Raw genomic sequence first — 72,089 nt, 5'->3', positions numbered from 1 at the left:
CCACATTTCCCGCTAGGAAATAATAAGATGATGTAATAGTTAGGGTCAACAATTGTAACCAATTCGATGCAATAAAGAAAAGCTATGTGAATATTATCTGTTTCGTGTATATATTACGTGATTATTATAATATAATAAAATATGAATAAAATACGCATCTAAATAAAATAATAATTAGGTCGAATATCCTTGACAAAAGTTGAAGTAGTCATGATAAGGATTCTGAAGATATAAGGAACGCCTAAATCGGACTTATAATGAAGAAGTTATGATCCGTTAAAGTTTCGCGATTCTACCCGATACGGAAATGAGCGTCGTAAAAAGTAAAGTTTTGTTTAGTTACTTTTTAGCCTTAGTGATCTAAACACAAGTTGTAGTAGTCGTTAAACCGAGAGAGAGCATATAGAGAATGTCCAAATCTGACTTCATACGAGGAAGTTATGATTTTTCTAAGATTCAGCGTAATAGTAGACAGCTCACGAATCGAATTTTAGATCGGTCGATTTTTAGCCAAAACAATCTAAACGAGATTTGAAGATATCATTGATAGGATTCCAACGATATAAAGATAGTCGAAAACGGTCGTCGGATGACAAAATTATGCATTTTATACAGGATTTAACAGTCTAAGCTTGTGTGAAATAAATAAATTCAAAATTAGCCGACGGAGCCTAAATGAAAGTTGTAGATCCATTTTATAGCTATGCGTGGATATAAATAACGTCAAAAACGGAGTCTCTATGAAGAAGTTATGAAATTTTGAAATCTTGAAATTCGGAACACGCTTATGCGCCTCGCGCATGACCTTCCTGAAGCCAGCCACATTGTCCCCAACAGAGCCGGACACGTGTCAGCGCACCTGAGGATCCATGTCACCATGTGCGTAGCACACATGGCCCTTGTGCGGCGTGCATGTCTGGGTTCCAGCCTATAAATATCTCATTTGTGCTCATTTCATTCCACACATCTCCAAATCTCTCTCTCTCTCTCTCTCTCTCTCTCTCTCTCTCTCTCTCTCTCTTTCGATTTCTGTCAATTTGGTATGAACTTTCCTTAGAGTTTAGTGTATTTTGGCAAGTTTTGAGATAACTAGAAGCCCGACATCTAGTAGCTATCAACCTGGAGTTCCGCCAGTGCAATTTCCGGAATTTTGTCTAGGAAATCCCTGTAAGTTAAATTACACTCTATTCTACTTTAGTGTAATTTATATCTAAATTCATAGTCGTTGTTATGAAATTATAAATAAGAACTATCGATAATTCCAAGTTATAATATTGATTGACCTACTTACGGGAGAGGTGTTTAGAATGGTCATGTTGGCTTGGTTATTGGATTTCAGAAAGGCTATACGCCGAAATGGTCCTACCTCCCAACTGTCCTACCTGGTTGATCCTTATCTAATTGAGTTATGGGTATTCATTGGAATGATTTATAGGTCTACACCATTTTCAGTCACGTGGAATATTAGACCAAGACTTAGCGATAAGGAAACTAGGTTACGTCGAAGGAAAAGTCGGTTGCTAGAAGCGAACCGCTGTCCAAGTTTCGAGTCATCACTTTATCAAGTGAGTGCATAGTTACTTTCTGATATCTATGCTAGATGAACAATCTATACATGTTTTATTCAAATTAAACTGTATATGTATTTTTATACCTATAAATATATCAGGTAGAGATGGGTGGATGAAAGATGAAATAGATAAGAGAGGCCTCGAATTTTTGGTACAACAGGTACTTGATGTTGAGTCATCTAGCGGAGTATAGATGATGACCACAGACTATTCTAGATAGTCCAATGGAACGCTAGCAGGCTCGCAACCCATAGGTGTTTTTGAACTAAGTGTTCACCATGTGTACCCCACCCCCCCCCCCATGGTTTCCTTATTGACATATATTTCCAAGGAATCCCATGAGCATTATTGTCTATCCCGAAGATGATCCTTAGGACAGGTCCCTTGAATTAGATGTTTTAGGGACAGAAATTGAGGATAACGGAAATGAGTAATCGGGTTGAATGATTTGATGAAAATATATTATTAAAAGAATTTAATTATTATGGGTTGAAAACCCTATGTGCTCACCAGGATCCCAATCCCAACCCACTCAGTTTCTTGTATTACAAGTAGTGGCACGAGAGCACGAGTGTGATGATTGATGAGAGATTTATGGATTATAGGCCAGTAGAATAATAGATGTTTATAAGTTCTGTATTATTTATGTTTATGCTTATGTACTGTATTGACGATGACATCCCAAAGTTTTTAATATAAATAAAATACATTTCTTCGGAAATGCTTTGATAATATGTTTATCGTGTTTTTTGGAGCAAATTCCGTAATATTATTCTTCAAAAAGGATACTCTAATTTTAAATAAACATAAATAAATCAGTCTTTTATGGCCGTGAAATTGTGGATGTCACAGAAGGTAACATGGGACTCCATGTGTGAGAAGAAAAAGAGATCAAGCAGAAAATGAACTCAGTGGGAATAGAAGACATTTTGTAAGCAGGGCAGGTGTTCCGTACGGGTGTACCATTTTGAAATCAAGTTAGGCACAACAAAGCTAAGTGTCCAAAGAAGAATCCTTCAAAAGCAGGTCCTAGTAAACCAATTTGATCAAGAAAGAAGAAAACTAATGAAGAACTGTCTTTCACAAGCATGTCAAAGTACTCCAAATCCAAGTACTCCAATACCTGTCAACTAAGTGCCTCTGACACAGGAGCCTTTGAATCAAGAGTCTGTCATGCAAGATCATGTGAATCAAGAGCCTGTGAATTATGAGCCTGTCATTGAAGATCCTGTGAATCAAGAGCCTATGATTCAAGGGCATGTGAATCAAGAGCCTACGAATCAAGTACCTGTCTACCAAGTGTCTATCAATATTGGTGCTAGAGTTCCTAAGAATCTTGGTGTTAGAGTGAGGAAGCCTTTATAGTGAATCAACAAGATGCAAATTAAGAAGAAGGTGGTGCCTAATGATGGAAAAGGAGTGAGCAATGAAAGTCTAGTTAATTTAGACTCATTAGGGTTATTTATTGTCTTTTGCATTGGAAGTATGTAACATTACACTTGGTTTGGTGACCGTCTTTTGAGAATTGGGCCAACTTTTGATGTAAATTACTATATTACTCTTCCTGGTAATCTAACTACTTTTTGATGTCCTTTTAGTAATGGAAGCAATTATGGCATCCTATGTCATTAGTGTTTTGTCTTTTTCAGCCTTTATTACTACCAACGCATTTGTTTAATACTAGTGTTTTTTTATGGGAATCATATGTCAATGTCTTGCAAGTAGGAATCATATATTTGTTACTTGTCTTTGTTTATTGTTAATTACTTGTATTTGTTTTCATGTTCTTATCGTTTGGTTGTTGGAATGGAATGGGAGCCATAGTACCCTTCAATGGTATTACCAATGTCATTCAATACCAACCAACTACATGTGATTCAATACCAACAAAATTCATTAGAAATTGCATTCAAATACCAGCAAAATTAAATATAAATTACATTCAACTACCCAAACTTATTTATAATACCAAACAACTTCATTATAACACTAAACAAATTCCAATTGTTTTCTGATACATCATGGACACAATAATAAACAACTTCATTCTTATACCAAACATCATCCAACTTCATTCTAATACCAAAATTCATTCCCTTTTAAGAATATTACAAGTGATTTCAACCCTATGACTATGGCCATTCTTCTTTAACTCTTTAACTTCTTTATTAGACATGAGACATCCTCTTTAACTGCAACAAGGTCATCTTCTAAATCCAGATTCACATTCGCAAGTTCTCATTCACAGGGTCATCAATCCATTCCTAGTACTTATACTTGTTGCCTGCATTTTTCATGTAATAGGAGGGAGATCAAACTTTAAGATGGGTAGGAAGCTCAATTTCATAAAAATAAATTGAAGAAATTCTTTCACAATCGAGTTACCAGGGAATTAGGGAAAACTTCGAACTTTTTGTTAGGATTATATTTAGCCTTAGATGTGTATACTCGAACTGGAAGTCGACAAACACAAAAATCCTCCTTGGTTGCGATGGTGCTAGATGGACTCGTCGACATCTTCTTCTCCTATTTTGGCTAGGTTTGGAAGATTTTTGACTGCTTTTGGGGGTCTCGATCATGTTATAGTCGATGGAAGAAAAGGAAGAACCATGTAGGACACATTTAGTTTAATGAATGTCCACATAGGTAGCCATGTAAGCAAATACTGAATCATCCGGTAATAGTGATTTAATGTGTACGGTTCAAAGAACTTGAAGAGGTAAATATGGACGAAAAAAACTCAATGACCAAATGTGTATAAATGAAGAAATATATTACCCTTACAAGTCATTTTCCCAAAATAAAAATGGTAGGTATTTAATGGTTGGTTTTGGACGAGTTAATAATTTCTGAAGTTATTTGTACATAATAATTTTTTCCATACACAACAATTTATGTTTTATAGGATTGTATAATATAACATGTTAAAGTATACATTGTTGTATACCGAGAAAAATTATTGTATACGAATCACCTTCCTAATAATATGGATCAAAGTTGCAACAAAATAAAACAATGATGATCAACTACATTAATTTCTTAAAATTATGATACACACTGAAGATTAATACAATCACCAAAACTATAATTTACACTAATATTTATGTTGTTAACGAATTGGCCTTAATTCATTTCTACCAACTACTTTTTTTGAATAATTAGTTTTGTTTAACAGAAATGAAATATAATAAAAAAGAAACCAAAAAACCAGCGAAAAGGTAGAGAACACAAGAGTACAAAAGAACGAAAGAAACAAAAAACAGTATAATGGGGTAGGGCCACCAGTCCACATAAAACCAGGCCGGTCAAGCAACCCGGCCTGCCTGCCCAGAGCACGAATATCTACCTGAACGCCGAGCACTAAAGCAAGAATCACCCTATCATCGTACATACCCTATAAAGCATCTCCGAGAAACACGGGAAAAGCAAGACTATTTTAATAGAAAAGGAGCCTCACCATCGTAACTGGAAGATTAATGCAAACCCTAAAAGAAGAAGCCAAAAACTGGTCCAAAACTTTGATGTAAGAACGATCCTTCACTGAAAGGTAAGGCAACAACGTTCTAAGAAATTCATATACACTTAAAGCATTAAACATGACGTCTGACTTAGGTATCAGAGAGCAATACTGGGGGTCCGCCCTCGATATGGCTTTCTAACCTATACTTGTCACATACCATGCGCCGTGTTACTTGGAAAAGGCTCTAATAGGGACTACCACAAGCATCCGAGGAGATACGTAGCAACATTGACGCCATCCGTATATAACCATGAAAGAAAAAACACAACCATCCCGACCAGGATACGAAACACCATTTAGCCCAATCAATATAATCCCTTCCTTCACACAAACCACGTTAACAGCCAAGGTCACTGAACTACAGATATACATCATACCTTCACCCCAGCCAAACACACTTACTGAGGCAGAAACAAGTGAACGGGAGGCGGGACGCGCAAATAAAGCCAGGCATGATAATTCAATCATAATGGAAACAGTCATTGGCTCGAGTACAGCAGGAGAAAGCACACCCAGAGAACCAACCAAACTTACAACAAAAAATAAGGAAGCGACAATGCAGTCATTGCCAACTTTGCTACAACAACACTTAGCTGGAAGCATGATGGCCAACCATATCATACAAACATACACACCGCTACCGCCACCTTTCCTATTCACACATTACTAAGCCTACTGGCCGCCCTAATACCAACAACTGTACACCCTTCAACTCGCCTTAGAAGGACAACCAACATCCCAACAACCACCAAACGCACAGATAGAGCGACACATGAACAATTGCACCACTATCAGAAGAGTCTTATGATCAGATAATTCACCACTAGTAAGAAGCATCAGGGAATATCAATTATCAATTGGAGCCAACATACCAGAGATCACAAAGTATGACGGTACCCGGGACCCCGATGACCATTTAGAGAACTATAAATGGACGATGGACGCCTATTACCTTGATGAAAAATATTTTTACATTTCTTCCTAACTACCCTATCGTGAGCAGCACGACTATGGTACAAAAGCTTACCGGCCAAAAACATACACGATTGCAATCAATTACGAGAAGAATTCATTCGCCATTTCGTACAACAAAGAAGATACATAGCAGACGCACAAGCGACCTTGGGATATAGACAGAGAGAGGATGAATCTATCAGTGCCTTCGTTCAAAGATTCAACAAAGCCACACTCAACACCCCAGATAAATCAGACAGCATGGTAATCGCCACTTTGACATACGGTTTGAAACAAGGAACTTTGTTCAAAAAACTAGTATGGAAACAACCATCGTCAAGGAAAGAAATGATGAAAAAGGTCCACCAGTACATGAAGAAAGAAGAAGCAACATCTGAAAAGATAAAAAACGATCATGGAGAAAGAGGATCATGGGCACCATATGATAGAGGGAACACATCGGAGCATACAAAAAGTCAGGTCACAAGACAAGCTCGCTTTCATCGTCTCCCGCAGTCGAATCGTAATGCACCAACACACTGGCATAGCCCTCGAAATGAAGTCATCGTTGTAAGAAAAAGAAAAAAGAACACGACAATCAAAAGTGGGGAAACGACGAAGTCCAAGGATCAAGGGCGATATTGCGAATTCCACGAATCCACAGGAGATGATACCATCGAATGCACTATGTTACGATGGGAGTTGAAAAAACAAGATGCAGTCGGAACAACTTACCGACCTAATCAAAGGTCTCCGGTCTAAAGACCTAGAAAGCATTGCATCGGTAGAACCAAAAGTATAAAAATGAAAGGAAAAAAATTTATGCTACAACATTGTGACCGGCAAGCGCCAAATGCAAAGTGGGAGGACTGCACCTTCACATTAGATGAATGGGATTACAGCCATGATTTGCATACGGGAGACGGGTCGATTGTTATCAGCGGCCTCATGGGGAAAAGCCATGCAAGCGATATCTACGTAGACATTGGAAGCTCTACGGATGTCATGTATAAACACTTCTTCAAACAACTACCCGGGAACGTACGAGCAAGAGCAAGTCCACCAGAAAGTCACCTGGTCAGCTTTTCCGGCCACAACGTATGGCCGAAAGGGATAATCACCCTACCACTGACCCTTATCGATTATCCTCATGGGAGGAATAGCATGCAATTAATAAGTTCATCATAATTAATGCACCTTCACCTTACAACATCATCTTTGGGCCCACGACGATGTAGAAATTCAAGGCCATTGCATCAACGATTCACGAAGCAATGAAATTTAAGAAAAAGTCGGGTGTCGGAAAAATATACACCAAAAGAAGAGCAGAACAAGGTAAAAGGTATGACAACGAGGATCACCTGGACAACATCCCAAGTCGGTTTGAAATCCAAACAGATTACCAAACAATGGAGCAAGGGGTTAGACAGAACAGCACCCCACAAATACCACATGACAGTCAAGGGCCATCAGATGAACAAACAAAAGACAACACATGCCTTAAACAAGCATTGCAACTGCTCGTAACTAGGGCATCATGGAAACTCACAGAAGACAACACATCAGTAACTGTTAAGAACCGCAAGTAGACAATAAGCATCGTCCCGACTAACAACGAACATGCACGAACAAGGCAAAACGAAGAAGTTGGCGAAATCCAGGGTGAAACAAGTACTCGCACAAGAAGCATGTATAAAAAAGCACAAGGGAGACCATCTGGGAAAAAGAAAGGAAAAAACAATCCAAGCAGGATAGGATGACCAACACCATGGGAAACTGACAGAAACGCAAAGCCACGAAACGATTAGCAGACATATATGACTTAAGCAGAACAACTATACAACCCTCGACAAACACCTTAGGGAGGAAACGATCACCAACTGTGATACCGATGTGGGGAGCCAAGAAAGTGAGAACAATGCACCGCGAAGTAGTAATACCCATGATGGGCCATGAAAGTAAGTAGAAAGGCGCATAGTAGATGTTCCTGTTCGTAATTAAGTGGCAACAACCTACTAAAAGAATGTTGTAGGACAAGCGACTACGGTCACTGTGGTTATTTCATGATAAATAAAACCAAGGGTCGAAGTTCAACACTTCGAACCCGGCTACCTGCTTTGCCCATAAGTATCTTTATTCTATTTATATTTTGTAGCTCGGTCAGCCGACTACAATCTAACAAAGGTCAAGTTCAACACTTCAACCCTGGCTACCTGCTTAGCCCAAGAATATCTTTATTCTATTTATATTTTGTAGCTTGGCCAACCGACTACAATCTAACAAAGGTCAAGTTCAACACTTCGACCCCGACTACCTGCTTAGCCCAAGAATATCTATATTGAATTTATATTTTGTAGCTCGGTCAGCCGACTACAATCTAACAAAGGTCAAGTTCAACATTTCAACCTCGACTACCTACTTAGCCCAAGAATATCTTTATTCTATTTATATTTTCTAGCTTGGTCAGCCGACTACAATCTAACAAAGGTCAAGTTCAACACTTCGACCCCGACTACCTGCTTAGCCCAAGCATATCTTTATTCTATTTATATTTTGTAGCTCGGTCAACCGACTACAATCTAACAAAGGTCAAGTTTAACACTTCGACCCCAGCTACCTGCTTAGCTGAAGAATATCTTTATTCTATTTATATTTTGTAGCTTGGTCAGCCGATTACAATCTAACAAAGGTCTTGTTCAACACTTCGACCCCGGCTACCTACTTAGCCCAAGAATATCTTTATTATATTTATATCTTGTAGCTTGGTCATTCTACTACAATCTAACAAAGGTCAAGTTCAACACTTCGACCCCGGATACCCGTTTAGCCCAAGAATATTTTTATTCTATTTATATTTTGTAGCTCGGTCAAGCCGATTACAACCTAGTAAAGGACGAAGATTCAACACTTCGAGCCCACTTAAAAGCTTAGCCTAAGAGTATTTTCATTCTATATAAATCATGTAGCTCGGACAGCCAACCACAAGAGCATGACATGGAAAAGGTCAAAACTACCTATTTGACCTTAGAATATCCTCAACCTTTTCCAAATTTTGTGATTCGATCAGCGGTCTACAATCTCATACACATTTCAAAACCCCGACCTATACTACTTGCTTATCCAAAAAAGAGACATTCTTATTCTAACAATGCCACCTTACGAAATGGTACTCATCTTCACGACAATCTTAAAGCTTCCGAATAAAGATACAAACCAAATTGAAAGCACGCCGGTATGAGAACGGAGAAAATGCCAACCGAACGATTATAACGAAGCACAATACAAATAGGGTGGCATGAAAGGATTACGCATGCAAACACGAGATTACTTTTAAAGAGCAACATACAATTGGTGTTACATAGTCAAAGATCAAGCAATATATGTTGTAATACATATTAACATACACCCTGGTTAAATTAATACCATCATCCCAAGTATCAGCACAAACACCAAAGCAAAAACAACTACGTACCAAAAATATATAAAGAAAAAGGGGGAGAAGAACTTGTCCAAATTCAACAAACCCATAAACCAACATTCGTGATTCAAAAAATACCCACAACCATATAACCAGCCTCATCCCACACACCATACCTTTCAAGACTCGTTGTGTCCATCATGGCCACTTGTAAAAGCAACATTACCACCAGCACTATCAACCAATGTGCACAACTGATCAACACTTGTCAAAGGAAAGCCAAACTCAGATAAATATTCAGCACAAAATAAAGCTGAAAACGCTTCTTCTATTTTCTGCACACGAGATGGGTCATATAACGGAAGATCGGTTTCATGAAGGACCATCTTAAACTCAGTGTTCATCATCTCACAACCAGCCCTCCTGCCAAAATCCACACAAATGGATTGCTGATCACGGTTAGCCGAAAAAAATGATGATTCAGTGACAAGTTTGTCAACCAACTTCGCAGCCCCATGCGATAATACCAAAGTCACATCCCCATTCACTTTGCTTAGCTGACTCTCTATCCCCACCACACTTGCTTGCAAATCAGTATTCTATAGGGTGGACTCATTCAGGTCACCTTTCAGCTTGCAAACACTGTGCTCTAACATAGCTATTTTATCTAACAACTCGGTCTTCTCTAACTCGAGAGATGCCATTATGGCCTTTAACGTCGAAACCTCCTCGAAAACATCATCATACCCTGCTGGTTTACTCTTCAAGACAGCTTTCTCGTTTTACACAGCGGCTAGTTCATCTCTCACCTTATCCACCTCATCCTGGGACACCGCCCCCACATTCGGCATTACTATTTCAAACTCAATAACTTTTTCCACAAGCTCTACATGTCGATCACGAAAGAATTGCACATTATAAGGAACCCCTCCGGACCACACCACAAACAGCTTAATTAGATCTGATATTTTCTTGAACTCATGACGCAGGCTATGATTTTCTAAGTGAAACGACTCATTCTCATCAAGCCACAAAATGATCTCTTGGCCCAGAACCATATTCTCCACAAGCTTAACCTTATACATGTCACGAACGTGCTCCCTACGACCCTGGCTGAAACTTGAACGAGTCCCGAGAGAAGCAAAATTCTCAAAGAAAGACGTAGAAACCTTTGGCTCCAACAATCTCTGATCCCGCCTATATTCCCAATAAGGAACATATATAGGACCGGTCGGGTGTGAAGCATCGACATCATGAGACAGATTGTTCATATTCAGTTGAGACACATATGACAAGGGACGATTAACACCAAGACTACTACCAAAATCACAAAAAACATTAGGTTCCAAGGAACGAGACCTCTTGAGAACCCTACCACTACTACCTTCTCCGCCTGAAAGAACAACTGCTAGAGCAGCAGAGGTGTAACACTTGTTCCAGGTATTAATTTAATTTTCTAATTTTTAGGGTTTTGGTGCTGGGACTCGACGAGTTGGGAGCTCCGACTCGTCGAGTAGAGGCTATTATGAGGATGCGGGAGTTGGGTCCTACTCGACGAGTCGGAAGACCCGACTCGACGAGTAGGAGCTGGAAAGAGAAACCCTAATTTTTAGGGTTTGCACCCTATATAATCTCCTTAAGAACCTTGAGGCTGACCTTCCACCAGCCTCCAAATCCTAAGAACGTCTGTGCTAAACCCTAACCCCTATTCTCTTTCATTTCGTGAGCTAGAGTGACTTGTGGATCTTAATAAGAAGGAGATAGTAAGAAGAAGGAGGAGATCCAGCAAACCAAACCCTCACTCTTGAGCTTGACCATCTTGTGGACTGTTGTAAGTCTTCAAGACTCGATTTTTATCTTAGAATATGGCTAGATCTTGAGTTTACCCTTCATTTCCTATCTTTCTAGTTCATTGCATGCATGAGGTTCATAAAGTTTGCAACTTTATGGATCTCCAGGGAAAAATAGTCCCAAGGTGGGGAAGATCTAGATTTTGGTCAAACAAGGATGCCATGCAAAGGTTTTTAGAGTATATTTCCCTTTTTTGGCCATTTTGACTTAAAGACATGCATTGGACATGTATGTCCATAAAGCCTCCATCTTTGGAACATTTTGAGGACTAGAAACTCTTTTGGAAAAGAGGGATTCCAGATCCCTAGAGTCTTGGACCACATGGTAAAGATTTTGAGCTTTCCAACCTTTGATAAGGGCCTTAGAGCATTCAGAGTGGTTCTGCAAGGTAAAGTTGGAAACTTTATCCTTCTAGACACCTTAGGGTTTCAGATCTAAGCCCTGGAGTCCCTCCTTTAAATGGATTATCATATTAAGCAAACAGGGAGGGGGACTCGACGAGTTGCCCTGGCAACTCGACGAGTCGGATCGGGTTTCCCCGTCTACTGGATATCAAGTGGACTCGTCGAGTTGATGAAACAACTCGGCGAGTTGGCTAGGGTTTGTCCAGGTTTTCTGGACTCTGAAGGAACTCGGCGAGTTGTTGGATGCACTCGACGAGTTGAGGTCAACATGGACTGTTGACCTTGACTGTTGACTTTGTCTTTGACCAGGGTTGACTTTGAGGGTAATTATGGGATTATGGGAAGTTAATCACATAATGATTATATGCAGTTGAGTTGGAGCAGCACGTGGGACATATTTGATTCTAGCTTGTCAATTCAGCATTCGAGAGGTGAGTCTTCTCACCATACCAATGGGTCTATGGCACCAAGGCCGGCCCATTTATGATATGTGGTACACTAGCCGTAGTAGAGATATGTGGTATGATAGTTAGCTTTATGCTAAGTGGTAGGCTAGTGGTTATGTATGTTGTTGCATGGAAGACCCCTGGGGGAGCCCGTGGTAGTTGGATATAAGACCACGTGGGGGAGCCTGTGGCATTCCTAGGTGAAGACCATGTGGGGGAGCCCATGACATGATGGTATAAGACCCTGGGGGGAGCTCACGACATCCTTGTATGTTTATGTATGTTATAGGTAGTATGATAGATACCTTTGTGATATATGATATGCTAGTTGATTATGTATGTTATTGCATGGATGACCCCGGGGGGAGCCCGTTGCAGTTGGATATAAGACCATGTGGGGGAGCCCATGGCATTCCTAGGTAAAGACCATGGGGGGAGCCCATGACATGAAGGTTTAAGACCCGGGGGGATCCCACGGCATCCTTATATGTTGTATGCATGGCTTATGTGATATGTATAGCTTTTATAGCTAATATGATATGTTTTATGTGGACTGTGTGTGGGGTATGCTCTGGGGGACTCACTAAACATTAGCTTACAGTTTGTGGATTTGTTTCAGGTACATCTGAGCCCAAGGTCAAGGGCAAGGCTTGATGGCGCGACGTGCACTCTCTCAGGCATTTTATGGGACACTCTGATAGTTTGAAATAAAATTGTAATTTATATGGGCTTTGAAAACAATTGTATTTGGATTTTGTGGTCGATGTAAATGTGTTTTGGTTAATCAAAAAGATGAAAATTTTCTTTTGAAAAATTGGGTCGTTACAAGTTGTTATCAGAGCCTTGGTTGGGGGGATTCGGGCACACTCTCGGGTGTGTCAGGACTCAAACTAAGGAAATGGTAAAATTGTTTTCAAAAATAAAAGTTAAAAACTTTTAATACTGGAAAAGAGGAGAGTGCAACGTGCGTGATCAGCCGAGCCAAGTAAGTGGTTCCCCAATATGTTAGCCATGTATACTGATATTTGAGCTGTGATAATCGTATGAATCTTGCTATGTGTATGCTTTTAAAATTGTATACGGTTAGGAGCTTATAGCCTTAGAATGATTGATTTGGTCTTATTTCCTGTTCCTCGTTTGGTTGTGGTCCTTGGGTAGAATCTCTTATTCGAAAGTCTATTTGATCATTTTCTGTGTATAATTTGCATGCATAAAGGCAACCTATTATGATTGGTCTGATTGACATGGGTAGAGCAAATCTTAGGACAGCCTGGGATTTGGGTTATGCGATGGTTTGTGGCATATGATTTAGCTTGGGACGGATTGGAGTTATCAGGGAGAGCTTTGGGGAAGGTACAGGTGTTGGGTTTTGAGCATTCTAACACTCCTATGGTGTACATGCAACCCTATAAACCTTGGATCTATGTTTTCTCTATTATACATGCAAATATTAACTATTCCAAGGTTTCATCCTAACTAGCATATTATGAAGCACCTATACTACAAAGTTCTAGTTAGATGACATACCTTTGATGTAGCTTGATGTCTTCAAGCTTTAAGAGCTTAGCCCCAATAGTGTGGAAGCCTCAAATGGAATCACAAATCATCAAAACACCTTGGAAGAACTTGAGAGAATATGTATACACACTAAAATCGGCCCACTCTTATTTTCACACACCTTTGCCAATTTTGTGAGCCAAGGACCCCTTTATATATTATGGAGGATTAGGGTTACATCCATGTAAACCCTAATACCCATGACCTTTCATTTACATAGGATCCATGGGTTAAAAGCTCCATGGACCATCCATGAAAGCTTAGCCCAACCTAAATGAACTTGGCCCATTCCATATATATAAGAGTCCATATTTAATTAGTTCTTTTTTGATCACTTAATTAATTCTAAATTAATTCTTGATCAATACTAATTAAATAATATGATTCCATATTAATATATTAGAACTTATAATATATTAATATAAATCATAAATCTACTATTCTCAAAAGACTACCCATATAAATTGTGCCGGTGAAGTGCAACCCAAATGGACCATGTCGGGTCGGGTCAAGTACATACCAAATATAGTTATGGACTTAGACATTAATCCAACAGTCTCCTACTTAGATAAGTCTAAAACTATTATTGAGTATAACTTCAAAACCTAACTGGCAATCATAGCTCTTAAAGCCGCTGTCGAACTCTGACCTTGTCAATGACTTGTCCATTAGATAAGGGATCATATATTCCTCCATTCTAGATATCATATGGACTGAGACATGGATTATAATCATTCTCTCTGTCCATTTGTTGTTTCCCGATTTTCGATTTATGATGACTGACTGATTGAACAAATCAAATCAGTCCTGGCTTGGCCAAGCACTCACATGTGTCATTGCTAAATCATCGAGGGGCCCACAGATATCGCTTTTATCCCGAAGGTAAAAGGAATGGATAAACTTCGACTCATATGGCTTGTTCTACTACTTGTTGAATCATACACAAAGGCACGTTTTATAACATCGAGTTACCAAATGCGTTTTCGTGCAATCAATGTATAACGAACTCATAGTAACAACTCATATCTCTAGGTTTGAAGAATATAAGATATTATCGTCTCATGATCACTCGTGATAAAATCCATGAAGTGATTCAAATGAGCGCGGGTTGAATCCAATACTCAGAACTTATGAGCACTCATGAGTGTTGTAGCACCACTTTGTCCACCAACTTGGACCTCTACAAACCAACCCATGACAGTCTTGATTCATATCTACTTCCAACATATGACCGACTGTGGATGGTTTGAATAACTTAATCATTCAGGAAGAGCGACTTAGTTATTCTGGAAGTCAAAACATGCAAAGTGAAACACAAGAATAAATGAATCAAATATGGTATCAAACCCTATGAATATAAATAAACACTTTTATTTATCACCATACTGATTACTCATTATTCATTGTTTCGGTTTTATCAACTTTATACTTGAATTAAAAACACTAGTTGTCCCATGCTCCAAGCATGTACACTATGTTTTTCTTAAACAATAGCTTTGCCATACACCAAGTATGCACTCTATGTTTGTCTATGATCCTTACTTTGTGAAATAAACCAACTGAACATAATTTCAATGATTCTAATTTCACACTCCCAAATCCTTATCGAAAAATGTGAGAATTTCAAATTCCTATCATTTATCGAAATATGTTTATATTTTAAACTTATATGCACTGACCCTCCTGTAATGAATATGTACAAAGTCACAAAGACTTGTCAACAGTCATTATAAGGTATTCCAATGGAGATCAACTCCATGGAAACTAAGTCTCATATTCAAAGTACATTGCTTTGGACATGCTTCTTGAATTAAGTTTTCTAATCTTACACAGATAACTTCCACCTATGGAGACAACTCCATATTCTCATTTTGACTATCACTTCTGAATAAGAGATGCCTCTTTTCAGAATATGTCAATATGGTCCTTCCAAAATTAGCACTATACTTCCAACTGTCCCTGAGCAACCAATCTTTGGTAAACCTCAGATTGTCCTCGACAATTGCTTAATCATTTTAGTCATATCCAATTCTAGACCTTTTCCCTTCTTAATGCCTCTGGGCATTTGGAAAAATTTAGAAATGACAAATATTATAGCACATGCAATCGATCCTGTACCCAAAGCAAATGGTACACGATTCATGATGTCTCACATAAAGACATGATTCTAGACCAGTCTTTTGCTACAATATTTTTATTTGCCATGTTTTCAAAATTTGACTATAAAGAGGGATGCCGTAATCATAATCGAATTTTAAGAACGCAATATATAGAATTTCCTTAAGTTGAACCAATCCAACATGAAATTCATATATATATTCTTGACTAAAGATGATTAAGGTCTCAATCTAAGCCTTTAGAACTGAAATGAAGTATATCCTCTCCCTTAATTATAGCAAAACAACTTTTTCAATCCCTGCAGCCTCACGAATTGAAACTTTTGTTTTCTATAATTAACATTGCTAACTTGCAACACTAACAATAATTATCATGCTCCCACTAACACGATGATTATTAGCATAACACTTATGCTCCCACTAGCTTTGACATGTACTCAGAAATCAGCTGGACTTCTAGAAATCAATACTTTATTGACTTTCTTACCAAAGTTCAGATTTCTGATACGAGATGCTTTGATAAAACTTTATCAAAATCATACACCTTTCCTTAGATAGCATGCATGTGTGTCTAAACAATTTCAGAACTATGAAAAGGGATGCCGTAATCATAGTCTCAATTGTTTAGACCTTTTGCCATCTGCTTCAAATCTACTTGGTGGAAGTGTTTCCTCACCATCATTTTCATGAATTGGAGAGAAACCTTATGACCCTTAGATTTTATGGTGTATGTGTTCTTATCCATGTGAATCGTCAAAACCATAGTCACAAGACAAGGATAATGACAAATCCAAACTCATATGGACTGAACTTATGCAATCTTAACTTCTTGCCACCTGGCAGTACAGGGCCTGCCATTGCTTCCAAGTTGTTATGCAACCAATTAAGAACTTTCAGAACTCCTATGCAAAGCCAACTTTAACTGGAATGGGCACAGAATATGTCAACACGATAGGTTATAAACCTCAAGTCGTGTGCTAGTGAAGAACCTTAGGTTTTATTCTTGATTAGTTCTTGAAATTCTTTTTGGGATCATTAAGACTCCCACTATCCTCTTGACATATAAGACTATCTTGCCAAATATTCAAGAGATAGTGCGGATTCTTTATAAAGACAAACACTTCACACAATTGGCCTTAGTTGGTCTTTGTTTTATCCAAAACATCACAACTTACCAATTTCAAATGTACAAGAGTAGAACACTTTTACTCTTACATTTGACAAGTGTTTTAAACCTTTCTTTAAGATATGTCACTCAAGTTACAATCTTGGAGTATGACTCTAAGAATTGTTTTGGAACGAAGTATGACTCATCTTCCTGATCTAACCATTTCAACAATTCATGACTCATCTTCCTGATCTAACCATTTCAACAATTCATGACTCCTCTTCTTAGTCATAAGAATGCACTAAGATGACCTTTAGAGGACTAGTTTTGATATGATTTCTAAATCATTAAGATGATCACAAACATGATACTAAAGTACTCTCCCATCTTTTCAGATTTGAGAAACTTTTATCTTTCTGCCTAATTTGATTCTTCCCATTCGTTCTGCCATACATTGAGACTTTTCCAATGTTTCAGAATTATACTTAAACTTGTAAGTATAACCATATTTACTAAACTTTAGTAAATCAAATAGTCTTAACGAGCTTTGTGGTGGACATGACCAGTGCACAAGAATGTGTACTCGATCCCTTTAGTCCTTCACTTGACTCACACATCCATGTGAACAAGTAATTAGTCTTGATTTTCCAATGCTTGAAAGTTCTCATTCATCATACTATTCAACTTGCATGATTCCAAGTTTCGGTCCAATTGAAACTTGGGCGATGAGGAACTTTCCTGATTTGGTAAATTTAGACACTACCACAAATGAAAGAATCAAATCCATTTTCCAATATTGCTGTCAGTGGAATCATATAAACAACAATTTTCCACAAATGTCATTGTAAGGATATTTCAAATAAATAAAATTAAACAATTTTCTTTTATTTTAAAACTTTGCGGAAAAACTTATCCTTACAATCCACATGGAAAATTGTTGTTATCTATTCCTTAGCAATATATCATAACTTCTTAAGCAACTGCTCAAAATTCCGATGCGATCGAAATCCACCTTCGCGATCAGAATCAGCATATACTTCCTTTAAGATTTCTCTCTATTCTTTGATTCTTAAAACATCAACATGTGACCCAGTCACATCATGTAATGAGGATCTCATAATAGAACTTAACAGAGTTAGATAATGGTCTCTACCTGATGTAGAGTCAAACTTATTGACTTTAACATCCTTAGGTAAATTTGGCAGCTTTGCAATCAACGCCCCTTCCTTTGGCAAAATAAACATATGGACCCTTTGGTAATGGGACTATCTCAGACTTTGCCTTTCTCTTTACCATTTGGTCAATCGGGTTAACTATGGCCAATCCCTTTCCATTGGGAAGAGAATGCTTTTTCTGGATTTCCAGTGTCACCATTGTCACTGTCCATAAAGTTTTTGGGAAGTTGATCTTCTAATCAAATTTGCTTTACTATCGTTCCAAATCATTGCTGATTCAGCAGCACCAAGCAAATAGATATGATCATTAAGGTTCATGTCATAGTCTGTTTCATAGTAGTCCCAAAGGAACTCACTATGTGACATAGAAAGTGATTGAACATCCAACTTTCTCAAGACTTTGACACCCAACTCTCCCGGCTTGTCAATATGTGACTTCATCTCTAAGATGTGATCACACATAGACCTTGCTTGCCATTAGGGCTTGAGTGACCTTGAACTTGTGGGTTAAGGAGAATAATTGGAGGATGTGGAGGAAGAGAAGTATGACTTCCATGAGCCAAACTTGGGAAGTCATATTCATTAGGAAAGCTTGGTTTAGGAAGATCATTGTTGTCTAAACCAGACATCAACAATGGGAGAAATTCACGTAAAGTTGATTTAAGTCCTTAATATAACACCCAATATGATATATTAAGGCTAAGACCCAACAAACTATTTTATAACTTGGAAGAGGGATGCCGTAATCCAAGCTATAAAATATTTGAAGGTAGGTGAATGACGATTCACCAATTTCCACCAAGATAAACGAAATGTATTATTAGGTTTTAACTGGTTTTGAAACTCCTAGATTCTTTTGAGATTCATTGAACTTTTCAATGGCATGTTTCAATCTCGAGTGTGCCCTTCAGGTTTTGTGACTGGGATGTCGAGGATCACAAAACAAGGTGTGAAGTAACCATGCAAATATACTTGGTACCCTTAATATTTACCCCTCAATCGATGTGTCGGTTAACCACACACGCTCCAACGATACTATGCTAAACATTAAGTTACCCTTTGCCTACCTTGTTAAGTCCAGGTTAGTGTGCCGGTTAACCACACACGCTCCACTAACAGCTTAAACAAAGTGCAAAGTGTAATTTCATGAATTAGCACCTTATTCATATTTTCCTAAGTAACTAAGATTGGGAATTTATAAGTGTTTAGTTACTTAGTATTTATCATTATACTTATAATGAAGGGAGAATTATAGTCCTTGTCCTACCTGTTCGGCTAACGACCCTCCACCGGTCAAGGAAGCGGTGAGTGAGAGTGGACACCCATTAAACTGCCATTTTATAGGCAGTAACCTTATACCCCCCTTATAGACCGGCTTCGTGAATGAGGCCTACTAATGGTAAGACGAATTGCTCTTATACATAGAATATATTAAACTTTTAATATTATAATAGTATAAGGGTGTATTTTAGACATTTAAAATACTTGGTGGTTTAATCTATTAATTAAACTATACTCTTAATTTAATTAAATTTAAACCATGTCATTATGGAATTATTAATTCTCTTTTAATTAAACACTTTAATTATCTATTAATAAAATCCATAAGAGTTAATTGAATTATTCAATAAAAACATCATAATTCCAATTATTAAATTCAAAATTAAAACCATTTAATTAATTGTTTAAGTTATGAACCCAAGAGTTTTAGAATTCAATTCTTTTTTTTTATCATAAAAAAACTTTTTCCAAATTCCAAAACTTAAGGGCAAGTTTTGTAACTCTTGAAAACTTTTGGATTCCATAACATATGGAGTTAAATACTTGTTTTATGATGAAACTTTTCATGTTCCATAACTTAAGAACAAGTTATGGAATTCTTTAAAACATTAAGACCAAATTTTGTAACTCCATAAAATACTTTGAATCAATTTTTTTAAAAACCTTTTCATATCCATAACTTATGGAGGTTTCAAAAAACTCTTTAGATCAAACTTTTAAAACTAATAAAATAATCATATCATTTTATCTTTTACTAAATTTGACCTAATTCAACTCATATAACAAATGATTCAAATTTTACAAATAATTCGTTTTTCACAAAACAAGTAGTTATCTTAAAATTTGACAAACGTCATGTTTTTTTTTCCTTTTTTTTCCAACTTTGAAAATAAAACATTTGCATCAATATAACAGAAAACAACCAGGCTCTGATACCACTGTTGGGTTTTGAGCATTCTAACACTCCTATGGTGTACATGCAACCCTATAAACCTTGGATCTATGTTTTCTCTATTATACATGCAAATATTAGCTATTCCAAAGTTTCATCCTAACTAGCATATTATGAAGCACCTATACTACAAAGTTCTAGTTAGATGACATACCTTTGATGTAGCTTGATGTCTTCAAGCTTTAAGAGCTTAGCCCCAATAGTGTGGAAACCTCAAATGGAATCACAAATCATCAAAACACCTTGGAAGAACTTGAAAGAATATGTATGCACACTAAAATCGGCCCACTCTTATTTTCACACACTTGTGCCAATTTTGTGAGCCAATGACCCCTTTATATATTATGGAGGATTAGGGTTACATCCATGTAAACCCTAATACCCATGACCTTTCATTTACATAGGATCCATGGGATAAAAGCTCCATGGATCATCCATGAAAGCTTAGCCCAACCTAAATGAACTTGGCCCATTCCATATATATAAGAGTCCATATTTAATTAGTTCTTTTTTGATCACTTAATTAATTCTAAATTAATTCTTGATCAATACTAATTAAATAATATGATTCCATATTAATATATTAGAACTTATAATATATTAATATAAATCATAAATATACTATTCTCAAAAGACTACCCATATAAATTGTGCCGGTGAAGTGCAACCCAAATGGACCATGCCGGGTCGGGTCAAGTACATACCAAATATAGTTATGGACTTAGACATTAATCCAACAACAGGTAGGTGTGGAAGGTAGTATTGGGTCCGTACTACTGAAAGCACAGGACATGTACCCGAACCAATGCTAGATCTAACAGCTCTAAGGAGTACCGGTGTGGGAAGATCCCTTATTTACATGTCCTGATTATTATGATTTATGGCATTTCCGTTCAGCATGGTGGTGACACGATTTGGGACAGGGGGATCAGGATCTGGATCAGGATCGGGTAGCGGTGCAGAGCCCATTGATGAGAGGTTGCACGAGATCATTACAGCCGAGGTGATGAAGGGCATCCTTGACGCTACCCCAATGATCTTTGGGACGGTCAAGGAGGGGATGATGGAGATTATGGAGGAGAGGCTCAGGTCATTCAGAGCCGAGATTGTTGCGGGACAGAGCGGGGCCCGAACTCCCTCGTTTTGGGAGTTCAAGGCGTGTGCAGTGCCAAAGTTTTTCGGGGTCAGGGACCCCATCGTGAGCTGACGTTGGGTGGCGGATATCGAGAACACCCAGTGCATGAGTTCTTGCCCGGATGCGGCAAAGGTGGGGTTCGCTTCATGCATGTTGAGAGACAGAGCCCGAGACTGGTGGGGTGAGGTGACTAGTCAGGTGGGAGCAGCCGATGTGGCTGAGATAACATGGGCCGAGTTTGTTCGGTGATTTGACTTGGAGTTTTCACCATCTATTGAGGTGCAATGGATGGTGAGGGAGTTCCAGGAGCTCCAGCAGACCACCGAGACTGTGGCATTGTTGATCCCACAGTATGCTACCGATGAGGACATGCGGAGGACGAGATATCATTCCATGTTGAGGGATGATATCCAGGAGCTTGTGAGCTTTACAGGGTGCAAAACCCTGAATGAGATGGTAGAGAAGGCGCGTGAGAGGGAGATGGAGTTGGACTTCCGCACCAAGCGGAAGCCGAAGCAGGCACAGGAAGCGGTGGGTCAGGCTAAAAAGCCTAAGACCTCAGACACTTCCAGCAGGGGCCAGCAGGGTCGGGGCCGGTGTGCCAGGTGCGGTAAATCGCACAGTGGGGCTTGTCGGACAGCAGGCTCAGGATGTTACGCATGTGGCCAACAGGGTCACTTGAGCAGGGATTGCCCCAAGAAGGGCTTGATATGTTTCCACTGCAACCAGACTGGCCATAAAAAGGCCGATTGTACGAGGTTGTAGGGAGGGGGAGGAGCAGTGGCGGCGCCTGCGCCCGCCACGATGAGGATTACTGATGGCCGCCCTGCTAAGGCGGATGCTTCAGCAGTGAAGAGCCGCACATTTCAGCTGACTACCGAGGAGGCTCGGGCAGCGCTAGAAGTTGTGGCTGGTACGTGTTTGTTCTTCTTTGTTATCTATTTATTTATATTGCTTATGTGTGCATTGTGCTTATGTATAGGGACCTTTTTGGTTAATAGTATTTCGGATCATGTTTTGTTTGATTCGGGTGCTACCCGATCGTTCGTGTCTCTTGCGCTTAGCAAGAAGTTCCGGGATGCGCCGGGAACTTTGGATTCCCCGCTCGAGGTAGAGATTGCAGACGACCACACTGTGAGTGTCGCGAGGGTGTATCAGGACTGTGTACTGAATGTGCTGGGGGAGAGGATTCATGTTGATTTAGTCCCGATACCGTTGCGAGGGCTGAAGGTGATTGTCGGGATGGATTGGTTGGGGGCCAATGGGGCCATGATCGATTGCGAGCGCCAGTTAGTGAGGGTTCAAAACCCAAGTGGGGGAGAACTGGTTATACATGGTGAGAGGGCCTCGCAGGGGCCGACCCTCTGTTCGGCTGCGAGGACAAGGAGATTTCTGCAGCAAGAATGTACGAGATTTCTGTCTTATATCTTAGATACGAGGGTTGAGACTACAATAGATGTGGGCAGTGTGTCAGTCGTACATGAATTTGGGGATGTTTTTCCCGAACAGTTACCAGGAGTGCCTCCGGAGAGGTAGGTGGAGTTTCACATTGATTTGGTGTCGGGTGTCGCTCCGATAGCGAAGGAACCATACCGGCTAGCAACGCCCGAGATGCAGGAGTTATCTACACAGCTTCAGGAGCTGCTAGACCGAGGGTTAAGCCGTCCGAGCAGTTCCCTGTGGGGAGCTCCGATTCTGTTTGTGAAAAAGGAGGATGGATCACACAGGATGTGCATTGATTATCGAGAGCTGAACAAACTAACAGTGAAGAACTGTTATCCATTACCAAGGATCGATGATTTGTTCGATCAGCTGCATAGTGTGTCTTTGTTTTCCAAGATTGATCTTCGGTCGGGATACCATCAGATGAGGATTCGAGCTGAGGACATACCGAAGACAGCTTTTAGGACTCGATATGGACATTATGAGTTTGTGGTGATGCCATTTGGGCTCACCAATGCCCAAGCAGCGTTCATGGATCTCATGAACAGGGTGTGTAGACCGATGCTAGATCGGCCGGTGATCGTTTTATTGATGATATCCTGGTCTATTCTAAGACCAAGGAGCAGCACGAGCAACATTAGAGGGAGGTATTGGAGATCCTGAGGGCAGAGAGGTTGTATGCCAAGTTCTCCAAGTGTGATTTTTGGCTGCGGGAGGTACAGTTTTTGGGGCACATCATCAACCAAGAGGGTATTTCGGTTGATCCGGCTAAGGTTGAGGTAGTGATGCGGTGGGAGGTACCGAAGAATGCTTCCGAGATCCGTAGCTTCTTGGGTCTAGCGGGCTATTATCAGAGATTCATCCAGGATTTCTCCAAGATTGCGGTGCCCTTGACCCGCTTGACCAAGAAGAATGTGACATTTCGATGGGGTGCGGATCAGCAGTTGGCTTTTGAGACCATGAGACGGAGGTTATGCGAGGCTCCAATTCTAGTACTACCTGAGGGGTTAGATGATTTGGTGGTGTACTGTGATGCATCGATTTCAGGGTTAGGTGTGGTACTGATGCAGAGGAGGCATGTGATAGCTTACGCCTCGAGGCAATTGAAGCCTCACGAGGCGAATTACCCCACTCACAACCTGGAATTGGGGGCAGTGTTGTTTGCCCTCAAGATTTGGAGGCACTACTTGTATGGAGTGAGGTGTACCATCTATACTGATCACAAGAGTTTTGAAGTATTTGATGGATCAGCAGAACCTCAACATACGACAGAGGAGGTGGTTGGACGTGCTAAAGGACTATGATTGCGAGATCCTATACCATCCTAGGAAGGCCAACGTAGTGGCCGATGCTTTGAGCCGCAAGGCGGCAGGTTCCCCGATTGGGAACATTTGTTTGAGGATGATCGTGATCTCTCCATTGTTGGATATGATCAAGGAGGCTCAGGTCGAGGGGGTGAAAAAGGAGAATTGGAAGATAGAGCGGATTCGGGGGCAGTATCCTTTGTTTGTTAAGGATAGTTGTGGCCTTTTGACACAGTGTGGCCGGGTATGGGTACCGGTGACTGGAGGAGTGAGACAGAAGATATTGGAGGAAGCACACAAGTCCAAGTTCTCTATACATCCAGGGGCAACAAAAATGTATAGAGATTTGAGACTGAGTTACTGGTGGCCCTGCATGAAGCGGGAGATCGCCTGGTTTGTGGAGCGGTGCTTGACCTACAGGAAGGTCAAGGCCGAGCATCAGCGGCCTCATGGCAAGGTTCAGCCGCTACCCATTCCCATGTAGAAGTGGGAAGAGATCACTATGGACTTCATTACGAAGTTATCGAGGACGGCGAGGGGTGTGGACGCCATATGGGTGATCGTAGACAGACTGACGAAGAGTGCCCACTTTATTCCGATCTCTGAGAGTACATCCGCTGAGAAGTTGGCGGATATTTATGTGCAAGAGGTGGTGACTAGACACGGGGTGCCAATGTTGGTAGTCTCTGACAGGGATGTTCGGTTTACATCTAGGTTCTGGAAGAAGTTTCACGAGGAACTGGGCACTCAACTGCATTTTAGTACGGCGTACCACCACCAGACAGATGGGCAGAGCAAGAGGATGATCTAGACACTGGAAGATATGTTGCGAGCATGTGTGTTGGATTTTGGAGGGAGTTCGGATACGTACCTTCCACTAGCAGAGTTTTCGTACAATAATAATTACCATGCCAACATCGACCGACCTCCATTTGAGATGTTGTATGGTAGGAGATGCATGACCCTAGTATGTTGGGGCGAGGTTGGACATCGGGTCATGAGGAGCACTGAGGTAGTGCTTAAGACTACCGGGCTGATTCAGCAGGTGCGTGACCGGTTGCAGGTCACGCAGAGTCGTCAGAAAAGTTATGCTGATCGGCGGCGATCGGATTTTGAGTTCCATGTGGGGGACTTTGTACTCCTAAAGTTGTCGCCATGGAAGGGAGTCATCAGGTTTAGGAATAGGGGAAAGCTAGGGCCCCGATATATTGGATCGTTCAGAATCACTGCCCGGGTGGGCAAGGTGGCCTATCGCTTGGATCTGCCGGATGAGCTTAGCCAGATTCACAATATCTTCCATGTGTCACAGCTTCGGAAGTGTATCACAGACAAGGCCGCAGTCGTCTCTCTAGACGACATTCAGGTGGATGAGAGCCTGAACTACATTAAGAGGCCTGTTGCGATTCTAGATAGGAAGACCAAGGTTCTTCGGAACAAGGAAGTAAAGCAAGTAAAGGTGCAATGGCAGCACTGAAGGGGCTCCGAATGGACATGGGAGTCGGAGGATGAGATGCGCGACCACTACCCGGACTTAATTGGGTCGGCAGACTTCGAGGATGAAGTCTAGTCAAGTGGGGGAGATTTGTAACACATGTTCTAGGTATTAAGTTAAGTTTCTAATTTTTAGGGTTTTGGTGCTAGGACTCGACGAGTTGGGAGCTCCGAATCGTCGAGTAGAGGCTATTATGAGGACGCGGGAGTTGGGTCCTACTCGACGAGTCGGACGTCCCGACCCGACGAGTAGGAGCTAGAAATAGAAACCCTAATTTTTAGGGTTTGCACCCTATATAATCTCCTTAAGAACCTTGAGGCTGACCTTCCATCAACCTCCAAATCCTAAGAACGTCTCTGCTAAACCCTAATCCCTATTCTCTTTCATTTTGTGAGCTAAAGTGACTTGTGGAGCTTAAGAAGAAGGAGATAGTAAGAAGAAGGAGGAGATCCAGCAAACCAAGCCCTCACTCTTGAGCTTGACCATCTTGTGGACTGGTGTAAGTCTTCAAGACTCGATTTTTATCTTAGAATATGGCTAGATCTTGAGTTTACCCTTCATTTCCTATCTTTCTAGTTGATTGCATGCATGGGGTTCATAAAGTTTGCAACTTTATGGATCTCCAGGGCAAAATAGTCCCAAGGTGGGATAGATCTAGCTTTTGGTCAAACAAGGATGCCATACAAGGGTTTTTAGAGTATATTTCCCCTTTTGGACATTTTGAGTTAAAGACATGCACTGGACATGTATGTCCATAAAGCCTCCATCTTTGGAACGTTTTGAGGACTAGAAACTCTTCTGGAAAGGAGGGATTCCAGATCCGTAGAGTCTTGGACCACATGGAAAAGCTTTTGAGCTTTCCAACCTTTGATGAGGGCCTTAGAGCATTCAGAGTGGTTCTGGAAGGTAAAGTTGGAAACTTTATCCTTCTAGACACCTTAGGGTTTCAGATCTAAGCCCTGGAGTCCCTGCATTCAATGGATTATCAGGGCAACTCGTCGAGTCAGATTGGGTTTTCCCGTCTACTGGATATCAAGTGGACTCGTCGAGTTGATGAAACAACTCGACGAGTTGGCTAGGGTTTGTTTAGGTTTTCTGGACTCTGAAGGAACCCGACGAGTTGCTGGATGCACTCGACGAGTTGAGGTCAACATGGACTGTTGACCTTGACTGTTGACTGTTGACTTTGACTAGGGTTGACTTTGAGGGTAATTATGGGATTATGACAAGTTAATCACATAATAATTATAGGCAGTTGAGTTGGAGCAGCACATGGGACATATTTGATTCTAGCTTGTCAATTCAGCATTCGAGAGGTGAGTCTTCTCACCATACCAATGGGTCTACGGCACCAAGGCCGGCCCATTTATGATATGTGGTACACTAGCCGTAGTAGAGATATGTGGTATGATAGTTAGCTTTATGCTAAGTGGTAGGCTAGTGGTTATGTATGTTGTTGCATGGAAGACCCCGGGGGGAGCCCATGACAGTTGGATATAAGACCACATGGGGGAGACCGTGGCATTCCTAGGTGAAGACCATGTGGGGGAGCCCATGGCATGATGGTATAAGACCCTGGGGGGATCCCACGGCATCCTTATATGTTTATGTATGTTTTAGGTAGTATGATAGATACCTCTGTGATATATGATATGCTAGTTGATTATGTATGTTATTGCATGGAAGACCCCGGGGGGAGCCCGTGGCAGTTGGATATAAGACCATGTGGGGGAGCCCATGGCATTCCTAGGTAAAGACCATGGGGGAGCCCATGGTATGAAGGTATAAGACCCTAGGGGGAGCCCACGACATCCTTATATGTTGTATGCATGGCTTATGTGATATGTGTAGCTTTTATAGCTAATATGATATGTGTTATGTGGATTGTGTGTGGGGTATGCTCTGGGGGACTCACTAAGCATTAGCTTACAGTTTGTGGATTTGTTTCAGGTACATCTGAGCCCAAGGGCAAGGGCAAGGCTTGATGGCACGACGTGCACTCTCTCAGGCATTTTATGGGACACTATGATATTTTGAAATAAAATTGTAATTGATATGGGTTTTGAAAACAATTGTATTTGGATTTCATGGTCGATGGAAATGTGTTTTGGTTAAACAAAAAAATGAATTTTTTTTTTTGAAAAATTGGGTCGTTACAAGAGGCTTCAGAATCCATGTCTCTCTTAGGCCGGATCAAGGGTTGTTCACCAATTCCATCATCACCATCACCTTCAACATTAATCACAAGCCTAGTAATAAAGGGTGGAGTGTGGCCATTGTTTGTGTCATTGTAAGAATCGTGAACCCTAATCGAAGATTCGAATTCTCCTCCTCGCCGTTGTGAGAATTACTACCATTGCTACCACTGTAGGTAAATCCATTATCAAGAATTGGAAGGTCAAAATCTTCCGAGCCCAGATCTTGTGCAACAACTTTGCCCTCAACAAAATCATATAAAATGAAGGGCAATCGAGTTCCATCTACATGTGCCAAGTATTGGGTCAATAAACATAATAAAAAGAAAAAACACAAAACAGTTTTGTGGGAACAAACCTACACCACGAACAAATAACGACGGAACAATGCCAAGACGCAGCCAAAATGGACTCATACCAACTTTCCCCAACACGGCCTTTGGGAATTTCTTCATCATCAAATTCAAACGGGAGATTTTGTCTATATCTTGGCTTAAGTCACTGGTCCTAGCGGGCTTTTGGTCGTCAATCGTCCTAGGAAGGTGAAATTCATTTCGATAATGGAAGCATGAAGAATTTAGCCCGATAAATTCATTTTTCCAATTTTTTTATCGAATCTGGAAGACCCTCGATAAAACTATGTCCCCTCGAACGAAAATAGTATCAGGCCCCATTGCTGCAAATGCGAAAGAAGTACTGAAACCGGACAACAGTAGGGACGACTACGGAGGCGTGTCACAGAAGTTCAAAGAAAATGATTTTTGAAATGGAATTAGGTTTCTATTGGCAAGTATGGATCTTGTAAGCCTCAATAATTGAACCGAAGAACGCCGAGGGGGGAACTCGCAGACCGACCTCAAAATAGTAAAGATAAAAACCAACCTTACCTGGTGGGGGTCGATCAATGATGGTGTTTGTAGTGGGAAGAACAACATCGTCTTCTTCAAAAAGATGATACTTGACAGTAACCTGGTCGAGCCGCTCATGGCTGACGGTCAAGTGAACAACGGGCATCATCGAGCGAGACATTCTTTCACAGAGTGTACAAGGATTCTGGAAGGAGAAAGGGCGAAGGGAATACGAAAGATCTAGAAAAAAGAATTAAGGGACACAACTTACAAAGATTTGACAAGCATTTATGAATTAGAAGGCGGGAAGCCAACTGTTACTGGGAGGATCTCAAGTACCTATAAGCCTACGATCAGTCGTGGGCACGTGGACAAGAAAAAAATCTGTCAACTGGGCCGAATCAAAAAGCAAGCAAAAATAATCCACTTAAGCCCAATTATTATACATCGGTAACGCTTCGTAACAATTAGTCTGGGGGGGGGGGTTAAGGGGGTAGGGCCACCAGTCCACATAAAACCAGGCCGGTCGAGCAACCCAGCCTGCCAGTCAGAGCACGAGCATCTACCTGAACACCGAGCACTAAAGCAAGAATCACCATATCATCGTACATACCATATAAAGCATATCCAGGAAACACGGGAAAAGAAAGACTATTTTAATAGAAAAAAGAGGCTCATCATCGTAGCCGAAAGATTAATGCAAAACCCAAAAGAAGAGGCCAAAAACTGGTCCAAACCTTTGCTATAAGAACGGGCCTTTACTGTAAGGTAAGACAGTAACATTCTAAACAATTCATATACACTTAAAGCATTAAACATGACTTTTGACTTGGGCATCGAAGAGCAATACCGGGGGTCCGCCCTCGGTATGCCTTTCTAACATATACTTGTCACATACCATGCAGCGTGCTACTTGGACTGCTCATTGGAAAAGGCTCTAAGAGGGACTACCACAAGCATCCGGGGAGCTACGTAGGAACACAGTGCAAAACAGCCCCTAATCTACAAAGAACAATAAGAATAAACACTATTGCACGAGCAAAACCACCGAAAGAACAAATCAGGGGGGAGAAGCAGCCTTCGACCAAATTTTTAAACACAATACCGAGCAAACTAAGATGCACCTTTGAGTCTCTATTAGAGAATCAATGAAATATTCTGGGATGAAAGGGCCAACAACAATTGAACACAATTGATCCCAAAATCACCAAGGGCAAATTGGTCGCAAAACCACGAATAAGAGGCTCTCAGGACATCATAAAAAATAAACAACAACTCGACCAAAACAACAACATTAGAAGCAACAAAAGTAGCAATAGGGAAGAGACAGAGCATCAAGAACAACCAGAGACAAAATTGTCAAAACCCGAAGACCCCACATACTATGAGCACTCACCCGCAACAAAACAACAAATGTATAACCCAACTTCTCATCCATTGCTGCTAAGACAATATTGTTTTCAAAGAGTACACCCAAGTACGTTCAGAATTCTCGCATATGAGCTCGTCTTCAATGTAAGTTGTGAATGCCTATAAGCACACAACAGAAAGAAAAAAAATACACACGAGATATACCCAACCCAAGTTAATTCAAACAAAACCAAACACGAAAAGAACATCCATCACGGAAAAGTATCTGCTTGCACATAAATAATTCCTAGAAAATTTATAGTCCTAATGAAATGAAGACTCACAACATACACACACCATTGTGCTTAGAGATACACCCCAAGGCTACACCAACAAAACAAAGCAACAAGAAAGAAAAAAAGCAATCAAATCCACACCAAGGACCCAATTACACCAGAAAATAGCCTGAGTATATATACTTATGTAGTTAAACTTTACACACTACTAGAGGAGAAAACCTCTATTCCAGCCAATCCAAGTCAAACATATTTCCTATGTATTTCATCCAAGAGAAGAATGTGAGTTGAACGTCGTCCTCCAACTCGCTAATTGCTTTTCTTTTCTTCTTGAATACCAACTCATTCCTAGTTTTCCATAAAGTGCAAAAGATTACCCAAAAAGAGCAAGTATCACTTTCTTTCGTTTTTCACTTTATGTTGTCAACAATTTTAATCAGCTCCGATAATGAAGATTTAGGCCAAGGGCCGATGCCAATCCACTTAGCAGCCCAAGCTCATATCCTCAATGCATATGATCATCTCAGAAAAACGTGCTCCACCTCTTCAACAACAAAATTGCATAATGGACAAGATGTAGAGCTAATTTGTACATCTTTTTGCAATAGGTTAAAAGCTAATGGAATCTTATTTAAAAACATCTGCCAAATAAAACAACTGACTTTGATAGGTAACCACCCGTTCCAAAGAGATAATGGGGGTTGAAGAATAACTGAAGTTTTATCCATATGAACTCGAAGAGATTTGACTGAGAAAACCTTATTTGAGTCCACCAACCATTCCCAAGTATCGTCGGTGTCTGGAAAGGGAATAAAATGAGATAGCATGTCTTTATGCGTAGAGAATTCCCTTTCCTCGGCACCTCTCCTCAGTTCATGTTTCCAATTCCAAGACCATGTCACATTAAAGTTGTTCCAGTTCACCATCTTATCACCAATAAGGCCGTTTTTATTATTTTCTATCATGTCAAGTCTAGAAAACAACTCTTTTAGAGACGCCTCCCCAATCCAATGATCTTTCCAGAACATTGTATTGTTTCCATTCCTAATCTTCTGCTTAAAGAGTTTAGGAAGATTCACTCCATATTCAATTAAGTCTTCTGAAAATTTTGAAATGTGACACCAAAGCCCGGGGTTAGCTTTTTTTAGTCATTAGACAGTTATCATGTCCATTCTATCAATGAATGAGACAAATCACCTTTGACCATAAACATTTTTTTGTCAAATTTAAAATTCTCCACCCCTATTTTTTAGTCATTAGACTTTGCAAGCTTGTTATCCCAAGACCGCCCAGGTCTTTAGGAGTTGTTATTTTTTGCCATGCCACCCAATTAATCTTTTTCCTCATCACGTCTCCGCCCCATAGAAATTCCTTCTAATGCTTTCTAGAATGCCAATAACTTTTTTTGGGTGCGATAAATATAAAAAAAATAATAAAAAGGTAGGGATCCAAGAACCGATTTGATCAGAGTCAACCCACCACCAAAAGAAAGATTTTCGACTTCCAAGAATTTAACTTTGACTTGAAGTGCTCGATGATCGGGTTCAAACTTTTGCATTGTTTCATATTTGCACCAATAGAGACTCCACGATAAGTGAATGGTAAATCGTAAAATTCGTCGTTTTAGCCGGTTCCAAATGAGAAATTCCAAACCCAAAAACTTTGTTTTTGACGAAATTGACGGTGGAGATTTTGTGAGTCTTTTATTTTGAATAAATATCATAATGAAGACATTATAGTAGTGATCATTTAGAATTTAAACATTTGAAAATAAAATGAGTTCATGTTTGAAGTGACATGTGTTAAAAAATACTTGAGTAAATATATTATCTACTTTTTAATATCTACAATAAATTATTTACGTTTTAATATCTATTAGATATCAAGATATTTTAGAATGACTTATTCGCAAGCCATCCTACTTGTATAATTGAAGTTGACAGGTTTTACTTGCGTGCGAAATAGGAATAAACTCATGTACTCGTATATTTAAATATATAATGATGGACACTTATACCATTTCAAAATTTCAATTAATCCAATATAAATCTTACTTGACAAAAGCCCAAAAACCTACTGTTCTATTTTGGCTTCAAAAACATATAATCGAGCTAATATATTTTAGCTAGTTGTTTACAGGCCTATAATTTGATATCTTGGACCCCAATAAACTCATGCACTATTTGAATAAAATTAACATCGACATTTTTGGTCTTACATAATTCTTTTGGGTTATGTTTCAATATTTCATCATGGATTATCTTTTAATAGGTAGATTGTGAACCATCGTAAAGGAATAGAGTTTATTTCGAGGTTTTAGTAGTAACTGGAGACTGGAGTTGAAATTATATCCCAAACTTAGAACTATTAATTTTATTATTATTTTATTATTATTTTATTCATAGAGCCAAGTCGATCAATTAGGTTCATAATTGTAAGGTATAACCGTTATTTACTAGGAAGATCACATTTAGCTAAAATCAAGATTTAATTGATAAGTGGAATAAAAGAAAAAGAAAGAGAAGAACCGTTGGAAAAGAAGACAAAAATAAAAGCAGATGAAAGCCCGAATAAGAAATACATAAATGTTGGGCCAAAGCCAAAAATAGAAACATGAAAGTGAAAAGTGTTATTTTATTATTTATTTTTCATTTTCATTTGTTTCGAAATCAATTGCCAAGACCTTTCATTATTATTATTATTATATATATATTAAAGTTACCAAGAAAAGAAACAGTAAAGTTTTTAAGATGTTGGCAAAAATAGCCCCTGTTTATGTGTTTGGTTGCAATTTCGAGTTTCTGGGCATTTTATGGACTTATCAACATTCTCAGATGTTTCTCGATTTTCTACACCGCCTTATCTTCCTTCTCTAATAATATCTCTTTCTTTCTCTTTCTCTTGCTTTCTGGATAGTTCCATCCACTGCCCTAGACGGCGTCATACCGCCCACCACCCGTAATACCGAAGTTTCCTTTTCCTTTCCACCTCCTTCTGTATTTCGATTACGGCTCCACTCGATCTGCTCGACCTCCGGCATCAGCATGCAAGTTTGTCGTCTCCGACTTCATCGATCTGCTGAAAAAATTAATCAATGACGAGATGAAAGATCTAGATAAAGATGATAGAGAAGAAACACGAAGGAAATTGGTGGCGATGGCGTTTGTCATAGTCAGAGAAAAACGATGTTGGAGGGGAGCTGGTGACGCTGGCGCCAAAGTACCCCTATTATTCCGTCGGCTTCACCTCTGTTACCCTTATTCCTCCATTGACTTCGCTTCCGTGTTTCCTCCCGGTAAAAGCCCTAAGTTCGACCAACCATCGCCGCGTCGGAGTCAGCTTCAGAGACCCGGTCAGATATTGTATATCTCTGGGGAGCTTCACTAAAGAAAACGCGAGGAAGCTCCGGCTGTACACAATGGAACGGAGTCGTTTGACGATGTGAATGGAAACGGAGTCGTTTCACGATGTGATGTATGGGTTCATCTGACTACAGAGGGCATTCTTCTTCTGTAACGCCTTCCTATACTTCTTCAACACCTAATGCATCCCTAAAGTTTAGGAACCAAATGATTCGACTCAGCCATTGATGCGACTTCAAGCCAAAGATGAAACATCGACAAAATTGGTAAGACCAATCAAAACAATAGCCCCGATCATCTATTTTCTGCCACCACGAAACACGACTGAGTCGATTTTCTCTTTTGTGGTCGCCTTTTACATCTCCAGACGAATAACATGCCACATAAGGCTTTTTTCTCTATGAGGTGCAACATTCAACTTCACCCTCTATTGATTTTTTTTTCGGTAACAACTAATTGATTTGAGGTTAGATAGGGTTTTTTTGTAACAATGAATTATGGAGTAGAGAATGGTTAAATTGAACACTGAAACCAAAAATATTACAGGTCAGGTGAAAGAAAGTATGTTGATGTCCGCTGGATTGAGCCTTTTCAACATTGTATTTATTGACAAAGGTACGTAATGCTATTTCAATGTTTTAATAGAATTTCTCATGTTTGAAAGAATATATGTCTATGTAACTGGATTCTAAATGTTGAATCCGACAACTGATTTCTTTTGATTTATAAAATTATTGCTTTTACAGATTTAGTAAAATCTTTGTTTTTATTTTTTTTTATTTTTTTTTTATTTTTTTTTTCTGTTTCATCTCAGCTTCAATTTCTGAATCATGAATCGGAAGTACAGATTTAGTAAAATCTTTGTCTTTTTTTTTTTTCTGTTTCATCTCATCTTCAATTTCTGAATCATGAATCGGAAGTGGCAGAAAGTGATTAATTTACCGATACTGCGTTTCACTGTTCACCGATTGGAGTAGACGTAACTCAAGCCTCAAGCCCAGATGGTAAATCGAAGTCTTCAATAAATTAGGGTTTGATTTCGTGGGTATGTTTTATATTTTGCAGGCTTATTTGTACATTTTACTTTCTTTTTACAAAATTCTATTGGAGTCTGAACATTATAGCTTAACTATCTTCTCACCATTGATTTTACAGCAGTAATAAGAGTTTTTTGGACTGTTAAGCCTTTCCTTGATGACCACTGTGATGAAATGGTGACATATCAATGCTTAATTCATTACATGTAAAGCTCAACACATTTTTTTTTCGTTCACTGATCATTTTGACAGAAACGATACATAGCTTGGACTTAAAAAATTGGCACAGGTATCTTTCAAAATGGTTGGGACATCTTTATAAGGAATGACAATAGATCCAAAATCCATGAGTTACTACTTTCGTAGAAAAGTTCATTGATGTTTCTGATTGCAGGTTTAAGGAGAGTCGGTTATGGTTTTTTGGAAGATTAAACGGAGGTTTGGGAAGCTGCTGCTAGAGAGCATGTCTTTGGGGAAGCAGACGATTAAACATGCCCAAATTGCCCTTCACTTTATAGTGAAAGTGAAGCACAGATTAATACGTATAATCCTCTTTCTATCTAATTTTTTATTTCTCCAAATTATTTACTTCACAGATTTCACTTACAAGTTGCAACCAATCAAATTTTGATTATAATAAGAGCAAATTACAAATTTGGTCTCTGTGTTTTTCTTAAAATTACAAACTTTGGATTTTTTTTTTAAGTTTACTTTTTACAGTGGATATAGTCCCTGTCATTTAGTCAAAGTTAGAAGTTAAGTCCAAAATTTGAAGTCATTTTATATTTTCCAACTTTTTTATTAATCTTTTTTAAAATTTTTTGTTAATGTGAGATCAAAAGTTTACTAATTTTTCCACAGGGAAGAAATCAGATTTATGGTTGAAAGCGATGGTCCTGCTAAAGGAATTGTATTCAGCCAGATTGAAAAAGATCCGGTAAAGTAATACAAATCCATCATCTATTTTTTGCTGCTACTTTGCTTTTTTGCTGATTTTACTGATATATTGAACACAATAACTTGCAATTTTGGTGAATTAGCTTCACAAGATCTGGCCTCGGTCTCCATCAGTTACTAATCACTCGCATCTCACAATGGCCATTCATTGAGAATCCATCAACCAAGTAGACAATCCCCAAGAACAACAACAACCCACGGTAATTTCTTCACTCCTATGCAATCCAATATCAATTTCTCAGAATTCCTTTACCTGGAAAACCCAATGAATTCGGCAGATTTTCAGTTTCGGTGACACCACGGCTGGCAAATTCTGAAATCGGCGAATTTGCGGATTTTGATGATATCTATCGGGTTTGCTTCTATATTTCTTATTTCCTCTACATTTCTTATTCTTTATCCTCATTCCAAAAAACTCCCCTTATCTCTTTTATTATTACAGTGGTGAATAACAATCTATAGAGGATGGAAGGGTTGCTACAACTTTCCCCCATATGGTTTTGCCATCATTTCTTCACCTGTATTTTCTATGCTTCATATATCCATACAGGTAATCCTAATCCTCCAATTTTTTCCTTGAGAAGTTACATATGCAACCGATAGAATACAAAAAAATGTATTGATTAGAGGCGTGATAGACTTTTAAATGGTCGGAGATTAACTTTTTTTTTTCTTCTGAACAGAAAATGGGTGGAAGCTCTACTTGGTTTATTGGTTGAAGCTTTTTGACATGATTACGCTGCTAATAAGGTTAGATTATGCAAAGAAAACAACTGAGGTATTGTCTTTTTTAATTAAAAATTGAGTCATATTATTGATAGTGACAATGTGCAGGTGTGCCACTTGAAAAAATGTGGTAATGTTTTTCCCTGGTTAGTAGCCTTTTTTGGCAGTTTTTCACTTACAGTATTATTTACATTTTTCTATTTTTTTTTGGCATCTTAATGTCTTAATGGGTACACTTGGAAATGTTAGATTAGGGAATGTCTATTCCCACTTGGAGTTTGGGAATTGTCAACCACATCCATGAAGCTGGGACAATTTTGTTTTCTGTAATAGCAACAAATATGATGAATAATATTGGATTTTAAATTGTAGAAAATAGCAACTGAAATCACAATCTTACATATAACTAGGTCAAAGAAGGAGGATCATCTGGCAAGATTGCTGAGGTGGAATCCGGTGAATGAAATGTTTCCTAATACTTTCTTATGGTTCAGGTTGTATATAGTTTGCTTATTTACAAACCTAATTTTTTTTTCTTATTTCCGTTATTGACCTTGTATATTTTTTTTATTTATTTACATAGATTTGGTCAAAGTGTGTTGATGATGAAGCTGTAAACGTTGAAGTTGAGAACATGGCTGAAGCTTCAGTAATAGGAGGTTCTGCCATCATGAGAAAAATGGAGACTGGTTTCTATTACTCGCATGTTATACTCTACTCTGGTGAGCATATTGTCATGAAATGGCCCCATTTTTGCTGGTATTAGTTCTTTTCACCATTTCTTCATCTTTGATACTTCTGTATAGTTTTGTGGTCACTCCAATTTAACTTGATTTGTCAAACAAAGTTGCAATTTAATGTATGGTATTTGTATTTCATTATATTTCAGTTATTTCAATTCAGTGTTCATCGACTGATTTTCATTTCTTTCTTCAAATGTTTAATTTTATTATTTTATATCACAATTGTTATTCCAAATCAGTGATTAATAAGAGGCAATGAGCTAGGGCAAGTCGATTGACGAGAATAAGTTATCCCTAAACTTAATAATTATAGTTGTTTGTTTATATGTCTGTGGTTGTGTATGGCTTTCTGACTTATTGGATTTCTGTTAGTGTATGAAGTCCTTATAAGAAAACTTGGAAAATGTTATGTACCTACCTAATGAAGGTAGGTCATATTGTGTCACATTATGCTTTTTAAGTTTGTTTTTGTCTATATTTTTTCATTCATAAAATTTCTCTATTACGTTTATGGTATCTACAAAAGGTATAGTGAAAATTAAATAAACCATTAGTTTATACAATATAAATTTTATTTTTATGATCTTACCTGTTATCCGAATATACATGAATTATTGGTTTGGCACAATCTTATAGTTTTTTGGTTTGCAACTCTTTTAGGGGGCTGAAATTCAAATGAATACATCTGCATTCTGCAGTAGCTGATGAAAGTCGGAATGCTGAGGTAAATGGAATCAAGAACTGAGATTTTGGAAAAAATTGGAAGTGTATTGCTTTTTCTTGCATTTAATCCACATTGTTTATTTGTAATTTTTTGAATGTATTTTTCTTTCTTTTGCTTCTAATTATTCACTTTTAATGTAATGAAGGTGAGATTTTAGCACTTGATATCACTAGAATTGGAGGGATAATCACCATGCACCAAATCTGTAGGTTACTCTATTATCATTTTATGCATCAAAAAGTAAATATTTGTTTATTGAGTACTTGGATTTGGAGTGTAACAGATGCACAGAAAAAAATGACAAACATGATCCGTTTTACAATCAACCGATGGTTTCCAAACCCCGCAACACGTTCACTCCAAATCTCCTGCATGTAGGACCAAAAAAAGTTCACGAATCCGGACCATCTTTAGACTTGCTTATTGTGTCTTTTGTGGTTTTGTTGTTTCCAGCTTGCTTCTACGGCCAAGGCTTCAACACCTCCTTTATTTTATATAGCGGATTATGTTAGTGGACTCTACGATGCGCTTGCTAAGGGTGATAGAGAGGCAGGTGCTGTTGGGAAACGTGTTTTTTTGCCCGCGTCATTTACTGGTGGTCCCCGCTTCATGTACAGTCATGCGCTTTCCATATGTAGGGTGTATGGCAACCCACAATACTTTATCACGTTTACATGCAATGTGAAGTGGCCAGAGATCACCCGCTATATGGATATACATCGCCAAACCGATCCCCATAGTAGAGCGGATATCATTGCTCGGGTGTTCAATATCAAAGTTCATGAGTTTATCCGGTTTCTTAAGGAAGACAAAACGTTTGGCGGAGTTGAAGCATGTATGTTTTCCACTTCGCTCCTCTTTCACTTTTCATATGATGTTATGTGTAGTTTGCCAGATTTTATTCATGTTTCTGCTGTTTCCAGCTGGTTCATGTATAATAATTTTGTGTGTATTAGAAGTAAATGTAAATGAATTTTCTATTTTTGTTGATATATTGCTATCTTTTATATGCAATGTACCTTGCCGTGAAAGGGGCTGTGTTTTGTTCATTATATGTTTTCCGGTTGTTTTCCTTTTATTGTACATTTCATATTCTGTGCGTGCCTTTGTTCCAAATTTTTATATATATGGGTCTATTGAATTACATGTTTTTTCTGTTTTCAGTTGCCTCATCACTCATGTATCATAATGTAATTCTTTCAAAAAAAACCCTGATTAACCCCGCCTTGGATGTGTTACTGCTTCTGCTCACTGTTTGCTCTGTTTCCAACTGTCTTACATTTTATTGAAATTATATTTTTTCTTAGTATATTGACATGTTTTATATGATATACAGCTTCTTATAGTCAACGTTTGGTTTCATTGATTGGTTTGATTTTGTATCTGTTATTCCGAAATTACCCTTGGATAGATATGTTGCTGCTGCTATTTCTGTATGCAGGTGTTTGTTATTGTTATTTCTTTTATGATTTCCTACAACTTCTACCCTTTGTGTCATATAAACCGTATGTGATACCTTTTATACCCTTATTTCCACCTGTCTTATGACTCATGGTTGATAATCCCAATTTTAAAAAAATAAATTTAATTAAGCTTTTATATGATGTGTAGCTTTCTATGGTGTAGGTCGCTTTTTATAGATTATCTTCATTTTGTATTGATCATTTCCAAATTACAGCTGCTTAGATATGTTGCTGCTTCTGCTACTGTATACACATGTTTATTCGATTAATAGATTCTTCTGTTTCCAGGGGCCTTATCATTTATGTATCAAAATTAATTTTCATAAAACAAAATGTAATTGAATTTTGATTTTTTGTTAGTATATTAACATGCACCTTCGTATAGAAGTGTACTTTCATTTTGTATACATGTGATTCTGTGTCTGTTGTTCCAAAATTACCCCCGCATTGATAACTTCCCGCTGCTGCCACTGCAGCCATGTGTTTCCCACGGTTCCAGGTGGCTGCTGAGTCATGTATCATAATTCGGTTTTTAAAAAAAAAATATTAATTACCCCTGCACCCATTATACCCTCTTGTTACCACCCCACATATTTGATCCCATCGTCTTCTTCTTTATCTAGAAACTCAAACACACAGACACACATACACACTGCAGGGGTAATTTTGGAACAACAGCCTTGTATGGTTTTTTCATAAAACAAAATTTAATTGAATTTTGAATTTTTTTTATATGATATGCACCTTCCTATAGAGGAGATTGTATTTTCTTTGTTATTTTGGTTTTGTATTCCGTTGTTCCAACATTACCCCTGCATTCATAACTTCGTGATGCTTGGTTGTGAGAATGTGAAAGGGATTGTATTTGTAAATAGTAATATCATTGTTATCATCTTACCAGTAGATCGGATCTGCTTTTCAGTTTCATGTCGTATAAGGTTGAGGGAGTTCCTGATAATGCTGGTATTGGCCTTGAGGGTCCTGTGAATCTGAAACCACGTTGTTGTTGGTATACAATTTCAATGATATGGATTGTAGGATATTTCTGTAATTTATGTCACTTACAAATTTATGAGCGATGTTGTCTCCGGTATATCTGGATTGACATAGATATGTGTAGCATGTGATGACCCGTGTCGTAATGCTCCTACATGGAAGGTATTTGGTGATTAAAGGCATTAGAAGATATGATGTGACAGTGATAATACACACACACACACACACACATATATATATATATATATATATATATATATATATATATATATATATATATATATATGGAGGTTTATAGAAGAGGGTACCATTGGATTTTGATGGTTCTTGGTTCGTTACTGCAACAACTATTGTCGTACATGGGTTATCTAGGGAGACACGGTTGAATTTCTGTGTATTTGTTATACATTCTTTCCATAGATTTATTGCAAGTTCACTGCCACTAATGGAATTTGGGTTGTTTTTGATGTTAGATGGTGATGATGGAATTTATGTGTGTGCTTTGGTAGTTAGTATATATACCTTTCGTTAGTTAGTATAAGTAAGACAAACGGTTCTCAATTTGCTTTTATGCAATCTCTTACCTTCGACAGAACGCCAACGAAGTCTGTTTGGAAGTAAATGTAACAAATGCTGGCACGGTTAACAACTACCAGAGGCTAACAAATCAGAAGAAGAAAGGCTACTAAGTCTTTTTTTTAAATCTGCAAATATTACTTTATGCGTTCAGTTTTTTCGGTTTTCCTTTTTTTTATTTTTTATTTTGGAATTTGACTAATATACCCCTGCTGATGTTTTGGGCCAAACAACAAAAAAAAAAACAGGACCTGGGAATGACGAATACGAACTATTTGGAAGTAAATTTTTGATATCTTTAAAACCGATTGTTCACAGTTGTTTTTTTTTATTGAATTCGGAAGTTGACGAATACCAAGCCCCATGACGAAGCATACCACACCAACTCTTTATCTATAGGATCCTTTAATCACCAAATACCTTATACGACATGAAACTGAAAAACATATCGTCATTCCCAAAGGAAGCATACCATCGAATAAGGAAGCATAAGGTTAAGGCATTCCCAAAGGATCCTTATACGACATGAAACTGACGAATACCAAGCCCCATGACGAAGCATACCACACCAACTCTTTTGTAATCAAATGTCCAGTAGTCATCCCTTAATGAATGGACACTTTTGTAATCGAATATCAACTAATGAATGATATCTTTTGATCCTTATCGCCTAATATATTTACCTGTTACCACTAATTCTAATGAATGATATCTTTTGATCCTTATTCCCTAATATAATTATCTGCTCTATTAACAAATACTTAAATAGATACGAAATATCTTGAACAAAGGTTACAACCGATATCATAGGAACACATCTGCTCCCTCTGCCCCCCGCGAAGCGGGGGTTACCAATCTAGTTATTATTAAGATTGTGAAAAATTTTAACAGTAAACTGCATTAGGAGTTGGCAGAATAGGTCCTTTGATTATGGGTGCAACTGCAATTTCTTTTTGGTCTTTTTAAGGGGTTATTTGTTGACATTATGTATATTCTTTATAACACGTGTTAGCAATCTACCATTGTCACCGCTTCCAGATCCTTCAACACCGTCTCTCTGAAGTCTGAAATATCCTATCCTATGTTCCGGTTCTCATTCATCGACACCACTGGTTTAACTCCCCACCACCGCTCCACTAATGCTCATCACTGCAAAGTGATCTTCGTAGGGTTTCTATGTGCTGCAATCGAAGTGTCGCTTCTGCTTCTCCTTCTTTTCTTGATCGCTTCTGCTTCTCCTTCGCTTTTCTGTGCACCCACCACAGGTCTAACTCCCCACCACCGCTCCACCAATGCTCATCGCTGCAAAGTAATCTTCCTAGGGTTTCTATGTGCTGCAGTCGATGTCTACTCCATCTTCTCCACCGCTCGCCTTCTTCGCTAGGTTCTCCTTAACCCGATCTGTTTCCGTTATCTACCTCCATCATCATTACCGCTTACCGTCCTGAACTATCGATTATCACCCACCATCATCGTTTGGATCAATCGACCACCGCTTCCTTAGCCCAAGAACTTTTGGGCGACAAAGATTGTCTCCTTCCCAAACGACGGATAACATCTCCTTTTGAGGTGAACGAAGAATTGATTGGGGGTTGTAATTACCCGACCTCAAATCTAAACTATACACTATGTGTCTGATCATATGCTCTTCACTCTGTTCCAATTTTTTTTCGGTTGATTTCTACTCAACTTCATATGAAGATGTAGATTTTTTAGTTGAATTTGATGGAAATTTTTTATGTTTTTCTATTTGAGTTGAAATTTGTGTGTTTTTTTACAGATTAGGTTGTAGAAAAGAGGTATGTTGTGATGAGTGGTTGCTGGGGATTTAACCTGGTTTCAATCTTTATTGTCAACTTTGTTCATATGCTCTTCGCTGAAGGTGTCTGATCATATCATCTTTTATCTGTTAGATGTTTTTTTAGTTGATTTCTACTTAACTTAATATGACGATGGAGCTTTTGTAATTGAATTTGTTAGAATTTGTTTCAGTTTTTCCATCGGAGTTGAAATTTATGTGTTTTGATGCAGATTAGGTTGTAGAAAAGTCAAATATAGAGATGAGTAGTTGCTGGGAATTTGCCTACCTTCAAGGTTAATTTCTTTGGGAGAATTTCATATATACCCTTCTTAAACATCAAAATATCATATTTACCCAACTTAATTTCTAAATATCATATTTACCCTTCATAAAATTTCTAAATATCATATTTACCATTCATAAAATTTCAAAATATCATATATGTCCTTTTTAAACATCAAAATATCATATATGCCCTTCTTAAATATCAAAATATCGTATATGCCCTTGTTAAACATCAAAATGTCAATGATAATATCTAAAATATCCTCCATCTACAACATGATAATAATCAACAACAACAAAAACTAAACAATCAAAATATACATTCCATAGAGAGGATTGAAGATGAATCTTTTTGTTTGTCAAGAGGGTGACATTCCAACAATTTAGAAGTTCACATTCCATTATCATAAACGTAAGAATAATATGGTTAAAATTTTTAATTATTATAACAATTCTAAGGTATAAAAAATTATTATAAAATATTAAAAACATTATAAAAAATAATTTGGGCAAATATGATATTTTGAAGGTTTATGAAGGGTAAATATGATATTGAGAAATTAAGTTGGGCAAATATGATATTTTCAGGTTTAAGAGGGGTATATATGAAATTTTCCCAATTTCGTTCTGTGAAATTTTGTCATTCTATAAGTTTAGGGTTTATGTTTTATTGACAATTATGAAGTTCTGATTGTGCCAGCTTTTTGGAAGTGTATTGATTGTTTTTTGTTCTGCTTTTGGATAGTTTAAGAGACCTGTTCTTCCCAAAATATTCCCAATTTGATTTCGAATTCTAAACATATGTAACTTGAATGGTTTCAGTCTTTTTCCTTTCTTTTCTCTCATGTTTTCCTATTTTGATTTAATACGACAGATGGTATTTAAACCTTTTCGTTTGCAACCAAGTTCTAACCTGTGAAAACCCTGCATTGGTAGGTACTTAAAACCTTTTGGAGGTCTCCTAATTATGAATGTTCGCCTATGGTTATTGATTATAAGCCAAAGAAAAAGGCGGATGATATAGATGTAACTATTTTATCGTTAATATCTCAAATCAGATGCTATGTCAATACTTTCTTCAATTTTCCTTTCTCAATCTCCTTGATTCTTATTATTCATCCTTCATGTTATGTTACATTTTCTGATTCAATCACAGTACTTTTGAGATTTTGTTGATAATAAATCTTCATTTTATGTACATTGTTAGGTAGTATGCAGGAGATGGATATGATACAAAGGGAACTTTACCAACATTGCAGACTTTAGCATCAACAACAGTATGTGGCATCGTTTACTGTAAATCCAAGACACTTAAAATGAAACCATATGGGGTTCTTTTCAGCAATGGATCAGGTGACCCTTCTTCTACTCCTTATGTTGTTATGGCTTTGGCAAACAAAAAAAGTAACTTATGTGGTTTGGACTTTGGATTTGGTTTTAGCTAAACTCACTACAGGTTTTCTTTATTGGGACATCGACATGTGGGTGAAGATGATGCTGAAGGTGACGATGGATACTTATCTACATCAAACAAATTAGAAATAGATTTGACAAAAGTCAGAATTACCCCTGGTTTGAGTCGGTCTGGCCCTGTAGGCCTTGAAGATGTTAAACATATGTAAGCCTTTCTATCTTATCACTGTTTTGTATAAAAATTTACTATCATCATACTTTACAATAATGTCCCAAGTATAAGGTTATAGTTTGTTTTTAATTTTTTTTCTATTTTTTTTTAATTTCTTTTTTTCCCGATAACAAGTATCTGCATCGAAATGGCATCCATGTGGGTTCTTACAAGGTACAATCTATTATATTTAGGGTTAAATTGCAAGAGATAGCAACATACTTTCTTTTATTGGTTCATTATGCCATCATACTTTCTTTCCTTTCTATTAAATCATTGTTTTTTTCCTTATTAAGGCGTTGTACTTTGAAAAATCTACATTGTTATAGCATTCGGTTTTTCAGCATGTGAATGACACTGCTATAATTAGGTCCTTCAAAGTTGATGAAATTGAAAAGGTAAAAACTTCTAATTCTCTGTAATTACGTGACTGATGTAGTTAACAAAGCATAAAGGGTATCATCTTCTATTGTTTTGGTAAAACCACTAATAAATATGCTTCCGTGTTAGAGGGTTTTCTATTATCCGGATGTTCCCATGTTCATTTTGATCTTCAACTTTCAAGACCACTTCCATTTTCATTCTATATTCAGGGGTACACACCACTTGATTGAATCCTGATGATTTGTTCACAGAGTTGTCTAAAATTAAACAGGCAAGATTTATTTTTTTTGGTGTATCCGATTTAATCAAAATCATTCTATAAATTAAATTACTTACATATGAAATTGGTTTTGTTGCAGGAATGGTTTTTCGAGGAAAAACATGAAGGTTGTGAACGAGTTCTTTTTTTTTTAAATTGTGTCAGGAAAACTTCAGTCACTTGAACAATGACAAATTAAAACGGATGGGATGACGAGGCTTTTTGTATCTCAACAATTAGGTAAGTATACTTCTACTCCAAAATATCTTCAGGTAAGTGCTTCATTTGATTTTTCTATTACATTTTTAATGTTAAAATATTAACCATCCACTCATTTCAGGAGTTTGCAGGAATCATCAAACCTATGGGAGCATGCTAATATTTTTTGGTTATTTTTCTCAATATACTCTGCAACAGGTAACAGGTCTTCTTTTTTACACTCAACAATAATTCTTTTTTTCCCCATTTCGTCCGGTATGATTAAACTGACCTTATAGCTGGTAAAGAAATTAAACCGACATAAAAAATTAAAAAGTTACCAAAGGTTTTTTTTTTTGTTTTCTAGACTGAATAAACTGTTATAGTCAGACAAAATCACCATTTTATTCTTGCATTGAAAAACCCAAATTCCATAATATTCATCAATTTTAACATGAGGAGTTGAGGGGTGAGCATGGTGCGGTTCGGTGCGTTTTTTGGCCAAAACCGAACCGAAAACCGCAACTTCGGTTTTTTGAAATTTAGAAACCGCACCGTTCGGTTTTTATGCGGTTCGGTTTTTGCGGTTTTTATTGCGGTTCGGTTTTTTTTGCGGTTTTTTATTAGTTTTTTTTTTGTTTTCATTTTGCCTTTTTACTAAAACTCAAGTAACTCGGCGAGTTACTTTGACTCAGATGAGGAGTGTTAATCATTTTTTGGAGATGAACTGATACCACCACCTCTTGGTTTGAAATCAAATTACATAATCACTCATCCAAAATTTTCTAACGCTTGAACATAATACGAATTTAATATAATATTTGTTTCACATGTACATGCAATAAATTTAATTAATGTATTCATAAAAATGATACTATCATCACTAGTACTCTTCACGTTTAAATGTTAAAAAATGCCATAAACATTATTTGTTATTGTAAATACCACTGACTGTATGCTTAAAAATATACAATTATCATCCGATAGATAAGATAAATATTTATATTTATAGAAATTTTAATTGTCATAAGTTCTTGGTTCGTACAAATATCAACACTTAATATATATATATATATATATATATATATATATATATATATATATATATATATATATATATATATGCGGTGCGGTTCGGTTTTTTGCGGTTTTTGCGAGACTAGAAACCGCACCGCACCGAGTAATTTCGGTTTTTGCAAAATTAAAAACCACACCATCGGTTTTCATTCCGGTTTCGGTTTTTCGGTTTCGGTTTATGCGGTTTTTTCGGTTTTTTTGGTTTGCGGTTCGGTTTTTGCTCACCCCTAGTTGACATGGAAATTACGTTACTGTTTTTTTAATAGAAATAAATAAAAGTACATTTCTTTATCCTATGTCTGCAAGCATGTATTAAAATTAACGAAAGCCCAATTGTGTGTTGAAATCAGGTAACTGTTAAAGGAGACAATTGCTTTCTGAAATGAACCCCGAAGATCAATTGCAATTTCAAGGGACTATCCTAACCCTGGTATGCTAAATTGGTAATTATCTTTAATAAATTAGTATTTTTCAATCATGTCAATTACTTTCTTCATGCAATTCTATCAAAGTTATATAGGATTAGCAAAATGTGTTGCAGGGATTGGATTCTAACAGTAATCATTTTTGTTGATAAGTTTTTGTAAGTATTTAGTTTTGCAAAATGGCAAAAAGGTAAATTTGCAATGTATATCATAGTCCTATTTATTAAATTTAGTCCAATAATGAGCTAAGTACAAGATATAAAAATATAATTCTCTAATCTTTTCCAGTACATGGACCAATTTTGTAATGTTTTTCTACAGAAGGACCAATTATGTAAACATTTTCTGCAGCAAAGACCATTTTGTAATGTTTTTATGCCACAGAGAGAAATTCGGTAATGTTTCTCTACCACAGTTGTCATTTGTGTGTACATGGACTATTTCTGTAATATTTTTATGTAAACATACCATTTTTGTAATATTTTTCTACAAACGGACCATTTTGATAATGTTTTTGTATCATAGGAACCAACTCTGTAATCTTTTTATCAAAAGTGACCATTATATAAAATAATTCTTCCACAAAGACCAATTAAGTAATCAATTTCTTCTTACATTTCCATCATCCGATTGATGGCAAATTACACAGAATAGCAACATACTTTAATTTGGATACCAATTTATGCAACGTACGTCCTTATTTGTCTCAGAAAACAAACACATTCTTATGTATTTCTTATATAATTATAGTTTGTATTTAATATTATTACATGTATTTATATTTAGGGTGACAATTAATGATACGAAACGACACGACAAAAATACACGACACGAAATGAAATTGTGACGAAACTGAAATTTGAATCTGTGTTCGCGTCAAGTGCAAAAAACACGATGGCGTGTTTGTGCTCAAAATTCAACACACAACTGACACGATTTGACATTTGTTTTTCATATTTGTATTGTTATGTATGATTAAGTATTAATTAAATTAACTAATTTTTATTTTATGTTATCTTTATCGTGTTGTGTGTAACGTCCGGTTCCCGGTACGTATTTTAAATTTAAAGATTGTATGTTTTTACACTGGGACTCGGCGAGTTGGAGGCCCAACTCGTCGGGCAGACAAGACTTTGGACGCGGGTTTTAAGTGACCTACTCGACGAGTCGGGAGCCCGACTCGGCGAGTAGAACTGTATGGATGAAACCCTAATATTTAGGGTTTGCACCCTATTTAAGCACCTTATCTTGTCCCAACCCAGCCTTCATCGTCCCTCCCAGTCCAGAGAAGCCCTAACTCGAAACCCTAATCATATATTGAGTGTTATTGAGCTTTTTGGTGCCATTTGTGTGTGTTTGAAGTTAGAGAAGAAGAAGGAAGCTTGAGAGATCAAGAGGAAGCAAGAAGATCCAGAGGTTTTGGCACATTTCCAACTCATTTGAGGTATAAATTTGAAACCTTGACCATCTATCTCTTAGATCTCTAGTTAGGGTTCATTTCTACCTTTTCTAAGCTTTAGGAGTGCCATTCTCGGGATTTTGTGGTTATAGAGGGGTATTACTTAAGATCTGGAACCATTGGGGGTTCTGATAGCTTATTTTATTTCCTTATTTTATTAGTTTATTTTAGATTTTTAGATCTTTTTATCATTATTGCATTGTATTTTATTTATTTTTTCTTTGGTATGGATCGTACCGGGTGTTTTTTATGTTGCATGAGGAATTTTGCAGGGTTTTGGAGCTTATCGCGATTGTGGATTAGAGTGAAGACGGACTTGTGGGCTCTCGAGACGCTATTGGGCTTGGCGGATCCACCAAAGGAGATTTGGGCCTAAAAAGATAAAGGCTTGGATGAAGTGGGCTTGTGAAGATGGATCATGGATAATTAATTTTGGGTTTGGAGCATCCACATTTGAAGATAAAAGATGATTGGCTGATTTGAATCACATGGATATGGAGGGGACCAAAGGAATCTTTGGTAGTGGAAGGGTGGAGTGGTGGAATGAAGGACCAATAACATTACAACAACATTTGCGCGGGTGGAACTTTCGTCGCGCGGGTACCCGCGCAACTGCCCAGTTTGGGCATTTTGGTCATTTGGCTTGCCATTACCTTGGGGAATCAGACCTAGCAGCGATAATCTTGATTTTTCACCATTGGAGACCTGCAAGAGGCGATTTTGGAGCTAGAAACCCATTTCCTTTCATCTTTCCAAGTCTTAGGTAGTTTCTTTATGCAATTAGACTTTTGTGATTGTTGTTCTATTGCCATGAGTGGCTAAACTCTTTATATTGGTTAACTTTGGTTAAAACCTTTGAATGTTTGTGGGTTTTTGAAGGATTCATGCTAGATTATCAATTATCTTATGTTTATGGTTCTAGATCATATTTCTTATGCTTGTTTAATGCTTTGATCATGAGCTTGGCACTTGAATGAGCTATTGTTAGTTTATTTCTTTGGTTTTGCATTGAATCATTGAATTAACTTAGAATAAGGGCTTTATGATGGTAAAAATCATCTCTAGTTTATGAATCATAGCTCCTTTATGGATGTGTAAGCATTGACATCCTCTAGGAATTGGGGATTCCTTCTCTCTTAAGGCTAATTAACTTCTTGGGTTCAATTGCTTCAATTAAACCCTTGATCTTGATTAAGAAGGTGTGTTGTGGGCTTCCCCAACCTCCATACTACCTAAGAGGAATCTTGGCATATCATGCTTCATGATTGCTATAACCAATTTGGGATGAATGATAAGCTTCATGTTGGATCCTAATGATAAGCACACAAATGTTCATTGTGTTGAATTGCCTTGGTTAACCAATTGTTCCCAACATTTGAGCATCTCACTATTTTGCTTAATTGCAAGTTTTTAGTTATTCAAGTCTTTTAGTTTTCAAGCAATCATACCCCCCCCCCTTTTTAGTTTAATTGTAGTTAGTTAGTTTATTTACAATAGTTCTTTTAGATTGCATTGGTGATTGAATACAATCATTTCCCCGAGGATCGATACCCCTTCTTACCATTATATTACGTTTTATTTGCAAACAAAGGGTGTAATTTGCTTGGTGCACTTGACATCCCACCAAGTTTTGGCGCCGTTGCCGGGGAAATTGGTTATTGTTATTTGATTGTTTATGCCTAGGTCTACAAGAACCGGTGAACTACTCTACAATCCGGAAATTGAAAAAGAAGCAAAAAGGTTGAAAAAGTTAGCCAAACAAGCAAAGCAACAACAACTAGTTCAAGCTTCTTCCTCTTCTCCACTAATCGACATAGAAGATCAAGTTCACACTTCAAGTGATACCGACACCGAACCGAATTCTCCAATTGTTGGTCAATCCTTTGAAGATATTCCGTTTGAAAACTACATAGCCATGAATCACACTCCACCTCACAATCCCAACCCAAACAATCAAGATGCCAATGCCCCACCCCAACAACCAAGACAACAACAACAAGAACCTCTCATTGATATGCCACCTTGGAATCAAGCCCCTCCTCAAAACCAACCCAATTATCAACCACCACAACCACAAAACCAACAATTCCACCACAACAACCAACCTCAAACCAATGCTTTTCAAGTTCAACAACAAGTACATTACCCAAATCAACCCAATTACCAACACCCTCCAATGTACCAAAACCCAATGTACCCCCAACAACAACCCACTACAACCAATATCCTAACTACCAACCTTATCCACCACCAATCTACAATCACTAACCATACCCATACCCACCTTACCAACAACCACCCAATTACTTGCAACAATATCCCAATAACCCCAATCCACCCAACCCCCCTCAAGAGTTGACACTTCGACAAATGATGGAGACAGATGTTACTCACACAACTCTTGGTATTGTTTATCCCGCAAACCGCCGAGGGATTGAATTGAAGTCAAGTTTCATACATCAACTCACCAAGTTCCATGGTTTGGATAGAGAATATCCTCAAAGGCATTTGAAGTCCTTTCATATGATATGTGTTAGCAGGTTGCCCGAAAATGTGACATTGGATGATTTCAAGCTAACCGCCTTTCCGCTCACATTGGAAGATAAAGCTAGAGAGTGGTTATTCAACTTACCACCGGGATCTATTCACACATGGGAAGAGTTACTCAAAGCCTTCAATAGCAAGTTCTATCGCACCTCCCGAATTTCAAGCCAAAGAAGTGACATTTTGGGGATTCGTCAAGGGGAGAATGAGACTTTTCATGATTTTTGGGAGTGATTCAACAACTTATGTACAAGTTGTCCTCAACACAACATTCCCGAACAACTACTTCTTCAACAATTTTATGAGGGTATGAATGAAAAAGATCGAAGGATGATTGATGCTTCAAGTGGTGGTGACATCTTCAACAAAACCCCTCAAGAGATAAGATCACTTTTGGAACCATTTCTCAAAATCAAAGGAACTTTGGGACTCGAAATGAAATGAAGAGAAATTCTCCACAAGTGGTTGGTGAAGTTAGTAACACCCAACACTTGGAATCAAAGCTCTTAGATTTGACTAATGTATTAAGTCAAATGGTGGTGGGAAGTGGTCAACAATTGATGGTATGCGGTATTTGTGCCATGACGGGACATTATACGGATAAGTGTCCCACTCTTGGAAGTGAACCGGAAGATGTGAATGCAATGGGAGGATATCAAGGTCAACCAAGACCCATGGGATTTCAAAACAATTTCAACCCAAATTGGAGGAATAACCCAAACAATCCATACCCACCAAAGCAAAATCCACCAAACATTTTGATGAGACCCCAACATCCGCAATATCCTTCCCAAAAACCTCCATATCCACAAACATCTCACCTTCCTCCAAATTACCAACAACCTCATCAACAAGGCCAATCAAGTGGTGCCCACCAAATGAGCCTTCAAGAACTTGTCACTTCTCTTGCTCAAAGCCAAACCCAATTTCAACAAGAGACCAAGAACACTTTCTCCAACATTCAAGCACAAATTGGAGACTTGGCCACCGCTCTCAACAAGATGGAACAAAGGGGCAAACTTCCATCTCAAACTGAGAAAAATCCCAATGTGAGTGCAATAACTTTAAGAAGTGGGAAAACCCTTGGAGAAAGCAACCCCAAAAGAGTTTCAAGAGAAGAAGAAGATGAGGTTATTATTGTTGATCCTCCAAAGGTTGAAGCTACTTCAAAGGAACCGGTTGTTTCCAACATTGACAAACCCGACTCTTCCAACAAGCCTATCAAGCCATTGGTCATACCACCACCTTTACCTTCTCGGTTAGCCTTTTCCAAGAAACAAGAGGAAGAGAAAGAAATTCTTGAGACTTTCCGAAAAGTTCAAATCAACATTTCACTATTGGATGCCATAAAGCAGATTCCGCGCTATGCCAAATTTCTTAAGGATTTGTGCACTAATAAGAGGAAGTTTAAGGCGAATGAAAAGATTCAAGTCAATGCCAATGTGTCCGCGGTTATCCAAAAGAAGCTTCCACCCAAATGCAAGGATCCGGGCATGTTTGCTATTCCTTGTACCATTGGTGACTTACATGTTGAAAGTGCCATGTTAGATCTTGGAGCCTCAATCAATGTAATGCCTTACTCGGTTTTTCAATCTCTCAATGTTGGACCTTTGGAAGAAACCGGATTCATCATTCAATTAGCGGTCAAGTCAAGTGTATTTCCAAGAGGTGTGTTGGAGGATGTACTAGTTCAAGTCAATCAACTAGTATTTCCCACGGACTTCTATGTCATTGACCTTGAAGAGAAGACCCCTTCCAAGTCATCTATGATCCTTCTTGGAAGACCTTTCATGAATACCGCTCACACAATTATTGATGTCCATAATGGGAAGATCACAATGGAATTTGATGGAGAGATCATTCACTTCAACATCTTTGAAGCCAAGAGATACCCTAGCAACATTTCTCCATTATATCGGGTTGATGTGATTGAACCAATCACCCAAGAATTATTCGAGTTATCACATGGGGATCTTTTGCAGATGGTGCTCAACATGAGTTTTGATGTTGAAAGTTTGAAGAGAACATTGGATATGTATACATTGGACTCCGAAGTTGAAGAGATTGTGAAGACTTTAGAACTTAACAACTCAACAAAAAAGGATGTTTCTCAAGTTGCCTTATCTCATTCTCCAAGCAAGATGCCACCTTCCATAATCCACCCACCCACACTTGAATTGAAAGTCTTACCTAGCCATTTGAAATATGCTTATCTAGGTCAAGATGAAACTCTACCGGTGATCATCTCTTCTCAATTGAAAGACTTTGAAGAAAACCAATTGATTGAAGTCTTGAAAGATCATAAAGAGGCCATGGGGTGGACAATAGCGGACATTAAGGGAATAAGCCCTAATGTATGCACTCACAAGATACTCATGGAAGATGATTGTAAGCCTAGGAGGGAAACTCAAAGACGATTAAATCCTCCCATGATGGAAGTTGTCAAGAAAGAGATAATCAAACTCCTTGATGCGGATATGATTTACTCGATTTCCGATTCCAAGTGGGTTAGTCTGGTTCAAGTGGTTCCCAAGAAAACGGGAATCACAGTTGTTGAGAATAACAAAGGAATAATGGTACCCACTCGAGTTCAAAATGGATGGAGGGTATGCATTGATTATCGAAAGTTGAATTCAAGCACAAGAAAATATCACTTTCCTCTTCCTTTCATCGATCAAATGCTCGAGAGATTGGCGGGCAAGTCACATTATTGTTGTCTCGATGGATACTCGGGTTTTCATCAAATACCCGTTGCCCCCGAAGATCAAGACAAGACAACCTTCACATGCCCTTTTGGCACGTTTGCCTACAAGCGGATGCCCTTTGGATTATGCAATGCCCCCGCCACATTACGAAGATGCATGGTGAGCATCTTTTCAGAGTATGTTGAGAATATAATTGAAGTATTCATGGATGACTTCACAGTGTATGGCAATTCGTTTGATGAATGCTTGGATAATCTTAAGAAGATTTTGAAAAGGTGCATTGAGAAAAAGTTGGTGTTAAATTTTGAGAAGTGTCACTTTATGGTCAATCAAGGCATCATCTTGGGACACATCGTCTCCAAAAAGGGAATTGAAGTTGATAAAGCCAAAATTGATGTCATCCAAACCCTTCCTTACCCAACATGTGTTAGAGAAGTAAGATCTTTCTTGGGCCATGAGGGATTCTATAGAAGATTTATCAAAGATTTCTCGAAGATTACGCGTCTGATGTGCCTCCTTCTCCAAAAAGATATTGATTTTCACTTCAATGTTGCATGTCAAGAAGCCTTTGATAAACTCAAAGCCTTGCTCACTTCCGCTCCAATAATTCAACCTCCAAATTGGGAGCTTCCCTTTGAAATAATGTGTGATGCAAGCAATTTTGCAATTGGAGCGGTCTTAGGTCAAAAGGAAGGCAAAGCATCACATGTCATCTACTATGCCTCCAAAACCTTGGATAATGCTCAAGCCAACTACTCAACCACCGAGAAGGAACTTCTAGCCATTGTATTCGCCTTGGAGAAATTCCGGCAATACCTTCTCGGAACAAAAGTGATTGTATACTCCGACCATGCCGCATTGAAGTATCTCATGACCAAGAAAGATGCCAAGCCACGGCTGATTCAATGGATTCTTCTTTTACAAGAATTCGATCTTGAGATAAAGGACAAAAGTGGTGCCGAAAACTAGTTGCGGACCACTTAAGTCGTTTGAATATTGGTGACTCCCCATCTTCTATCCTTGATGAATTCCCGGATGAGCATCTCTTCTACATTTCAAACACCATCCCATGGTATGCGGATATTGTGAACTACTTGGTTACTAAAGACATTCCTCACGCATTTACCAAGTACCAAAAAGCCAAGTTGAAGAGTGATTCCAAATACTACGTATGGGACGACCCTTATCTTTGGAAACATTGTCCGGATCAACTAATACGGCGGTGTGTTCATCAAAATGAGGTCGAATCAATCTTGAAGTTTTGTCATGAGTATGCATGCGGCGGACATTTTGGTCAAAACAAAACCATGCGAAAGGTCTTAGAATGTGGACTCTATTGGCCAACAATGTCAAGAGATACATATCTATTTTGCAAAAGTTGTGATAGATGTCAAAGAACGGGAACCGTATCCACGAGGCATGAAATGATTCAAAGCCCTATCCTCATTTGCGAAATCTTTGATGTATGGGGAATCGATTTCATGGGCCCTTTCCCCGTCTCTTTCGGATACACTTATATACTCTTGGCGGTTGATTACGTATCAAAGTGGGTTGAAGCAAAGGCTACAAGACATGACGATTCCAAAACTGTGATTGACTTCTTGAAATCAAACATTTTTGCAAGATATGGTGTACCGAGAGCTTTGGTGAGTGATAGGGGCACTCATTTTTGCAACAAAATGATGGAAGCCATGATGAAAAGATATGGTGTCACACACCGGATATCAACCGCTTATCATCCACAAACGAACGGCCAAGCCGAAGTGTCAAATAGAGAAGTCAAGCAAATTCTTGAAAAGACGGTCAACACCACACGAAAAGATTGGAGCTTGAAGTTAGAAGATGCATTGTAGGCGTATCGGACCGCCTACAAAACTCCAATTGGTATGTCTCCATTCCGCCTGGTTTATGGAAAGTCTTGTCATTTACCGGTGGAATTGGAACACAAGGCATATTGGGCAGTTAAAAAGTGTAATTTCAATCTTGAAGAAGCCGGAAAGCACCGAAAGATGCAACTTCAAGAAATCGAGGAGTTGAGGAACGAGTCTTATGAAAATGCAAGCATCTACAAAGATAAGACAAAAGCGTTTCATGATAAACACATTACTCGTAAGCATTTTATTCCGGGCCAAAAAGTTCTTCTTTATCATTCACGCTTAAAGCTATTCCCGGGAAAGTTGCGATCTCGATGGCATGGACCTTTTATTGTTATAAAAGTGTTTGATCACGGCGCGGTTGAAATTAAGAGTTTGGGAACAAATCAAATATTCAAAGTGAATGGGCATCGCTTGAAACCATTTTATGAAGGCTTTGACACAGGAGAATTTGACAACATAGCATTGGAAAATCCGAATTACGAAGGTTGACGGAAGCGGGGCTAAGTCTTGGCAAAGACGTTAAATAAATGCGTTGTAAATAAATAATCTCCGTTTGAAGTTTTGGGTGTTTCTAAGCTTGAAGTTGGTCTAAAAATAAGCATTTGGAAGTCTAGCAATGATCTTGGTGAAGTTTGAAAAAAAAAATCGAAATTTGCGCGGGGTACCCGCACATACCTTGCGCGACCGGCCCCCAGCCGCGCAAGTTCCGAGTTCCAACCTCCACAACTTAGAATCGCATCTGATTAGTCTGCGCGGCCTAACTCCACCCTCGCAGATGCTTGCGCGCCCAAGACCAAAATGCAACCTTCCTTGCGCGGCCGACCCATTTTACCCACAACTCACCCGCCCCACCCGGTATCCCGCTCCAAACCCCTGAATCGACCCGAAATTCCGACCCATACCCGAATCATTTAAGACCCAACGTTATACCCCCCCTTTAACCCGTCAGACCCCCCTTCCCTATCCCCCTTGTGCCTCCCGTCAGCGACTATACCCCATCGAACACACCCTCCGCCACCTTCCATTCTCCGGCCGACGATCCCGACTAGTCACCGCCTACCGCCGCAATTAATCAAAGCCGTCGGTCAGCGCCTCCACCCAGCTCCGTCGCCGGCCAGCGCTTCCCTCCAGCAGCGTCACGCTCCAACCAACACCCCGATTTCGCACCCATTCCTCGCCGGAAAAGCGCGCTCGCGCCTGCCGCCTTCCAGATCGCTTCTTCAGCCGGCGCTCCACCGCCACCTTATTCCCTACTCGATTCCGACCACACCTCTACCAATCTTCACTGGTAAAAACCCCCTGCCACCGCTATTCTCGTGCTCGCCGGAAAACCGAACAAATCTCGATTCCGACGCCAAATCTCCGGTAAATTCAAAACTTTCTTGGGGCATTCTTCACCAAATCCTCCCGTGCACTCCGATCTACTACACATTTGACCAAACCACTTCGCCGGAAACCCTAGCTCCGCCGCCGGCCGCCGTCTGTCGCCGCCGCCGCTCGTTTTAACCAAAAATTTCAAAATTTTTGTTTCTCACCGGAGATTCAAAAGATTCAACCTTAGGGGTTCAATTAAAGCTTGGGGTGCGGTTTTTACGGATTTATTTAAGGGTTTCAACACACGAAATTGGTACATTTCTTTTAATTTTATTGCATTCAACTTCTAATTTCAATTAGCTTGTGTTATGCATTAGATTGATTTGAATTGGACTTAGTTTGCTTTGAATTGATTGAATTGCATTGAATTGTGCCAAATTGCATGTTTGGAATAATTGCCCGATTTATATTCTTATTATTTAGTTTGTTTGGATTGGTGTGAGGCGAGTGTGAGGGATAATTTTGGCCAAGTTTTTGTGTTTGCTAGGTTTATTAACAGATACAATGGCAAGGGACAAAACCATTCACGCCTCTCATGGTTCTTCCCGTGAGGCTTCATCCTCGCAATCCACAAAAAAAGCGTCCACCGAGAATACCGATCGTGCGGGTAACCTTGTCCTCACGAGTGCACAAATCAAACAATTCCGGTAAAACCTCCAAAAACGTCCAATTCGAGCCACCAAATTTTACCACCAAGACTCAATGACGTACCTTGGCCTTGACGATTGCCTGCAACAACTGTTCTTCAACATAGGTTGGCAAGAATTCCTCGATCTTTCCGCGCGCACTTACCAACAACCCACAATAGAGTTCCTCTCCACTTATGCACGGGATGACGCAGCAGGGGTGCTCACATTTAAACTCCAGGGTCGGCAACACCGACTCACATACACTACCCTAAACACCATCATGGGCACATACAGTCCCTTCAACACCGACATCTATAGCCATCAGTGGACTCGATTCAAACGGGTGCCTAATGTAGAGTTTTGGACTCAAATCACAAGTCTTCCAAACTTCAATCCAAGTCGACAAAAAGATCCGTACATCATCCATCCTTGTTGGAGAATCGCCCACCGAATCCTTTCCACTTCCATCTTTGCTCGTCATGAGCCGGGGCAAATAAACACAGTCGAACTATATTTCCTCTATTGCATGAGCCACCTACATTGGTCTTGCCCCGAATTCGCCACCTTTTTCTTGGATAAGTGTGACAGCCTTCGCACGAAGACCACTGGCGATATTTGCATCGGAGGTTTCATTACCCTAATTGGTTTGGGTGTGGGCCTTCACTTTCCCGAGTCTGAGTATGTTCTAGTAGATGATCCACCTCTCTACCTCCTTGACTGCATAGCCCTCACCCGGATGGAATTACTGATCCCTCATCCTACCCGTCATAACCATTTTTCTTGGCTCAATCATGTCAAGGAGCCAGTTTACATCTTGCCTAATCCTAGCATCTCCGCCTTTTCCACCAGCGAGCCTGAATATTGGTTATTGCCTGAAGAGTTACACGATGATGATGATGAAATGCAAGTCGACAATTCCAATGATGGTAGTCCATTTGAGGCCGAAGACCATCATGACCTCCCGATCCGACAATTGCCACCACCTTATGCTCAGCCCTCGGGATCACACTTTCAGCCGCAACAAGAGTACCACTCCTATCAGCAACACAATGAGCCCGATCCCGAGCACGAATTCCCTCTTGATATCTACAGTCAGCTTGCCTCACTGCGCCTCCAGGGTAACCAGAACACAGCAGCCATTCGCCGCATCGAGGAGCAGCAAGCCCGCGCCAACAACTACATGGAGGATCTTTGGTATCACTTTCGGCCCGACGACGGTTACCTCCCTCGTGGGCCTCCTCCACCTTGATCCCGGTATGAACCTTCCTTACTCTCATCCTAAGCATTGAGGACAATGCTAAAGTTTAAGCTTGGGGTGAGGTATTCTTATATTTTTATTTTGATTGCATTTAGGTTGTATATAGTTTCATTTAGAATAAGTCATTTAGGTCATTCATAAAAATTTCAAAAATATTGCATATTTTATTTCTTTCTTTTCTAATTTTCATACTTTTTATATGCATTCTAGTTTAAGTTCATGCATTTTTGTTCTCTCTTGTCTTCTCATCCCTACAGGTACCAGAGCGCCGAGTCATGAGTATTGAATCATAGATTGGTCCCGGGTCTTGATATGGAATTCCTTGTATTGGATAAATGGGACACGTTTTGAGCCTCACAGACCACTTTGAGACCGCTTGTGTGGGGGTCAGATGCAGGTAGCTTGATTGGGTCTAGGTGCGGAGGGATGTGGTTGGTCATGCCAATGTGTGCGAGCAAAGATTAGCCCGGTAAGGTATTTTGAAGACATTGAAGATATTGAAGACTCGCATCTTGGTTTTGGGGGGAGTACCCTTTAGTACTCCCTAGTCTCGTCCGAGCCCCGCTTAGTTAGATTCTCACCACCTTTTTAAGATAGGTTATTTTTTTTAGGAGTCTAGAGTAGATAGTTAGATAGATTTTGTTTATCACACCTTGCATTAAGGTGCTTGATGAACTTTGAAGTGGGTCCCCCAATTCACATCTTTTGGGACCAAGTCTTTTCGGTAACACCCATTTTTGAGTCATTCCCCACCCCTTTTTAGTTGATCTTGACACATTGTCAATGATCTTTAGGTGTTCATGTTAGCCTCCATCCTTTGTTACATGGTGAAATTCCTTAGACCTTCAAAGAAGAAAACACAAAAAAATTGAAGAAATTGGAAAAGTGAAGACAAAAAGAAACAATGATGAAGAAAGAAAAAAAAGAGCAACACAAAAAGAAGAACAAGAATCCAAGTTCAAGGCTTTAGTTCAAATAAAAAAAAAAAAAAAAAAAAAAAAAACTAAGAAGACTGAATATCAAGCAACAAAGAGGCCGAAGACCAAATAACAGAAGTTCAAGATTGAAGATTTAAGTTGTTAGGTTTAAGATTTAGGTTAAGTAGAATTTTTATTATTTTATTTTATTTTTGATTTTTGGTGAGAAAAGGCATTGACGATGAGATGGTAAACTGTAAAGGACAGTACAAGGGAGAAGCCCCTGAAACCGGATGTTTTCCCGGAGGCCGCACAATAAAACCCTATTTCGTACTATACACTTTAGCCTGACAAATGTAGGAATCATAGTGTGTGAAGAGGCGCCTTTCCTTCGTGCATTATGATCTGCATTGGTGATTTAAAGTGCCCTCACTGGGCGCATCTCTGTTTCCTTTGTCTTGCACACCGCGACTACATCCAGCCGTGATCTATTCGCCCATCAAGTGGTTGAGAATGTGGTTTATGGATCTAAGTGGGGAACATTGTGAAGATGCGTAGGGTCCATCAAGGACTAATTCTGACCATGTTGACTGATGTTGACCAAGTTCTATGGTACCTTTCTTTTTCCTTTTTAGTTTAGCTCATCCCGATCTCATATTAGTCTTGTTCTAACTTGAGGACAAGTTAGGTTTAAGCTTGGGGTGATTTGATAGCTTATTTTATTTCCTTATTTTATTAGTTTATTTTAGATTTTTAGATCTTTTTATCATTATTGCATTGTATTTTATTTATTTTTTCTTTGGTATGGATCGTACCAGGTGTTTTTTATGTTGCATGAGGAATTTTGCAGGGTTTTGGAGCTTATCGCGATTGTGGATTAGAGTGAAGACGGACTTGTGGGCTCTCGAGACGCTATTGGGCTTGGCGGATCCACCAAAGAAGATTTGGGCCTAAAAAGATAAAGGCTTGGATGAAGTGGGCTTGTGAAGATGGATCATGGATAATTAATTTTGGGTTTGGAGCATCCACATTTGAAGATAAAAGATGATTGGCTGATTTGAATCACATGGATATGGAGGGGACCAAAGGAATCTTTGGTAGTGGAAGGGTGGAGTGGTGGAATGAAGCACCAATAGCATTACAACAACATTTGCGCGGGTGGAATTTTCGTCGCACGGGTACCCGCGCAACTGCCCAGTTTGGGCATTTTGGTCATTTGGCTTGCCATTACCTTGGGGAATCAGACCTAGCAGCGATAATCTCGATTTTTCACCATTAGAGACCTGCAAGAGGCGATTTTGGAGCTAGAAACCCATTTCCTTTCATCTTTCCAAGTCTTAGGTAGTTTCTTTATGCAATTAGACTTTTGTGATTGTTGTTCTATTGCCATGAGTGGCTAAACTCTTTATATTGGTTAACTTTGGTTAAAACCTTTGAATGTTTGTGGGTTTTTGAAGGATTCATGCTAGATTATCAATTATCTTATGTTTATGGTTCTAGATCATATTTCTTATGCTTGTTTAATGCTTTGATCATGAGCTTGACACTTGAATGAGCTATTGTTAGTTTATTTCTTTGGTTTTGCATTGAATCATTGAATTAACTTAGAACAAGGGCTTTATGATGGTAAAAATCATCTCTAGTTTATGAATCATAGCTCCTTTATGGATGTGTAAGCATTGACATCCTCTAGGAATTGGGGATTCCTTCTCTCTTAAGGCTAATTAACTTCTTGGGTTCAATTGCTTCAATTAAACCCTTGATCTTGATTAAGAAGGTGTGTTGTGGGCTTCCCCAACCTCCATACTACCTAAGAGGAATCTTGACATATCATGCTTCATGATTGCTATAACCAATTTGGGATGAATGATAAGCTTCATGTTGGATCCTAATGATAAGCACACAAATGTTCATTGTGTTGAATTGCCTTGGTTAACCAATTGTTCCCAACATTTGAGCATCTCACTATCTTGCTTAATTGCAAGTTTTTAGTTATTCATGTCTTTTAGTTTTCAAGCAATCATAACCCCCCCTTTTTTTTTAGTTTAATTGTAGTTAGTTAGTTTATTTACAATAGTTCTTTTAGATTGCATTGGTGATTGAATACAACCATTTCCCCGAGGATCGATACCCCTTCTTACCATTATATTACGTTTTATTTGCAAACAAAGGGTGTAATTTGCTTGGTGGACTTGACATCCCACCAGGTTCCCATGGCATAAAGGTGTCAACTTTATGGCCATGGGAGTCCCATGCATCATATAAACCCCATTTTAGAGCCTTATGAGCCAAAAATCCCATGCATGAACGTCAAGTTTGTAACTTTACGTGTATTATGGACCTTAGGAGGCTAGATCTATGTTTTGGATGTGTTAAACCCGACTGAAATCAACTGTATGGACATGGACCTTGGGGGACTCGACGAGTCGGGGTATGGTTCCCCAACCCTTTTCTGCTTGGATCGAACTGGTTGATTCTAGAAGAGGACTCAACAAAACAGATGTGAAATTGGACCTGGAAATCATGGGACTCGGCGAGTTCAAGGCAAGTCCTAACTATATGAAGGCGTACTCGACGAGTTCATAAGGAACTCGGCGAGTCCAGGGCTAAATGTGTCTTGTTGCATGAAGAAGGACTCGACGAGTTCAAGGATGAACTCGGCGAGCCAGATGAAGAAGGTCCCGACTTTGTCTGATGGAGAATCGGCGAGTGTGTGCAATACTCGACGAGTAATATCGAGGTTCTAGTGTTTTGAGGATTTGGGGACTCGGCGAGTTGTTGGGTCAACTCGGCAAGTTGAGTCAACCAAATGTTGACTTTGACCCAGAGTTGACTTTGATCAAGGGGTTGACTTTGACTTTGGCTTTGACCTGAGTAACCCTTGTAAGGGTTAAGGATATGTAATGGTAACTTAAGAAAGGTTGTTTCATGTAGGAATTGAGAGGAGTTGATCCCGGCTGCGAGGACAGTTCAGACACTTCACGACATTGAGGTGAGTTACCTTCCAGTAATAGTGGGTCTACAGCCACAATGTCGGCCCACTAGTAGGAGTTGGTTTATAGATGATTGTCTTTGTGATAATTATCTAGGTTTGCTACTACCGATATGGTTTATGTGTTAGCATGATATGATGTTATGTGATAGTGGTAGTAAGGGGGAATAGTCCCCAATTACCGGTTGGAAGATACCGAAGGGGTCGTTAGAACCCATGCATGCCCAGCAGTATGTTATGTTATGTTATTATGTGGTAGTGGTAGGGGTGAAATAGTCCCCAGTTTACCGGTTGAAAGATACCGAAGAGGAGGTTAGCTCCCGGTTACCGGTTGAAAGATACCGAAGGGGAGGTTAGTTCCTGGTTACCGGTTGAAAGATACCGAATGAGAGGTTAGTTCCCGGTTACCGGTTGAAAGATACCGAAGGGGAGGTTAGTTCCCGGTTACCGGTTGAAAGATACCGAAGGGGAGCCCAGCTCCCAGTTATGCCAAGCAGATATCGGTTGAAAGATACCGAGGAACAGTCATTAGGTGGTATATGGTATGATGAGGGAACTCACTAAGCTTTGTGTTTACGATTTTCAGTTTTGGTTTCAGGTACCTCTTCGTCGAAGGGGAAGGAGCCGGCACGGTAGCAGCGCATCGCACACACATGATTTCCGCATTTTGAGATCCATGAGATTTGTACTCTGACATTATTACTACTTTCTGTTATGGTTTTTGAGACATGTGATTATGGTTTGATGACTTGAAATGATGATGATGTTGTTTTTCAGTAAATGATTTTATAAGTATTATAATTAAAAATGAAATTTTTTGGTCTTGAAAATCGGGATGTTACATTGTGTTTATCGTTTTTTAATTAGTTTGTTTCTGTGTTAATTAAAAAACACGACATCATGTCATGTCGTGTTCGCCTTACATAAAATCTTGTTGTGTCGTGTCGTGTTAGACAAAAACACGATACGATTCCCCAATTTGTCACCCCTATATATATATATATATATATATATATATATATATATATATATATATATATATATATATATATATATATATATATTTAAATTCAAAATGCAATACACAGTTAGTAGTACAACAAAAAAATAAAAAATAAAAACACAAGTGACATATATTTAAATGTATGTATTATAATATTTCCAAAATGCATGTATAATATTTATTTTGATTTATGTTAAATGTAAGTTTGTTTTATTAAATAAATAGGTTGCGGTTGCGGTTGCGGTAGTGGCATAACCCATGAATGGACTATCAAACCCATGGAAGAGAATATATCAATGCGGTTGCAGTAGTGGCATAACCCAAAAACGGACTATCTTAAACCTATTAAGGAATATCTCTAGTTGAAATAGGGTTTTTGGATATGTCAGTCAATCTCATCACAAGTAAATACATATAAGGGCATTTTAAAATGCATATAAAAACGAAGCATAAGCTTTTCTCCAAAATAGAATAAACTTTACAAAAATAGTTCTCATATATGTAAGGAAATACACATCGTAAACTATAGAACCAAATATATATCATATCAAAACCAAATCCAAAACATAACATTACAGAAGGACTTATACTTCTAATAAATTTACCTTGAAGTTCTTTCATAGCTTCTAATACTTCTCTTCTATTTCAAGAATGGTTGGGAATTCAAATGTCACCTAAAAGCATCATAAGATGTGTTAAAATCCTATTAAGTTCCCCCATTAAGTCACTTATTAGGATCTTAATTCTAGAAATGAAATTTTATTGATTCAAAGCCTTTTTTATGGTAAAACATGAACGTAGGAGAAAACGGGGGATCCGGATATTGGAAAAAAAGTTATGATATTTCCAAGTTTTGTCACTATTCATAGGTCTTATGCGGGCAAAATAAAAATCTATGCCGGCCGCGTGAGCAGATAGTGTCCATTTGGGTGAAAAAAAAATTCATTACACACGAGCTACATAGAATTCTATATGGGGCGCATATATCTAAAGGGTTTTTTTTGTCCAAATCATCCTCACTTATTCCCAATTTTATCAAGGGTGATTCCATTTACATAACCTTAACTTAATAATCAAAAGGTATCATAACTTTTAATGGAATCGGGAATAAGTGGAAATGATTTGTAGCTTGAAACCTCATTAGTAACTTTCATATTTTGGCAAAAACTTGAATATCTTAAATGTGACAGATTTGAGTTTACTAACCCTTGTTGGAAATGGAACCACGAAACGTTGAGAATGGAATGAAATCTTGAATTCCATCACTTAATAAAAAAATGGAATGATGGATTACACCACTTAATGGAAAACTTGTCCATGTATAATATAATGAAGAATGGAATGGAATCACACATTCCATCATTTAATGAAAGAAAAAGGAATGCAGGGAAATCTCCAGAAAAGTCCTAAAATTTTACCCTAATTTACGAAAAAGTCTCAAACTAAAATTTATTTACGAAAAAGCATAAATTACCGGTAAAAATGGCGATTTGACCCCTTTTTTTTCGGTTTATCGGTTTTATTACTTACATGTTTCACTAAAGTCCCATTATTTTACCCTAATTTGCGAATAAGTCCCAAAATAAAATTTACTGATGATTTGACCATTTTCTTCATGTAACATATATTTTATCGGTTTCATTGCAGACTTAGACACCTAGTCATTAAATTAGCTGATAAAATGAATACGATAGGTTATATAATGTCACATTTATTGTAAAATTTGATATCCATCTCATTGGCTCATTTGTGACTATGTATCTACGTCAGCAATGAAACCAATAAAATGTGTGTTTCCAAGAAAAAAGGGAAGAAAATGAGTTGATGTCTGATGAGATAGATATATTGGGTTACATAATATTAGATAGACAATTTGATATTTCTTATAAACGTAAAAAATAACGTAGTTGTTGTTAGTTTATGTAATTATTGTAGTCTTCGTTGGATGCATTTTATGTTTCAAAAAGATATATAATACATCAGGATATCAAGTTTTATGCTAAACATAGAATTATATAACTCAACATATCCAACTCATCATCTTATTTAATGACTAGGCGTCCGGGTCAGCAATGAAACCGGTAAAATGTATGTTACATAAAACAAAGGGCCAAATCATCAGTAAATTTTATTTTGGGACTTATTCGCAAATTAGGGTAAAATAATGGGACTTTAGTGAAACAGGTAAGTAATAAAACCGGTAAACCGGAAAAAATGGGTCAAATCGCCAGTTTTACCGGTAATTCATGCTTTTTCATAAACAACATTTAGTTTGGGACTTTTTCGTAAATTAGGGTAAAGTTTTAGGACTTTTTTGGAGATTTCCCTAATTTTTATGCTACATATTGGAGTGTATAATTGATGTCTATTGAGGGTACTATTAGCCATAATCAATAAGATAAACCCTTATATGTATGGTCTCGTTGGGTAAAGAGGTAGATACTTGTATGTGTTTGCAAGGGCGGATCTTTATTAGGGCTAAGGGGGGTTGTGGCCCCCCTGATTTTTTTATCACAATTAGTCCCTATACTTTAATTTTATACATATTAGGCCCAAAAATATAAAATTTTTGGCTGTGGCCCCCCCTGCTCATCGATTTTTATACATATTATATTTCCGCCCCCCCCCCCCCCCCCAAATAAAATGTTGAAGCTCCGCCCCTGTGTGTTTGAAAATGGTTGTTTGGGATCTTGAAAGTGAAGATATACATCCCAAAAGTTGTCAAACGACATTTTACAACTAAAATATAGTATAACGAACTCCTAAATGTGCTTAGTAGGGTCAATTATGGGGTTAAATGGGTGATGATATGGAAAGGTTGTTGAGTTTTTGAATGTTAAGCATGGCTTTGTAGACAGCTTTGGCCAAAGAAAAGATACAAGAAAGTGCAATCAATTTGAAGCTTATTCCATACCGATATCTTAAGGTGAGTAATTTGCTTTGTTACCCTTATTATGAATGAAGTATGAGATGATTGAAATGAAAATGATAAGATTAAACATGAAACTTTAGTGATAAGTACTCAAGTGGAGTTGTAGAGGAGTCTCAAATCCCCTTTAATGACACAACATGTGTCCGAAGGCATATGAGGCAAGGTATCTTTAACTATATTAACGACACATGATGAATCTAAAGACGTATGATGAGCCATTAACTATTTTCAAGACTCAAGTAGTGTCTAAGGTACATATGGTGTCTTTAGTCATATTTAAAGGCACGAGTGGCATTCTTGATCCTTTTAAAGGCACAACTGGTGTCTTGGGCATGAGTGGCGCCTCCCAATTTTCAAATGGTATAAACGGAGTCTTTAGTTTAAAATTTGTGATAAATGGACTTATTCTAGTATTGAGATTGTAAAAAACACAGATAAATATATCAAAATATCTCTTTGATTGATTTGGAAATATAACTCAAAACCAAACTTGTTTACACTGTGTTTTTGTTGTACTGCATATTCATAACTCGATATATGCTATATATATATATATATATATATATATATATATATATATATGCTAGAGTAAGCTTTATAATATAAAATACAAAAAGATACCCAACATCTTGATGGTATTCCTTTTGCTTTTCCTGGAAATATGGTGAGTGGAAGACAAGGAGGGAATTAAGGAATTGAGATTCCAACAATCACCCCCGAATCTCTAAGTCCTTCTAGAGATTCCCGATCACCGCCAATCTTTAAGTCCTTCTAAAGATGTCTTCAATCCCGATCAAGTCCCCCATTGTCTTGAACTTGGTTCGAGCCAATGGTTTTGTGAGAATGTCTGCCTTTTGTTCTTCACCTGGAATGTACTTTACCTCCACTTGTTCCTTTTCAACACACTTACGAATGAAGTGAAACCTCGTGTGAATGTGTTTGCTTCTTCCGTGAAAAACAGGATTCTTCGTGAGTTCGATAGCAGACTTGTTATCAACTCTTAGGACCACCTTCTCTTGTGCTTTGTTCATGATTTCACCTAGCAAATCTTGAAGCCATATTGCTTGACATGCAGCCGCAGTTGCAGCCATGAACTCCGCCTCGCAAGATGATAAAGCAACAGTATCTTGCTTTTGAGAACACCATGTTATTGGAGACAACCCATAGTAGAAAATGTGACCGGTTGTGCTTCTTCTATCATCTGGATCAACATTATGACTACTATCACTGTAACCAATTATTCGATTTTGTCCCATCCTCTCGTACTTGATTCCGTATCCCGTTGTTCCTCGTAAATACCTTAGGATGTGTTTGATTGCAACACCATGTGATTCTCTTGGATCTTGCATGTATCGACTAACAACTCCAACCGCATATGCCATATCGGGTCTTGTCTGCAAGAGATATCTAAGGCATCCTACCAACTTTCGGTATTGTGTCGGGTCGATTTCGGGTTCATCTTCGGCCTTCGACATTTTGGTTCCTGGATCCATGGGAATGTGGGTCGGATTGCAATCGTGTAAACCGGCTTCTTTTAGAATGCGTCTAGCATACGCTTCTTGGTTTATAGTAATCCCTGATTCTTCTTGTTTGACTTCAATGCCCAGGTAGTAAGTTAATCTTCCAAGATCAGACATCTTGAAGTTCTTGGACATTTCAAATTTGAACCTTTTGATCATGCTCAAATTTGTACCTGTGACAAACAAATCATCAACATAGATTGCTAAAATTAGCAAGTTGGATCCTTCGTTCTTCCGGTACACCGATGGTTCTTTCATGCACTTGTGAAATTTCATTCCTTTCAAAATCCCATCAAGTTTTGTATTCCATGCTCTCGGTGCTTGTCTAAGACCATATAGTGCTTTTGAAAGACGGTACACCTTGTGCTCGTCGCCTTTCCTTATGTAGCCTTCCGGTTGATACACATAGACGGTTTCTCTCAACTCTCCATGTAAGAAAGCCGTCTTGACATCCAAGTGGTGAAGCTCCCATCCATTGGTAGCGGCTAAGGCAATGAGAAACCGTATGGTTTCGATGCGAGCTACCGGAGCAAATACTTCTTGAAAGTCAATACCAGGTTGTTGTACGTACCCTTTAGCAACCAACCTCGCCTTGTGTTTGTTTATGGTGCCATCTGCATTTTTCTTCAGCTTGAACACCCATTTGAGTCCAATGGGCTTCACCCCCATAGGTTTGTTTACGAGAGACCAAGTATTGTTCTTGTTGATCGAATTGATTTCTGTATTCATGGCTTTGACCCACTCTGGTTCTTTCTTCGCCTCTTCAACCGATACCGGCTCGTCATTGGTTGCTAGGAGAAGTTCTTCAATTTCATCAACATAAAGTACATAATCTCGTAATCGAATTGGAAGCACCTTTTGTCTTCTGGGCCTTTGGTTTTGAACATTGTTCACGTTGTTGTTGATCGGACTTGGTTGCTCATTTTCTTGTACCTCCACTCCGTCTTCAATCTCGTGATCCGATTCGTTTGGTTCGTTGTTTACATCGTTTCCTTGGTTGTTGTTTGCCTCATCTTCCGGTAAATCCCATGGTACTATGAATGATCCTGGTTCTTCATTGTCAGGTGTAGCTTCGTTAACCCAATTCCATCCTTTGGTTTCATTAAAAATAACGTCTCGACTAACGATTATTTTTTGTGTAACCGGGTTAAATAACCGATAGGCTTTTGTACCCGGTTCAGAACCAAGATGAACCAATGGTCTTGATCTTGCATCCAATTTTTTCACGTTTACCGGTTCAACTTTTGCATACGCTAAACACCCAAAGATGCGTACGTTCTCCAAATTAGGTTTTCTTTTATACAACTTCTCGTACGGAGTTGTATCACCAAGTACTCTTGTGTAAACACGGTTGATCAGGTTTGTGGAATGTTTTACCGCTTCTCCCCATAGGTAGTTTGGAACATCCATCGCCTTCATGATACTTCGTGTCATGTCCATAAGTGTTCTGTTTCTTCGTTCCACAATACCGTTTTGTTGTGGTGAATATGGGGCGGTAAGATGGCGTTTGATTCCATTTATATCACAAAAGGAATTAAACTCGAACGAAGTAAACTCACCTCCTCGATCACTTCGAAACACCTTTAAAGACTTTCCGAGCTCATTCTCCGCCAAAGCTTTAAATTTTTTGAAGTGTAAAAACGCCTCATTTTTCTCTTTTAAGAGAAAAATCCACATATACCGTGAAAAATCGTCAATTAGTGTGAAAATGTACCGATTTTGACCCTTCGTTGACGGTGTTATCGGACCACATAAATCACCGTGAACTAGCTCCAATGGCCGTGTTGCTTTGTACGTCGTCATTAATGGAAATGACTTTCTTGTTTGCTTGCCCACCAAACAAGATTCACACAATTGATTTTCACTGTCAAAATGGGGTAACCCTTTGACTAGACCTTTCTTGGACATCTTTTTCATTGACTCGAAATTGATGTGTCCAAGTCTTGCATGCCAGCGCCACGTGTCTTCACTCAGTCTTGTATGAAGGCAAATAGGTACTCCAATGGGCAACTGTATTTTATAAAGGCGGTTTGGAGTTCTTTGTACCTTCATTAACAAGCAGTTGTCGGCATCATGCATTGTCAAATAGTTGTCTTTCATCCGAATATCGCACCCGGCTTCGGTTGCTTGTCCGAGACTGAAAATATTATTTTTCAAATCCGGAATGAAATAAATCTCCGTTATCAATCGTTGTTGTCCCGATTTTCCTTGGAAAACAATTGAGCCTTTCCCTTTTATTTCGACACACGAATTATCACCGAATTTGACCTTTCCGGTTATTCCTTCGTCGAGTTCGGAGAAAAATGAACGATTTCCCGTCATGTGATTACTTGCCCCGTTGTCCAAATACCACACATCGTTTTCTTGTGAGTTGTATCGAGACGGTATCACCTTCTCTTCGTTCAAAAATACGGACTCGTGTAGAAATACTGTTTCATCGGCATCGTCGTGTTCAGTAAAATTACTTTCTTGGAATTTTTGGGTTCTGTCCGGACATTTGGATGCGTAATGGCCCGACTTATCACATCTGTAGCATATAATCTTCGACAGATCTTTTTTCGGGTTTCGGTTTGAGTCCGAATTAGAATTGGGCTTGTTTTTGGGCTTATTATGGTTCTGGGCCGAACTGGGCCGGTTTCCTCTTGGGCCTGACCCATTGGGTCCTGCTGACCCGGATCCTCCACCCGACCCGGATCTGTTCCGATTAACCCCCCCACCTTCACCCGATTTCGCCCATTTCCCCTTCGACTCTGTCGATCCACCTGAAGAGCCACAGCCACCGCCGCTGCTCGAGCTACCACTCGATCTCGAGGCAAACAACACCTTCGCGCCTCCTTCTCCGCTGTCATCTGCCTCCCTTATTCTCTCCTCGTACGCTTTCAGACGTCCGACTACGTCCTCGAAGCCAACGGATTTCAGATCGAGCACCTGCTCGAGGGATGCCACCAGATGGATGAATTGCCTGGGAACAACCTTCAGAAGCTTCTTCACAAGCTTCGACTCGTCAATTGTTTCACCAAGTGAGGCAGATTTCGAAGCCAAACCGGAGAGTTTTCCGGCGAACGAGTCAATTGACTCTGTCTCGATCATTCTCAACCGATCGAAATCGGTGTTTAATGTTTGCAGTCTCGCCTCCTTTACCCTATCAGCTCCGACGTATCGAGCTTTAATCGATTCCCACAGGGTTTTTGATTCATCGACATCTCCTATTTGCATGATTAGGGCTTCGGGGATTGCCTGATACAATAGCCCCATTGCCAGGTTATTCTTTTCATCATTTTTCTCTTCTCCTGGATCGATTATGGTCCAGGCTTTATGAATTCTGAGTACGACTTTCATACGCAGGGACCATACGGTGTAATTTGTGGAATTCAACATCGGGCAAGCCACAGTGGTTGTTCCGACCTCCTTGAGTTTCACCGGAGCCGGACCAGCATCACCACCTTCTCCTTCTTTGTCTGACATCTCTTTTACTGGTGTCCTTCTTGATCACCTAGGTATGAATTCAAGCCCCTGTTCTTGAGCTCTGATACCAATTCTAGTATTGAGATTGTAAAAAACACAGATAAATATATCAAAATATCTCTTTGATTGATTTGGAAATATAACTCAAAACCAAACTTGTTTACACTGTGTTTTTGTTGTACTGCATATTCATAACTCGATATATGCTATATATATATATATATATATATATATATATATATATATATATATATATATATATATATATATATATATATATATATATATGCTAGAGTAAGCTTTATAATATAAAATACAAAAAGATACCCAACATCTTGATGGTATTCCTTTTGCTTTTCC

General features: G+C 38.7%; 1 protein-coding gene and 2 long non-coding RNA genes across 37 annotated transcripts; all 3 read left to right on the top strand.

The window, feature by feature from the left end:
- The first annotated feature begins 33,266 nt into the window (after positions 1 to 33,266).
- LOC145138380 (uncharacterized) lies at positions 33,267 to 39,723 on the top strand. 35 transcript variants are annotated; one of them, XR_013721502.1, is made up of 18 exons: positions 33,270 to 34,045; positions 34,147 to 34,184; positions 34,326 to 34,394; positions 34,594 to 34,824; positions 34,935 to 35,105; positions 35,211 to 35,358; positions 35,678 to 35,753; positions 35,857 to 35,973; positions 36,052 to 36,127; positions 36,216 to 36,323; positions 36,457 to 36,523; positions 36,608 to 36,629; positions 36,749 to 36,825; positions 36,910 to 36,993; positions 37,083 to 37,258; positions 37,903 to 37,966; positions 38,112 to 38,171; positions 38,420 to 39,015. It is a non-coding gene; the product is annotated as an uncharacterized LOC145138380 (long non-coding RNA). The 35 variants fall into 35 exon arrangements; XR_013721497.1 differs by having other exon boundaries at positions 36,608 to 36,645; XR_013721493.1 differs by having other exon boundaries at positions 36,608 to 36,825.
- Positions 39,724 to 42,131: 2,408 nt separating this feature from the next.
- LOC145135877 (uncharacterized) lies at positions 42,132 to 43,100 on the top strand. The gene is made up of 3 exons (XR_013720096.1): positions 42,132 to 42,570; positions 42,782 to 42,883; positions 43,033 to 43,100. It is a non-coding gene; the product is annotated as an uncharacterized LOC145135877 (long non-coding RNA).
- An 8,958-nt stretch (positions 43,101 to 52,058) lies between these two features.
- LOC145139209 (uncharacterized) lies at positions 52,059 to 55,615 on the top strand. Its single transcript, XM_079073119.1, has 4 exons — positions 52,059 to 53,331; positions 53,779 to 54,033; positions 54,604 to 54,661; positions 55,036 to 55,615. The coding sequence occupies exons 1-4, from the start codon at positions 52,059 to 52,061 to the stop codon at positions 55,613 to 55,615; spliced, it is 2,166 nt and encodes a 721-aa protein (XP_078929245.1).
- The last annotated feature ends 16,474 nt before the right edge of the window (positions 55,616 to 72,089 follow it).

This window comes from Lactuca virosa, chromosome 9 (genome assembly GCF_052849685.1).
Source record: "Lactuca virosa cultivar CGN04683 chromosome 9, Lactuca_virosa_CGN04683_v6, whole genome shotgun sequence".
Lineage (NCBI taxonomy): Eukaryota > Viridiplantae > Streptophyta > Magnoliopsida > Asterales > Asteraceae > Lactuca > Lactuca virosa.
Note: the sequence above shows the minus strand (reverse complement) of the source record. Positions and strands in the feature narration are given on the sequence as shown.

Bases quoted from the DNA above. Each gene is read 5' to 3' on its own strand.
- LOC145139209 (XM_079073119.1), top strand. From the start codon at position 52,059: ATGGAACAAAGGGGCAAACTTCCATCTCAAACTGAGAAAAATCCCAAT. The intron at 54,034-54,603 runs AAAGGTGCATTG...AAGTGATTGTAT, and splicing joins TAATCTTAAGAAGATTTTGA to ACTCCGACCATGCCGCATTG. The intron at 54,662-55,035 runs GATTCAATGGAT...TTGTCATGAGTA, and splicing joins AAAGATGCCAAGCCACGGCT to TGCATGCGGCGGACATTTTG.